General features: G+C 42.3%; 1 protein-coding gene across 2 annotated transcripts; it reads left to right on the top strand.

Annotated features, from left to right (window-relative positions):
* The first annotated feature begins 3,412 nt into the window (after positions 1-3,412).
* On the top strand, positions 3,413-46,675 carry fgfr2 (fibroblast growth factor receptor 2). 2 transcript variants are annotated; one of them, XM_059358813.1, is made up of 18 exons: positions 3,413-4,141; positions 6,139-6,395; positions 14,367-14,624; positions 14,946-15,020; positions 19,882-20,051; positions 22,974-23,097; positions 27,669-27,859; positions 28,138-28,318; positions 30,866-31,026; positions 31,733-31,872; positions 34,610-34,731; positions 35,522-35,632; positions 36,875-37,065; positions 37,769-37,891; positions 39,835-39,905; positions 42,961-43,098; positions 43,713-43,818; positions 45,613-46,675. In XM_059358813.1, exons 2-18 carry the CDS (start codon positions 6,215-6,217, stop codon positions 45,775-45,777), a joined length of 2,508 nt encoding a protein of 835 aa, XP_059214796.1. In that variant the 5' UTR covers positions 3,413-4,141; positions 6,139-6,214; the 3' UTR covers positions 45,778-46,675. The 2 variants fall into 2 exon arrangements, with proteins under 2 accessions (XP_059214796.1, XP_059214795.1); XM_059358812.1 differs by lacking the exon at positions 28,138-28,318 and adding an exon at positions 28,989-29,133 and having other exon boundaries at positions 3,429-4,141; positions 30,833-31,026.
* Positions 46,676-63,894: the final 17,219 nt, after the last annotated feature.

The following is a 63,894-nucleotide window of genomic DNA, read 5'->3' as shown; positions in this document are numbered from 1 at the left end:
TTTTTTTACATTTTCAAAAATGGAAATCTTACATTTTACAACATGTAACATTTAAATATTTACTAAAAACATTTTTAATTTCAAAAGCTAGATGCAGGACATCTTCTACTACACTGAACAATCCATTTCCATTTTATGTTTTTCAAGTTAATTTGCATGCTGGAGCATAATGTGCTTCCAAAATAGGGTTAGGGTTAGGTAAGTATTCAGATTCCTTACTTCAGTAAAAGTACTTATACCATGCAGTAGAATTACTCCACTACAAGAAAAAGTCCTGCATTCAAAACGTACTTCAGGAAAAACGTACTTCAAAAGTATCAGCATCAAAATGTACTTAAAGTACCAAAAATAAAATGACTCGTTATGCAGAATGACGCCACTAAAATTGTTTTATATATTCCCAATATATTATTGTATTATTATTATTATTATTATTATTGATGCATGTATATAAGCAGCATGTTACTGTCCAAGTAGGGCTCATTTTAACTACTTAATATACTGTTCTGTGTTTTCATTTATAAACATGCGTAATCGTTTTAAATGATATGTATTTTTTCATGTTAAATCTTGAGCTGAAAAGTAACTAAAGCTGTCAGCTAAATGTAGTGAAGTAAAGGTATAAAGTTACATAAAATGGAAATACTCAAGTAAAGTACAAGTACCTCAAAATTGTAAGTACTTGACTAAATGAACTAAGTGACATTCCACCACTGCAAACTACTTATGATGAGCACAGAGAAACTTTCCCTCCTCAGCAGAAGAATGTGAAAACAGCCCTCTGGTGTCACACTCCTCATCTCCATCATTCTGCACACTGAGGGCTAAAAACCCAAGTAACAATAAGCAAAACACAGCGAGTGTAGGGGGACTTGAACCAATTAGCTGGCCCTTGGACAAAGGGAAGTAACGGCTACTTGTTGATTAGATCTCTTCAACTGCATCTCGGATTTGCATATCAGCAGGAGGCATGCTTAATGACTGGTGAGTGGCTGGGCCTTAAACATCACTCACAGCTTCAATCGTCACAGCAATAACAAGTATTCTCGCCATTAACAAACGCTTATTGGAGAAGCTCTCTGTCCTGACAGTTTCTATCAACAATGACAAGGGATCAATATGTTCATCTAACATGCTGACGCTGAGCTATTAGCTTGTCACTTTCTTTTCCTCTCACTCTGCTTTCTAATTCCCAACACCGTGGCTGTGGCGCAGGAGGGATTAAGGAAGAAAGAGGAGTGAAGAAAAGATCGGAGATGAAGGGGGACAATGACAGGTTGACGGATACCACAGCGCTGGGGCATTGAGTCCATCCAGTTCTCAGTCAAAAGCCCATGAGACTCTGCTTGATGAGGTTTCTTTCAAATGTGGGATGCCCGAGCGGTGGAAAATAAATTGGGCGATTGTAAATAGACTTATGTAGTCGGAGGAAAGAGACACACAGAGAGGGAGAAACAGCAGGGGGTATTTTGTGCCACTCTTGAAAAATGAGTCAAACTCTCCTTCCTCACCTCTCGCCCCCTCTTTATTTCTGGCAAACCTGTCAGCTCCACTGTTATCTGATGGCTTCACTGGTGGAGGCAGAGATGGGAGAGGAGAGAAAAACAGACGAAGAAGTCTCCATTCACAAGCCAAATCTTTGCCTCAGAAAAAAACCTTGTTAGTGCCTCTTTTCAAAAATGAATGGAAGAGTTTTCCCTCCCTTGTTTAAAAAAAGAAGGCTTCAGCAGTGGAAGTGAGACAAAAATAAAAAAAAAAAGAAGTCTGTGGAGATTAGAGTCTTCCACCCTCCCCTGTGTCTCTTTCAGAGCACTTGAACGGCCGAACCAATGCAGGAGACAGCTTGGAGCAGTGGGGGACGAGCTGCAGGGGGCCAGCCTTCAGACTCTCTCTGGGTAGCTGTGGACAGATCTGTTCATCTGCAGAAAAGTTATCAACTACACTTATTCCTAATTCTGCAACATCTTACTGTAAAAACAAGTCATTGCAACTCACTATTTAACTTCTTTTCTTTGCTTTCATGTTGTCATTTCACCATCACAGGCACTTTACTTAGTACTGGATGCTTTTATTATAATGGTTATGATGTCATTTTTAAGGCATTTTTATTGTTGAGCTCATTGTGCAAGTATTCAGACTTGATTCAACAGTTTGGAAGTATTAGCAGCAAAATGTATGTCAAGCAGCAACAGTAAAATCACCCACTATGCACACAGAGGGGGCACTTCCTGTGTTATATAGTTGTGTATTATTACATTTTATTATTATATTATTATCGTTAACATATAAGTGGCATTTTAAGGGTGCAACAGGTCTAAGCAGAGCTAATTTTAACTATTTAATCTACTGTTAAGGGACTTTAATCTACAAGAATATGTCATATTTTATATGATGATCACATACGCTGTGTGTGAAATGACCCTGCAGACGTCCTGCAGTCTGTAAAAGTAAAATACTATCAAGCCTAAACACTCAAGTACAGTATAGGTAGCTCAAAATTGTATGTAAACACAGTAGTGCTACATTTTGTCATTGATTTTCACTGCACTATGGCACGATGGTTTCCATGGCGGATAAATGCTTTACATAAAAAGTAGGCTACTTCCTATGCAGTATGACGATTTTGAAGCAATATTTTATGCATATTTTTATATTTCTGTATAACTACTGAGGCCTGAAACTACTTTGTTGGACAGTTTTGTTCTATGATGTATCACATTTTAGAAGCTGCTCATATGCTTTCTAAGAAAAATCTACTCCAGAATCAAAAATTCACATTTTTCTTCTTACCTGTATTGTTTTGTGTGAATGTTGGACATTTTTCCTTCTAGTACACATGAAACTGCTCACAACAAGCTCTGTGGATTATCTTTAGTAACTGGATTTCTGCAAAGAAGCATTGCTGTTGAGTTTTTCCGATGTGTTTTTTGCACTTTGAGCACCACAAATGAAGTGTCATAAAGTTAATTGTATTCAAGAGAAGGCAGACATCTCTACAGCCAATAATTCCAATATTGAGCAACTCACACCAAAAGATCTAGTTTGATAAATAGCACCAGTAAGAGGGATAATGTGTATTTTTAAATGTGGGGATGAACTGTCCCTTTAAAGTTCATGTTGCTGATAATACTTAAGTACTTTTACGGGACTTTTTGTTGCAGTAGGTATATTTTACATGATTATATTTCCAATTTTTCCTGAAAATGATCTGAATGCTTCTTCCACCAGCATCTTGAAAACCTGAACTACACTGTATGGATGCTTTGTGCCTCTCTCTGTGTGTGTATGTGCATCTCCTCCCGCAGTAATCTTGCCTTGGCCACTGAGGGGCGTTGTTACTGCGGGCTGACAGCTCCGGAGCGGAGCAGGGGCCCTCCACTGGAGCCAGTCACAGCGAGTTGATCGCAGGGCAGGCAGGCAGGCAGGCAGCGCTGCAGTTTGATGGGCGGAGGAAGGCAGGGCCCAAAGGCACTGCGGCCAGGAAGCGGCTCGAATTACACTGGGGGTGCTTGGGGGGGAGAATGACACCCACTGGAGTGAAGGAGGAGGGCAGAGTGTGGAGACGTAAGGAGGAGAAAAAACCCTAGTAAACCTGACAAAGCGTCTGAGAAACAGTGCGAGGACTGTCGGCGGAAGAAGAGAAAGAGACGCTCTTTTCACCAGGGGAACGCACACTGATGGATTTTATGACATTTTGCACCGGACAACTATCCTCTTGTACCTTTTAGACCCCGTTCCACCTCCTTTAGTAGCTGCAAACTTTCCCTTTAGTTGACAAGTGCGCTTCTCGGGAACACTGGGCATGTTCTGCGCCCTGGAAGAAACTTGGTGACGGGGAGGAAAGTTTCGGGGGGACAGCGCTGTGGTTTTCCGAGCTGTTTATGAAGGATAACGCGTGTAAAGTCGGATTTCTTTGCGTGGCATTGGACTACGCTGCCAGTCGGTGGTTGGAATATATGTGATCTGAGTTGATGCCGGCTGATTGTGGAATAGTAAGCTGAAAAAAGGCAGCGCCTCGCAGATTTTTTTGGTGCATTGTGGAGTTGGAGACATTCCTCTCTGTGTGGATTCAGCTCATGCTCTCTCCTCCCTTATCTGTGCATGCCAAAACAGAGATCTCCACGATTTTTATTCCTCCCTGGTAAGTATTTTCTGGTTACGCGTCTTCACAATGTCATCTGTCCGGGTTTCTGCTGTCACAAACAGGCTACGTGCTTGGAGAAACGCTTTGCGCTTTCTTGGGGTTGTACTTTTTTCTCTTAGGGCTGCATGGCAAAATAAAAAATAGTTTTTTTTAACCAACAAGTCCCTTTGAGACTTTTCTGGGAAAATACGCAAAGTTCTCCATAAAGATTTTTATTTAAGATTAACTCAGATTTTGCATAGAATAATGCTTTATTTATATGATATTTCCCTTGTTTATTTTAGAAGCCCGGGAACTATACAGCACCTTGCATCATCACTTTAGGGCCCATTAACAAGTGTCCTGGTTATTTATTACTTTGCTTAATTTTCTACATTGCATTTATGGTGCCAATTATCCCGTGACCGCAGTTGTTTTTTCACTGCTTGGTGCCGAAGCCCTAAATCACTGAGCAGCTTCCAAATGAGCCCCCATTGTAGAGAAAAAGCCAACTGATTTGAATTTCAATAGGAATTCAATCAGTGCCAAGAAATTTCATTCAAAGCTCGGTTGAAATGAAGGCTGTGGTCATGTATGGAGCAAAGTCCCGCATGTGTCCAAATGTCATGTCGTCAGCAACACGAGAAATAAGTTTTTTCTTCTGTTTTTTAATGAGGAACACATTATATCAACCCTTTAATCCCCCCTTTCATTAGTTTTATGTGGTTTTATTTTTCTGTTTTGTTCTTTTTGCCCTTTCAAGTGTGGTTGTTGTTTGAAAGCTGCAGAATAATCCAGTATTTTTTTATTGCGCTACACACTTTATAATGATGTGAAACAAATGGAGGTTTCTGGGTAATTCTGGGTTCTATTCGTCTTGCTGAAGTTTCCAGACAGCGGTGGTTTATTGTTGCACTGATTGCTTTACAATTCATTAATAATGCATACGCCTGAGCTGTAACTGTGCACAATTATACGCCTTAATTGCAAAATCAAACCGCTGCAAAGTGAAATATATCCGGATATATTCATGGATTCACCCCCACGTCATGTGCGCGTCCACCGTCCGTGTCGCGTGCTACTCCCTAAGGGCTGAATTAAAGAGAAATCAGGGGGTTGCACGCTTTTTTTCTCCAGGTTGTCTCTCTTTAAAAGTCAAACTACATGTGTCTTTGCGGGTAAAAACCGATCGATACGTCCAGCTGGAGCAGAAGGAGCGCAGGGAAGCGTGACTTCACCAAACCTCCAGAGACACTTGAGCACGGTTCAACCGCAGATGTCTGCAGGCTAAACAGATCGGTGTGTGTGTGTCTCCCCATAATATTGCAATATTGCATTTCAATTAAAGCCGTGCTGCTTTCGTAGTCAGGTCACGCAAAATGCAATAAGAGTCGAATAAAATTAACACGCATGCAGCGGCGAGGGCAACAGGTTTGGCGCATCTGTTGCGCACGGGAATAAACCATCCAACTGGATGATATTGATGCCACATTGGCTAATATACTGTGCCATGCTATTTAAAAACATATTATGCCTAATTAGCCAATAATGTATTTTATTATTAATATTATTTGTAGAAAAATTAGATGCTGTGACATATACAGGGGAATAAACAACATATTTGTGTTTTAATAAACTTAAAAAAGTCTGATCTCCGAGCTTTATTGCAGCAGGGAGAAATCAGACTGGTTAGACTGTGAACATCTAGAGCTCTTAATTGGCTTCTCTAAAACATATTTCCATGCATATAATTATAGATGTGGAGAAAAGTAGATGCAGGTTGGTTTGTGTGTTGACTGCTGGTGCCTCACAGCTTCGGTATGTCTGTGGCAAGGCTTGTTTGACAGCATTTTGAAACACTGTGTCTGCATCTGACTCCATGTTTCTGTCTCATAAAGTGCAGAGGAAAATAGTGCACAAACAAACACTAACAAATGTTTTTTTTTCTGTCTTTCTGTTCAATCATCGCTCTCCCACCACTTCTCCTTCCTCTCCTTCTTTCATTCACCTCTCAGCCCAGGTGATTGGCTGAATTCCACTGAGTGACAGGTCGACCCCAGCAGCAGTTGATGGTTGGGCGGACCCCCTCAGATGGGATCAGTGTCCAGGGGGAGGTGGAGAAGGGGGGTATGGGGAGCGCTCGCCCCCACTAACGGGATGGCCTCGTGGGCCTGGCTGCTGGCCGCTGTCCTGCTGTCCCTGCTGACCGTCAGCGTGGCCCGGCCGCCTCTCACCGCCACCAAGGAGGAGGAGGCCACTCTGGAACCTGAAGGTGAGCAGTGGGGGATGGAAAATGTCAAGAAAATAAGAGTGTGGGAGGTGGAGCAGGAGGGGAGGGGGGGACCATTTGTTTGGTTTGTTTTTAGAGAGCAGGTGTAGTTCTGAGTTTGACTTCAGAGTTGTGGTTCATGCTTTCTTTAGTTTTTCTGTCATTATTCAACTTTAAATGTCCATAGAGTAATCATCTTATCGATGAGGTGATGGACAGAAAGTAGTTGCGAACTATTTTGATGATTTTTAAATCATTAAAGCAATTTTTCTTTGCAAAAATGGCAGAAAATTCCTTTTCCAGCGTTTCAAATACAACAAATTCCTGCTTTTCTCTGTTTTATATCAAATTAAAGTGACTATCTTTGTGTTTTGGACAGACAAAACAAGTCATTTAAAGACATCACCTTGGGCTTTATGAAGCTGGAAATAACATTTTTCCACATTTTCTCGCATTTTGTCACAAAAAGATTCCTTGAGAAAATAACAGTTTGTTTCCGAGCCACATCTAGTTTCTATTAGTATTTTTCTAATAGAAAAACAGAGAAAAACATTTATTTTTAGCCTTCTATCTGTTTAAACGTAACCATCAACTCTAACAAGTAGAAAGAATGGAGTTCATGTAAGATTTTCGGGGTATTGAAATAAATAAACCGAAGAAAAACAACTAACCTCAGCATGGCGAGCCTCTTGTTTTCCTCAGCGTGAGGTGTGTGATTCACACTTTTTTTTGTTATATTTGTCTTGCCGATGTCTGTGGCAGTTCAGGGTATACTTGAGTGTTAAAGGCAGGTTTGTGACCCCGCGTGGGAGGACAAGGAAGAGCTGTGAAGGAGGGTGGGACAATGTTTATGCTGGCATTTCTCTCATGCCCTGCTTGCTTGGAAAGAAGCACAAAGAGGGAGGGAAGGGGAGAAATTAGGATAGTTCTTTGTTTCTTTGAATCACAACTGCGTGCTCCGTTTTCTATAAAGTTTGTGAATTAAAATATTCAAGCCATTGGAAAAACTTTTTATAAACCTTTTTTTCTTTTTTTGAGCTTTTTTGTGGGCTTTTATTTTCCTTTGAGGATTCTCCTTGTTCTGTCTCCAGTCTGGTCAGAGACTGGCTAATTAGAGTTGTTGTGATGGATGGTAACTCACATTCCAAAGCCTTTTGTTCCCGGGCTTTAATCAGCATGCTAATTGTAAGTTGGGCCAACAACAGAGCATCACTTTTTTTAAGCCACCTCCCCCACCCCTCTCTCTCCCAACACACATACACTCCGTACCTGCCCTTTGCCCTGGAGGTCAGGCATCACTCTTACCCACCTTGATGAGAGGCTGCTGCAGCTCTCCTGTCTCTGTTTTTGTTGTTTTGTCGCAGACTGTTTGGCTCCGCATGGCTACTATACGCTACGTGGGCCACAGAGAGAGTTTTTCCAGAGTTAAACAATCCTCCAGGAAAGCTCTAAGAGGATTTGTGCATATTTGACTTCTCCTTTAGATGGAGAGATTACAGAGCGCTGGGCTGCGGTGAAGTCATGTGACTGAAGATTAAGTGGCTAGACCTGGGGGTCACATGATGAGGGATCAACGGGGCACAGAAAACCCGGCCTGCTTATCTGATCCCGAGTCAGTTCCCCGGCTGCATAGATTTATTTTGAAGCGCAGCTGTGTGTGATTGAATCACAGTTTGTTGTGCTCTCATGGAGTCACCTGTAGGGAGACAGATTGGCTGGTCCCGCCTTCTACACCCCACCCCTCTGTGCCCTGCAGCCTGGGTCACACCGCAGCCTCAGTGTGGGAGCAGTAATTGTCAATTCATCAGATTGCATATCAATGTAGTCTCCATAGAGCCCACGCCTGCACCTCTGGTGGCCTTGCTAGTTTGTTTACCTGTGGCTGCTGTAACAGTAGAAGTAGAGCGAGCGCGCTGGTTAAGGCCCCAACAACAGGCCTATTGTTGTCCCTGTAGCCACTTCAGTATCTATGGGAGTGTTTACCTTGTCCAGGCGCTCTCCGCTTGCACAGTGATTAAAATACTCTGACTGAGCTGAATAACAATGGTAGCAAACACAGCAGGTGTGTGTCTTTAACGCCGGTATGCTGCGCTCTCCGCTCCTTTGCATATAACGTGGAATAAATGTGGCACCAGGCACATTTGGAACGGAGGCTGAATGTGAGTGCAGCTGACAAAAGTCAGCTCATGGTCTGGCTGTAGTTTCGTGCGCTCGCTGCCAAAGTCTGTTCTTCAGAAAATACTCTGATCAGCATGACGGCAAACACTTCAAAAGAGTGCTTAAATGAATAAAGGCGACACTATGCGTCAAGGATGCATGCTCAGACACACACAAGGAAAGGATGGAGGCGTGTAGACGGCAGTTTTACTTCTTCAAGACTTTCTGGACACAGTTGGAACATTTCTGTTTTCACTTGCTGCATGATTTCACCTCTTTATCAACTTTCCAGCTGTATGCTTTACCTTATTTAATGATAGTCAGCTTGTGTTAAACACCTTTGTTTCATTAATGATGATTATAGACTGCTAATTAGGATCATAGTTGTGTGTGAGGGTGGGAATGTGAAGGGTTATTACCTTTCTATTATTATCTGTAGCACTGTGCTATCTACACAGTAGGAGTGCGGTGGTAAAAGTATAAAAGAGTCAGCTGGCTGGTTAATGACACTGTGTGTGTGTGTGTGTGTGTGTGTGAGTGACTGTGGCGATGGCAATGGAACTGAACTCTAAACAAACGCAGTGTGTCGGTCGGTGGTGTGACCGGAGGAGGGGGGGGCAGCTGGGCTGAATATACGGCCTTCACACAATGACTTTTATTAGCCTGCCGTTGGCTGGTGTTAAACTTGAAGGTTTCAGTGTGTGTGTGTGTGTGTGTGTGTGGACTGTTATTTGCTTTGGCTGATGTGCCAGAAAATACCTTGTCACTCTGCTGCTCGATCTCACACCTGTCTGATAAGAGGCTGGGAAGAGCTGCTACCTGTGCCAGCTTGTGCTGCAGGTCTCAGTGGACTGTCCGGTGTGCGGCAGGAGGCGGAGGGGAACCTGAGCCAGCCTGGATACAGTGCAGGATGATGGAGGAACAACATTGATTATAAAGCCATTGAATTAAAATTAAACATAGGTATAAAAGATTAAGAAACCAGACTTTGATGCAAAAATAACTATGCAGTTTCCTAAAAAAAAGGTTTGCTTTTCAACTGGATTATGTACTGTATTTGAGCCCAACTTATACAGGATTTTCAAGACTGATACTGATTTTAGAGCGTAAAAATATATTCATTTTGTGGCAGATATAGTGAGTTTTTTTTAGCTGGAATGAAATTAAACCCTTTCTGGGTTCATTGTGCATCAATTTTGCATTAATATGACCAAGCAAATGTTCTTAAAAGGCTGCTTACTCAAACAGATATCTTAATTAGAGAAAAATAAGATAACATAAATTATTTTTAGCATTGATTTCTGCATTAGATGTTCTGTAAAAGAGTTTTCATATCAGTGCACATCAGAAAAAATGTACAGGGATACCCATAGATACTGATTTGTCAATGTGATATGTGATATAGTTCTATTCTCTATATGTTTTTAGAGTAGTTGGAGTGCTTAGTGTTTTTTATGCAAGGCACTAAACCTCTTGCATGATCACTTTTCTGGAAAAAAGTGCCTCTTACCATGTAAATATGTATATTAGAGCCTAAAAATTAACAGTTTTAATGATCAGTTGATCATGTAATTCATTTTTCAAGTGAAGAAGTGCATCACTCCAATGTGAGGATTTTAACTGTTTGACTTAACTAAACAAGACATTTCTAGACGTTACTTTAGGCTCTGGGAAGTTTTGACAGGAAAACAGTATTTGGCAGATTTATTGATGGTGAAAAAATAAAACGTATTCATTCGAGAAAGCCAAAGAAAAGTGGAGGGAAGCTCTGCTGAGGTCACTAGTGCTCCACCCTCAGAAGACTCTCGGAGATAAGAGGTGGCCGGGAGGTTAAAGGGGTCGGGTGGGGTTCAAGGGATGCCTCGATGAGGGGCTGGAGGGGTGGGGGAACTGGAGGGGCTGTTGCCATGGACGCCAGCAGGAGCCAGCTCATGGAGCTGCTCCTTTGTCATAATAAAAAAAGCCAAGGAGGGATTTGAATGTGAAAAGACAGTGACATCAGAAAAGAGTGAGAGACAAAAAAGGGGAAAAAAGTCCTGGGATTTGGCTACGTGAGGAGGATACAGAGGAAAGAGGAGAGGAAGAAAGGAGGGATAAGAAGGGCAGCAGAGATAATGTGATTTGGCATTGTGTGTGTGTGTGTGTGTGTGTGCATGCTCAGTGTGTGCCTCTGAGATGGCAGTCATTACATTTAGTCCACCTATCCTGTTGTGCACCAGGGAGGAGATGGGAGAAGTAAATTCATAAGGTCGTATTTGTAAGAAAATCTGTGGTAAACTCCGCCCTCGCCACTTTGCCAGCTCCCCTGCCCGGCTCTCGCCGGCTTGACAGACAGATGGAAAGACAGACTGGCGAGCAGACGTCAAGGAGATGTTGGTGGGAATTGCTTGCTGCATTTTGCCGCAGACACTCGGGCTGCGAGACTAATTATTGTCAGCCGAGATGGTGCGAATGAGGACGAGGAGATAGCGAGGAGCAGGCAACACGATTCTATCACACCTGATGGACACTTGTAATAGCTGTCAGAAAAAGAGAGATAGGGCTTTTGAAATGGAGGTGTGCTTCAGGAGAAGAGAGGCAAAATGATAGTGATGATGGAGGGAGGCGAGAGGAGAAAGCTGTTTGATAGAAATCGAGCAAAAGTGTGTGTATGTGTGCTTGTGTGAGATAGATAGAGAGGCTCCCGCCCCCTCCTGTGGTGCAGAGAGGGATGAAACTTTGCAGAGATGAAAAATCTGCAGTGAAGTGTTTCAACTCTTCAACTCAGCATGCATCCCTGGACCCTTGTAAACACTCTTCAACTAGAGCAAGGTGTGTGTGAGTGTGTCAGGGCCTGTATCTTCTGATGTTTGATACCTGCATTTATATAGGTGCAAACTCGCTATCTTTATTTCCTCAGTGTGCACAACGTTTCTTCAGGTTGGTGCTGCATTGACAGTGTGTGTGTGTGTGTGCATGGGTGGATTGGCCCCTGGGCACACACATGCAAAGGGCCCCATTATCTCTCCTATACAGAAGATACTCTTAGTGGTGGTTTTGTATCTTTTTCTTGTTTTGTGTTGTGTAGTCTTTATGCATATTTTGGGTTTCTTTGTCTCTTTGTAGTCATTTTGTGTCTTTTTGTGGTCATTTGTGTCAGTTCATAGTCATTTTATGCCTTTTTGGTCATTTGGTGTCTTTTTGTAGTTATTCTGTGTCTTTTTTTGGTTATTTTGTGGGGTTTTCTTAGCCATTTTGTTTCTCTTTTCATCATTTTGTGTCTTTTTTTTGTTTTGTGTCTCTCTGTAGTCATTATATGTCTATTTTTTAAATTAATTTGTGTGTCCTTTGTGGTCATTTGTGTCACTTTCTGGTTGTTTGCATGTCTTCATGGCTGGTCCTCAGTGACCCTCTTTGGGCCGGTGTGCCTAGTTGGCCCGTTCAGTATTCCATCCATTGGTCTGTGTGTGTGAATGAGTGTGTGTGTGTGTGTGTGTGTGTGTGTGTGTGTGTGCGCGGGCTTATGTGACACAGGTTCCCATGAACAATCGGGCATGCTGAGGTGTCAACAGGTTTGGGGAGGGTCAGGGTTAGGTCAGCAGGGTCAGCGCAGTGGGAGCCTGGGGGAGGAGGTGAAATGCGGGAAGGGGGAAGGAGACGCTGAGGGGAAGGAGAAAGAGGGGACTGAAGGAGGAGCAGTAGGAGGGGAGTTGATGGAGGGGGACAGATGGACACAGCAGAGATAAGAAAATGATGAAGGCAGAACTAACACGTGCATGCTTCCTTTAATCAGATGCACCATTTGGAGAGATTCCTCTCCTTCTATTTACTTTCCCTCCTTCCGTGTCTTCTATAAAAGCACCTCAGCTCCTTCCTTTCCTCTTCTATGTGCTGACAGACAATCCAACCAGGTGTTGCGTTGCCATGTCAGCAGCCCAAACTTTTGAAATTACCCATACCTGCCAGCTTCCCAGAAGATACACCGCGTTGTTTCCTGGTAGTGACGACATCTCTTAATCTTTAAAATCCAAAATTAAACAGCAGAGGAAAAACTGCAGCCAGTAATAATGTCAAAGCAGAGGCGGTGGCCCCCGGTGTGGAAAACTATGTCGTAAAAGGTAGCGGAGACAGCTCCCATCAATCAGCGCTGGAGCTCCACCTCTTATCAGACCACACACTCAGTGCTGGGTGTGGAAGGAGGAGTTAATTATTTCCGGATCGAAGGAAAGAGGAAAAAAAAGCACAACAATACAGGAACTGTACCTGTGTGCGTCTACTTGCCCAGGGGGAACGTTTCGAGGCTCGCACACATGCCTCGACCGCTTGGCTTGTGGTGGAATGACTTTCCCTTCCTGTCGAGGCTGCAGCGTGTGTGTATACTTTACATTTAACACACACGTAGGGCACATAAAGGGGTTGGAATGTTGTTGAAAAGGTGTAGTGGGTACAGGAAAGGCTGGGAGTGCCACTGCCTCTATAATTACACCTATCAGCCTTCAGTCAAACATATACCTTCATCACTGGCTTTTTCCTATGCTTTCCATTGTTGCTACTTTTAATCCCTCTCTCTACTTTTTAGCTCCTTTACTTCACTTCTCTCTGAAGAAAAAACATTTTTGTACTGCAATAAAAAGAACTTGGAATTTCTTCCAGTTTTTTCTCACTGGTTGCAAAAATGCAGAGTGAATGTACACATTTGTGCATGAATGTGTGTGTGTTAGAGTCTGCAAGCGCCTCAAGGCGACGGGAATTGGCTTCGGTATACATGCCAGAAGTCAGCTTGCATTTGAGGCAGGTTTTCCCCCTTTTTTGCTCAACGTTCAGTCCCAGTTTAGAGTTTGCATGGATAAAATCCGTCCTGATGTAGAAGTGCAGTCTCAGCTCTCAGAACTCGCTTTGATATATTGGACATTCACCTCGTTCCCTCTCCGTGCAGTTGTACAAGTTAGAGGACACGGTGTACACACATGCACTCACAGGCTGACTTGGATTTTGTCCCAGAAGTGAAGGTTTTATGCACTTTGGAGTTGACAGGAGTTTCTTGCTCTCTGCCTTGGCTGGCCCGGTCCTGTGTGGTGGTTGTAGATCCTCCATGGCCGTGTTATGAAAGAGAACGAAGAAGAAGGAGAGACGGAAAACAGAAGAGTCAGGCTGCAGCCAGGTCAAGGTTTTCGAAGCTTAGGCACAGAGTCAAAACCAAAGGAACGCCAAAAAAAGAGAGCGCCCCCCTCCCCTCCTCCCCCCTCTCCTGCCTGACAACTGCTTCCGTCCCAGACTGTTCTGGCTGCTTTCTTTTCTGATCGGCAGACGTGCTGGAGTTTTATTACCTATTTTTTTAGGCTGCAGAAATCTATCTGCACCGCTCCTACTCACTCACACACTGGCTGCTTGGCATCTATGCTAAATGGGATGGGTGGCTGTGTCTCCACACAGTAATGTCCAATTCTCACCTGCTCGCAAAGCATCGATTGATTTATTTCTCTACACATGCTGCTATGGCCAAAAACTGCATGCTCTGAATCTATAAACGCCAATCACACTGCACACTTGATAACAGAACAGTGGTATTTTCTTTCAAATGACTGACTGGGAGTTTGTGGTAACAACATGTTGGTGTGACGGTTTTTAAAAAATGGGCCTCCTCTTTTTTTCTGTATTGCTCCTCCTGCATATGTTGATTTAAGTGCATCCATTGGGGGTTATGTGGTGTTTTTGTTTCTTACACTCTGGCTTGTTTCTTCCTCTCCCACCTCTTTTTTCCTCCTTCTTGTGCACCCTCCAATCTGTCCTTTGCCCCCTCCTCCTCCTCCTCCTCCCCCTCCCCCACTCGCTCTGCAGAGGCATCGAACAAATACCAAATTTCTAAGCCCACGGTGTGCTCAGTGCACCCGGGGGAGTTGCTGAAGCTGAGCTGCCCGCTGCCGCCGACCGGGACCATCACCTGGACCAAAGACGGCAGCTCTCTGGGCACCAACAATCGCACGGTGATAGAGCAGGAGGTGCTGCAGATCCGTGATGCCACGGCTAAGGATTCGGGCCTGTACACCTGCACCAGCGTGGGCAAAGACACGGTCTGCTTCATAGTGAATGTCACAGGTGAGTCAGGGATAAGACAGCTCAGGTTGGAGAGTTGGACTGAGCTTGGTTGAGTCCAGAAAGTGGCCATGGAGCAACGATGAACAGCCTGATTTTTGTTCTTTCTGAACCAGTCTGGGGTCTACTGAGTGTGTGTGTGTACAACAAGTACAGTAGCATACAAGAGATTTGTCAAAAAGGCCTCGAATCAAACATTTTTTATTACAAATTTGTGTGTTTTTTTGCGAGAAAGCGACTGCATGAACATTTTTGCATGCAATACTGTACGTTTGTGCATGCGGTTTGCGAAAGGATGGCAGTAACCGTGGTTACTCTGTGCAGATGCCATCTCATCGGGGGATGATGAGGACGATACAGAGCGATCGGAGGACGCTGGGGCGGACGGAGAGCAGATAAGTAAGTATGGGAGGGACAAAAAGAGGCATGAAACAGTTAATGATGCGCTACCCTTCCTCACTAACGCCTGTAGACTGGCAGAAGACAGTGGGCGCACTGATCCGACCCTGTTTTCTCTCCACAATCCCTTTCTCTGTATGTTGTTTCTATCGTGAACTCAACCCCTCACTCTACTAGCAGCTACTGCTATTTTTTTCAGGACCTTCCCTGAGTAAAAATAGCACATGCATGACCCTCATTCTAGTGAAAATAACCACATTGGACTTCCTACAGTAGCATTTGGGAAATAAAGGGAAAATAGGGAAATAAAAGCATAGTGCAAACTTGCCTGTGTGTCTACACTTTATATGGTCAGCATGTTTCAGTCTCACCATATCTAAAGCTCAAATCTATTAAATCTTGAAGCTGTGTCCTGGTCTAAAATAATAATGAGCAGTCCTTAACAGCATGCCAAAACCTAAGTCTGGAATGCTGATTGTGATAGCCAAACACTTCTAAAGACCTATTCCCAAGGTGAAATAATCTACTTTGCTTTGTGAGTGTTTATTAGCACAGTTTGGATCAGGAGCCTGTTACATAAACCAGGTTTACCAAGAAAGCCAGGCTTATTTTAGTCAACTTGACTAATTTGGCAACTTATGCTAGGAAACTAGTTGAAAAAGAGTCAGACTAACCAAAATAAGCCTGGTTCATTTGGAAAACTCTCATTACGGAACGCGCCCCAGGACTATAATCAAGACCATTTCAAGCAAGTCCAAGTCAATTCCAAGACCAAAAGCAGTGGAGACCAAGTCAAGACAGACTCCAGAACAAATCAAGTCCTCTTCTAGACCATAATAGGCTATAATGTCTTTCCAGTGCATCCAGCAATATAACCCAGATTCTAATAAAGACAATTTAGAGACAATTGAGTCTCTAAACAGAGTCCAGCAAGTCCTGAGATCAGTCAATGCAAGGCTTGGTCCAAAAAATTGGTCTCCAGGCCAGAATTCAGACTAGACCAGACTCAGGTTCTCCAGCCCTGGTCAGAATGTGTGATTATAATAAATGGATGGTTCTCTAATATTTTGTGATGGGGAGAAGGCAGCTGTTAGAAGAGCCAAACCCATCTCTGCTCTGCCCTGCTATTCTATCTTCTGTCCAAGCCCAAACTGTGAGCTTTTGGACTGTGTGTTGCATAGTGTGTGTGTGTGTGTGTGTGTGTGTGTGTGTCTCTCCAGGGAATATAGGGATTCCTGACATTCCTTTAGCTAGTGTCCCTCAGGTAGTCAGGCCTCATGGAGCCAGCCAGCCAGTCAGTCAGCTGGGCTCATCCATTATGAAAGACAACCCATCTGGACCTAGTTACCCACCTGATGGGCCTGTGTGTGTGTGTGTGTGTGTGTGTGTGTGTGAGAGAGAGAGAGAGAGAGAGAGAGAGAGAGAAAGAGAGAGAAAGTTTTTTGGCTAGTTGGCCTGTGAATATCTGGGGTAGTGCTGTTGATATGTAGTCACGTGCACACATGCATGTGTCCACACACACACACATACACTGAGTGGAGTAAAGATGAGGGCTTCCACATCTTGTTAAAATTCTCCACACGCACTACGTCTCACCGTGAGTCCTCCTCCTCCACTTTTGGGCCGACTGTAATTGCCTGAAATCCATTAAATATGGGGGAGAGAGAGGAACTCAGCAAGAGGAAAAAAAATGGGGGAGAGGGAAAAGATCCAGCCATTCTGGTGGTAATAAGCTGTTTGAAAACAAAGGGAAAGCTGTTCTGGCAGTACAGTCGCATTTTCTCGCTGTGTGTGTTTCTGAAAATTCAAAACCGAGATTATTATTAAAAGAAAGGGAGAAGAAGGAGGAAAAGAGGCAGGGGGAGGAGGGGAGGGGGTGTTGTTGGATCGGTACCAGCACTTCTCTGAGCATGGCGTGGAGCCTTGGCCCAGGCGCCGAGGAGTGGAGCGAGGGAGGAGGGTGCGTGTAGGCGTGGGAGGGAATGAGAGCGGAGAGTGCGGGGTGTAGCTTTATATTCATGGCTTTTTCTTTTTTTTTTCCTCTTTTTTCTTCTGAAGCACTCAGAGCTGGTTGGGCATCAGGCCACTGCAAAACAGAGCATTTTGATTTGACTTTGTATAGAAGATTGAACAACATAAGAGTGTTTGTCCATCGTCAGCGGTGGGTGGTGTTATTGGAGGAGACGTGGAAGAGGCTCTGCAGGGATCTGTGAGGGAAGCTGTGTTTTGGGGAAGGGTGAGGGTGAAGGGTGGAGGTGGAGGTGGAGGAGGGGGGTTAGCACTGATGTCATGATGGAGTTAAGGAGCCACGTGGAGCTTTGCTTTCTGCGTTCAGTCCTGTCAAAGTGTCCGTCCCGTTGCTCATTTACTGTTTGCATCATCACTCATTGTTGTCGTGAGTCTCCTTTAGTTAAAGCTGCACGACAGGACTTTCATGGAAGAATACATCTGTCTTATCAGCATAATTAACGTAAAGACTGAAACATAAAGCGTGCAGCTTGCATGCACAGGTCCAAACAGTTTTTAAATTGTTTAATGAATATATTATTCGATCTTCACTGATGTCCTGTTATGTGCTGTTATGGGTAATGAACTGAAAAAATGACAAAAAGAAACACAATTTAAGGCCTCCAGTGTGATACTGTAAGTAAGACTATTGGGAAACAAAGTAGAGATTTTAAGCCATAATATGTTTTAGAAAAGTAATATATTTTAACGATGAAGTCATATTTTCATTATGGAAAAACTTTTGACAAAAACCTTTTAAAAGCCCTTAAAATCTTTTTACTCATTCGTCTTACAGTGGGTAATGGCTACTTACATGAGCAGTTTTGGCTGTTTCAGAACACGGATTTCAGTTTTTTTTATTTTATCTGAGCTCAACTCACCTGTTTGAAGTGGGAGTGGGACTCAGTTTGAAAAAGATTATGTCACATAATTCTGTAAACCGGTCAGGATTTAGAAACTCACAAAAAATATGATTGTGAGTGGAGGAATTTTCTGTTCTTCTTAAGGTCTTATGGACTCTTAGGATTACATAAAAGTAGTATACAAAAATAGACTTTCCATATATAAACTATTTATTTATTGAATTGCCAAAAAAAAAGGCTATATTGTGATAAATACAAATGACTGGATAGATGACTTGGGCACATTGCCCGGCTGAAGGACCAGTATTCTTGAAACTTTATTTCAAAATCTCACAACAGCGGCTCTAAATTGAAGCTATTCAGTTAGATGCTTGGTGAAGACAGGATATCACAGCTTACCGAGAAAACATTTCAATGCTGAAATTCTACTTTGGGTCACTGATGGATTCAGCTCTCCGGAGGAACTTGGAGAGAAAAAATCTTGACTCATAGCGCAGGAGTTCGATAACCTCAGCTCACCCCAGGCCAGCTTAGGATAAACAGCCGTGGAGTGGGGATCCGGATGCACGGGGCTTTGGGGGGAGGCGGGGGTTCCTGGAGTCCGCAGCAGTTGGGCCAGTGAGAGTTTGGCTTCATCTGGAGAGAGGTCTGGGGGTCGTCTCGTTTGAAGTGCTGCCCCTCCGGACGGAGAGCATGGGAAACAGCACCGCTCACCTTTCATGTCCCAACCTCATCCTCCGACCCCGGGCTGCCAGTTTGGGGTCAGAGGTCGTTTCGGAGAGAGACGGCCTCGCAATGGGCCAGTCTCCACCTAATCTGTCTCTGTCTCTGACCGGACGGAGTGATGACAGGGAGAGTGAATGAAGAGAAATGGAAGAGGAAGAGGAGCACAGATAGTGAGAGTGAGAGGGTAGAAGAAGAAAGGGGTCGGACTAATTATAGTTTGAGCACTTACCGTATGCATCCATTCAGGAAGGAAGAGCACTGTTTACTGACTTTACTATCCAAGTATGTGCGACATGTCCGGTCGTGCGTGCCAGAGAAAATGATGGGAGGTGTCTGATAGTATGCAGATTGGACTTACTCTCCTGGGGTGTAAACTTATGTTTGAGGGTCATGCTAAAGTCAGTAGTGGCCTTATCTCTGGGTATTCCCTGTGTTGCTTGTACTCCTGCTATACGAAGAGGAAGTGATGGTGTGGAAGACCGTTTTGGTTGTTGTTTGACTTTTTCTTCCCCTCTGAGTCCCATCTGCTGAGGCAATCACGCTCCCAGGTGCAGGGAGAAGGGCGGGTGGTGGTGGGGGGCTCGGAGGAAAATCCAGCTGACTGAGAGAGAGAGAAGCTGGGAGAAAATAGGGAACCAGAGAATGCACAAAACACAAGCAAGGTGACAGATTTCAGCAGGGGGAAGTGGTAGCAGTTTGATCAAATCTGGGCAAAAGTGTGTGATGAAAAACTCCTTCGTGACATTCATTTTCTCCCCTGATGGCACATAATGATTTTCCAAGTGTGATAAGCATCCCTGTCCATATCTAGCCAAGTGACAGGCAGATAAACAGGGGAGCTATGGTAATTGGAGGAAGTGGAGGGAGAAAAAAAGGCTGGTAAGTGGAATGAGATGAAATTGAATGTGATGGTCTAGTTACCCTCTTGGCAACGCCCAGGCACATTCTCCCCTCAGAGCTGATGTTTTTTTCCCACTCTGCAACACCCCGCCGACTCTACAGGGAAAGTGTGTGTTTTTATTTAACTGTGTGAGTGTGGAGCTCTGGGTTGTGTTATGCAGACAGCGGTAGGGGGGCGGGGGTTGGGGGGGTTGGAGGGGGACTCTGGGAGTGTTAGGAATGGTTAAAGTTTGGCTCCTCTGCAGTCACGCTTCCATGTATATCTGCCTTGGCCAGTGCAAGCCCCCTGAAGCCAAACTGTTAATGCTGAGGACATGATTAGGAAATCTCACCCTGACTGAACACCAACTGTTCTCTGGTTGCAGGCGCTCCGTATTGGACCTCGTCAGCAAAGATGGAGAAGAAGCTGCATGCGGTGCCAGCTGCCAACACAGTCAAGTTCCGCTGTGCTGCGGGAGGCAACCCCCGGCCTAAGCTGAGCTGGCTTAAAAACAGCAGGCCTTTCCGCCAAGAGGACCGCATGGGAGGGTATAAGGTAGGATAAACAGTAATACATCATACTTTTTATTACAAATGTCAACTCGCTGCCTTCTCTTGCTTTTTTACTGCCGTCTGTGCTGCAGTACTTTTTTACTGAATGTATTTGCAAGGGACGTCCAAGCCTCCTTCTTCCAATCATTCTCCGGCTGTCCTTTCACCCCTTTTCCACCCTTCACTGGAGAGACGGGAGGAGAGTAGACAGAGGAAACGAGGGCAGGGTTTCTGGTGTGAAATTGGAATTGTTCATCCGTGCGCCTCCTCTCACCACGATACTTTGCAGAGCCTCTCACTGTAACTCTAAATGGTTCTTTACCCTCAACAATTAGAAACCCAAGCCAGGGACTTAAGGGTTAAATGCCCCCAGACAGTAACCTATAGAGAAGGTAGGTAGCGTCAGGGATGAACTGACTTCAGAATGCAGATGTAACTCAATCAGGGAGAACAGGTCCCACTGGCTTTGGTCCGAGACCAGTAGGTGATTCTATTGTTATGAAATGTGATTTACAAATTCTATGCTGAGCTGGGTAAACTTAGGACTGAAGTAGCTGTGCAGCTTTCCAACTCTGTATAAAGAAATTCAACTAAAAATTTAAACTAAAAATCTACTCTAATGCATTCCCGAATTCTTAGAACATTAATATGTATGTAGGTTCGTACAAAGTCTTGAAAGTTTGGGGAAAGACTTAATTATAACGGTTATGTTTTCAAGGTTAGGAAGGAAGATGTTTAAATTTGAATGTGCTGCTTAAAAACAAGCTTTATTTTCAACATCATCTGTTGTTTACTCATGCAAACCAACCAAAAACAATTCACAGCTAGATATTAACATAATGATAATCGATATGTAGTATTTTCTCATGTAAAGATGGTAGAAAATGCTGTTTTTTTGTTTCTCAAATATTGAGCTTTCTGTGTTTTATGTCATTTTAAACTAAATATCTTGAGAAAACAAGACATTTAACAATATCACCATGAATTTTGAGAAACTAGGTTGTATTTGTTTTTTGTTTTCTAAACGATTAATTAGTTATTTGAGAAAGTAATCAGCAGATTAATTAATGATGAAAATCATCATTACTTGCAGCCCTAATATGAAATAGCCACATGATGAATCATATTTTTATATACTACATACTTTATGTTAGTATATACTATATGGTTCGCTCTAAAAAGCATAATCGTAAAACTGCAACCAAATGATGTAAATATTGCTGTTATGCAGTTTTGTCACCATGGAAACAATAAAGCAAAAATATACATGATAGATTTCATCATATCACCCAACCCTAGCTGTCAAAGTGCTTGAGTTTTACTCCTTAAAAGTTGTATGAACCCTGATGTATGATGTCAGTAGTCGACACAAAAAAAGTGTGACTTTCTCCACTGTGGTTCCTTGTAAAATCGTCTTTCACCCTGATCCCGTCCTGGGAAATAAACAGTGTGAGCTGATTTATATGTGCTGAAAATACCTGATTCTGTATGTCATGGGAAAGTTAAGCTGGTGTGGTTGTGTTTTATTTCCTCGTTGTATAAAAAAAGCCTGAAATCAGCTACAACTTGTCTTAATGTGAAGAATTCCTTCCCCGTGACGTCTATTTGGGTTGCAGTTTAGTTGTTTTGCTCCTTTTCTCTCTAAACAAGCAGCATTTATTGTATATGCTGGAGCTGTGTTGATAGAGTAAAACACCAGTTAAATCAGACAGTTATGAAATTAATTTATGAAAAGATCCAGTGATGCTGAACGAGTTCCTGGTTAATGACTGATGGTTTATGAGGAAACACATCTCCCTGCCAGGAAAGTTTAGAAGCAGATTATGTTGATGTAGCTGCTAATATCTGCTTCCCTTTGGCTTTCACCAGACTCATTACAGCGCAGACAAAAAGCAGCCACGACGTGACGGAAATGATACAGTCAGCCTGTCAGATACACTGTGGGCAGCTCGTTTCTCTCTTTTTGTCAACAAATGTTGGACAAAAGCTGTACCTGAGCCCAGCCCTGTGGCATAATCTCTCCTTTGTGTGAAATGTAGGCCTGTACAAGCGGTAGCTACAGTCTGTCTGCAGTGTGCAGGCGGAAACACTATTGTTTGCTCACACCTGTGGATTGCACACAGGGGTGAAACTGTTTTTAGCAAATAAATCAAGAATAACTGTGTTTGAAGCCGCTTAGACTAGAAGGGCGGGGTTTACCACTCGAGATAACAAGAATTAGACCACTATAATTGGCCAATAAATTTGACCTGTGCCAATTTTATTTCATTTTCAGGCTCCTACGGGTGCTGGAAGCCGTTGAAAACACTTGAATTTTAATATGGAGTTATTAAGGTTTTAAAAAAGTACTTGGATTCTGAATAAAGTGCTTAAAACCGCTTGAAATGTAGGTCAAGTCTACTTAGATACAGATTAAATAAAACATGAGACATAATTTTGGTTAGGACAAAAACATCTGATATAAAGTAAAATAATAAATTAACTCTATATAATGCTGTATATAAATATGCTATCACTGGTTGTAAGGTGCTTGAAAAACTTGAAAATGCACCATGAAAAGGCTTGAATTAGACCTTGGAGAAGTAGTAGCAACCCTGCCTTTTATACATTTCTCTGGGACCTTTCAGCTCCCCCAAAACAGCTGAAAACTAGGATATTTTCCCAGCAGTTGATGTAATGTACAGGGAAAAATGAAAATATTCTGATGACGTAGAGTCATTCCGGTGGAATCAGCCTGTCATCAGCCTCAGTATTGTTTTCCAGCTCTCACTCTTCCCACCAAATCCCCTCTGTCATTTTCTGTTTTCATCTTTCTCATTTAGCGCTTTATTTCACTGTCATTTCTCTGCATGTGTGTGTTTATTGGCTGTGTGTGTATCAATGACTGCATCTGTGTAACAAGAAACCCTCTGCCTCTCGTACCCAGTTGCGTATCCAGCACTGGACCCTGATCATGGAGAGCGTGGTGCCGTCGGACAAGGGCAACTACACCTGTCTGGTGGAGAATGAGTTCGGAGCCATCAACCACACCTACACCCTGGACGTAGTGGGTCAGTACCATGCACAAAACACACACACTCAGAGTACACCTGGGAAGCTAATGAGGCGAGTGGAAAGAGTTCTCACAGTGAGAATAGTGTGTGTGTGTGTGTGTGTGTGTGTGTGTGTGTGTGTGTGTGTGTGTGTGTGCTGTTTGATCACCCAGGTGCACTCTCGATGCAGGTGCAGATTGCTGACTGCTGCCAAGTGTGTGGATATATAATTTGGGTTATTATATTATATTCGATTAAATTAAATATCACATACTTTTAATGAATTCAGGCTAATCCTACTTTCATGATGGAATTATGTGTTTATAATATCTAATTATAGTGTATGTATGTGGTAGTCCTATAGGGCATTGTGGTTGTTTTGATCTATTTATAGCACACACTTTGTGCTAATCACTCATCTTGACTCACAGTGGAATATCTTGAGTAACAAGGAAACAGTTTCTAAAAGAACAAAACACATTTTTGTCCAGTTTTTAAAATGCAGTGTTCCATGATTTGAGCACCACAGGTTGTAGATAAAATAAGATGTGTTTTTGCGTAATTTGGATGAGCTGACCCTTAAAGGTGGACTAAGGTCTGATGGGGATATAAACCGGCTGCGGGTGATCGTTTAGTTTCAGGACGCAGAGTGCTGGCGTCAGCACTAATGCTGTGAGTTCAGCCCCAACTCAGTCAACCCACTATGACCTTTGGAGCGCAGAAGGCAAAAAGTGTTTTTCTGCTCAGTTTGCAGAATCGATAGACTGCGGGGACAACAAGGGGGAGCTGGATAAAGATAGTAGATCAATGTGTGTTTGTGTGAGAGCGTACAGCAACTCTGCCCTCGCCTTTGGCCTCACTCGAACCTCAATACAAGCAATCAGTACACATCAAAGTTTATCTGACACAGTTATGCTTCTAAAGGCTGGTCCATAATCCACAGATAACCCGGGCAGACATGCAGCTGCAGCAGTTTGAGTCACAGAAGAGCATTTAGGGGCCACTGGTCACTCCATGTCTAGAATTATTCTCCTACTGTCACCATTGTCCTGCAGACCTACTGTAAATACACACTTCTGTTTTGATTAGCGTCTCCATGGTAATAAGGAGTATTATTTTCATTATATCAGATGGAGATTGAATACCTGAGGGTTTTTGCACAATGAGCGTATATAGGCACAAACACGTGAAGGTCCACACACACACACACACTCCCCAGCTCCGGCCCCCTGCTCTGCTCCCCTCTGGAGTTAGCTAAAGCTCTCCTTCAGACTGCATATTTCTGTTTTTTGTTCTGTTTTATTGCAGAGCAGTAAACCCCCTCCACGTCTGGCTCCACAGCCACTGCCCCCTGCAACCTCTTGCTTCATTTTCCTCCATTATAGCGGGGTGGACAGGGGGAGAAAAGGAGGGGAAACAGAGACAGAAAAGGCTGTTCTTATCAGTCTTTTTTTTACTCAAATGACCTGCAGGATCAGCTATTAAAACCAAGAGGAACCAGCCCTTTCTGGTTCAAACTGGCCTCTGGAGAAAAAAGGCCGCGGTTGGACATCCGCGAGCAGACACACATGACAAGTGGACACAAATGAGGAGTCAAAACAGACGTCGGCTCTTTCAGTCAGAACTGTGGCACCCAGCGCGGCACTTTGTTGGGAGCCCCATGCCATCCTGTGACATGCCGCGCTCTCTTCTTGTGCCTCTGCCCCTCCCTGACCCTTAGGGCCTGGTGTGCCAAGCCGCCAGGTTACCCAGAGTTCACCGGTCTCGCATGGGACACCACGGAATGCCCCTGGTCCATCTCCTCACGCTTCTTTCTGCCTCTATCCCACCGCTGCTGCCATCAAATATCTCCACTAATGACTTAATTGATAAATGGGTTCAGTTTTGAGACGGGTCACTACATACGGGTCACAGCAAAACAATAAATAGTACTGCAGAGTCTGCTTTTTTATGCCATTTGATACATGAAGTGGTGTATGCAATTCCTTTATTTAAGTAAAAGTAAAGATATAAAAATACTACATTTTGTTACATCACACATTTCAAAATCTTAATAGTGGTGATCTAGTTTAGTCCAGTGGTTCCCAGCCTAGTGGTCAGGCCTCTCCAAAGGAAACAAAATCTATCTAGATGATTAATGAGAGAGGAAAAGAAGAAAAAACAAACTTCTGACACACAAATCTGTTTTCAGTTTCTGGAGTTTTTTCTTTAATATTTGCTTTTTTGGTGAAAAATTGGATTACTTGACCCCTTTGAGCGTCATAGTTATTAAAACCATCTGAGAAGTTCAAAACGGTCACCAACCAAAAACATTGGGAACCACCAGTTAAATATATAAAATGTTTTTACTAATAGATATCAACTTAAAACTTCACCAGTTGACTACTTATATATTTTTTTAAAGATTTCTGATATTGCTTACGTTTAAATATGCAAATGAGGCATTTTCTGATGCTAACTTTTGATGACTTTAGGAGAAATCTAGACACACATATAGACAAAAATGTCATAAATGTGAATTTTTATATATATTTTTTTCTGGTGTGGAAGAAGACATTTTAAGAGAGGCCAAAAATCTCAAAGATTTACCAGAGCATTAAAGAAAAATATTTTTTGCCTGTAGTGTCTCGCCTTAAAACAGCATATTTGCCTCTATAATGTAGTGGAGTTGAAGTAAAGTAAAAAAAAAAACCTGAAAATTGTATTAAATATGGTACATGAGTACATTCTGCAGTTTCTGAATTCTGTATATTATTATATTATATTTTCTTTCCCATCATCCTCTTTGTCTTTCATGCTTTAACTGCAGCTTTTTCCTATGAGGTTGATGGGTCATAAAGTAGCTTCTCTGCCCACACACACACGCACGCACACATGCGCACACACACACACACACACAAAAGTTCCTTTATCTAATTTAAGCAAGAATTGCACCACAAACTTTTATTGTTTTGGGGTTTCCCATAATCACGATGTGGCCTATTTTATCACACTATACACCCACTCTGTCATTTGGCCTGCGTCAGACTGATTTCAGTCGAACATCTCTCTCTGTTTGGGAAAGATCGAGAGGGTGAGGAGGCCTGTGAAAGATGGAGAAGGAGAGAAAATAGGGGGAAAAGAAAGAGAGACAACAAACTAGGCGAACCCTAGGAATGTACAGGGAGGAGGAGGGAGATGGGGAAGGAGGAAGGAGGGGTGGGAATCATCTGATGTGACAGATTTCAGAAAGATGGAGTAGGAAGACAGGCATATGGAAGAAGTCTCTGCCTCCTAGTTTCTGCACTCTCCATCTGTTGATCCCTTTTCTTCCCTTCACTCACCCAGCTAATACTCCCTCCCTTTTTAGTCCTCTTTCTTGAAGCCAGCCTCTACCCTTCATCACACAGCCTCACCCCCTGACCATCCCCCCCTGACCCACCCCCGACCTTATACACTCACAAACGAATTCACTTCACCTACCTTCAGGCTTTGTTTTGGAAAGGCAATGCAGCGCCCCAGGCTTAGTGATGTCATTTTGTGTGTGTGTGTGTGTGTGTGTGTGTGGTGGCAGCGGGTGGTTGCTGTCAGTGTGGGGGTTGGTGGGCTCCTCAGTGTGGTTGTGAGGGCCGGGTAGTGTTTGAAAGGGGGCATTGTTCAACAGGTCTCGCTCTGTTTGGATTCGCAGGCCAAATGTTTGCTTGTAAAAGAATGCAGATAGCTGGAGATGGAGGGGATGCTATGAAGGTGTTTCACTTTCCAAGACTGGCACATAGTTTTGATTAACCCCCATCTCATATGCAATTTATACACCCTACTTGATGGAAATCCTCCTCCACCTCAGTTCTTTATCTTTAGTGATAAATGCCTCCGCTTCCTTGTTTTGTGTGAAGCCTTGAGATGCTTCTGAGATAAGATAGAGGCTGTGCAGTCATGAATTTACCTGTCAGGTTTGCTGGGAAACATTCAGTATGTGAAGTTCTGCTTTTGCAAAGATAAACCCCCAGATAGTGTCTCACTGCAGAGCTCCAGGCTCAGGCCCACCTCCAGCACTGGGACCAAGGGCAGGGTTAGGGTGGAAGATTTTGGTGTTTTTTGGCTATCCTCCCTATCAATATCACATTTAGTATCACATTTAAGCTATATATGGTTTGTCCGCTTTGCTTTTATCATGCTTATTGTTAATAAATAAGTGTATAATATGTTGAGGTGCTACAGTCTATGCTAATGTTAGCAAACTAAAGTTAATTTTAGCAGAAATAACTACGGTACGTTAAGCTTTTTGCAGCAAGGTAGCAAGCCCAACTTATTTTCTGGGGAGGTACTGCTAAACTACCGTTACATAATGATTCATGAATTCAAGCTAACGATACAAAAATACAAAGCAAAAGGCTTCATTTAATAATTTCAGCTAACATTAACCTTTGTTTGCTATCAAAAGTAGCACAGCTAGCTAATGTCAGCAAACGTTAGCACTTCATGAGGTTAGTAAAAAATGATTCGCTGCCTAATATAACGTTAACTGAATTTGTAAGTTACAATTTTTGAGACGCGGTCGTTTGAGTAAGGAATCAGCCCCTTAAATGTAACATTTCCCTCCCTCTCAACAGAACGGTCCCCTCACCGGCCTATTCTCCAGGCCGGTCTCCCAGCTAACACCACCGTACACGTCGGGGAAGATGCTCGTTTCGTGTGCAAGGTCTACAGCGACGCCCAACCTCACATCCAGTGGCTGAAACACATCACTCAGAACGGCAGCCGCTACGGCCCCGACGGACACCCCTACGTCCGAGTGTTGAAGGTACGTTCCTGCACTTTCTCTTTTAGATTTAGAGTCCTTCCCTCTTTTTGTCTTGGTGTTTTGCCAGCAGTTGCAGGTGTTTCGGATGAAAGTCATATAAGGAACTAATCATTACATTTCCTCCCTTATGAACTGATAGGTCTTTTCCATGCTGGCTCTTGGCGGTGATTCATGCTCTCTCTTGCAGATTCAAATATAGCTATAGTCATGATGTTTGTACGTCTGTCACCTATTTGTCTGATTTTACATGTCTAAGTGTCTGTATGTGTGGATTGCAGCGTTCAGGCATTAACAGCTCGGACGTGGAGATGCTCACCCTCACCAACGTGACGCAGGCCGATGCTGGAGAATATATCTGTAAAGTCTCCAATTATATAGGCGAGGCCAGCCAGTCGGGCTGGCTGACTGTCATCCCAGGTAACCCTCGAGACCTGACCCCACCTACCCTCCCTCCCCCCGGTGTGGTTTCCTGGGCTCCGTCCCTGACCTGCTGTGCTGTGGTGGTCTCTTGGTTGGTCCTGGGGTTCACAGACCTTTTCCTCCCCTAATGTTAGACCCTTGTGTTTCAGCTGCTCCCTCCACTGCTGAGACTCATGCAGCCATGGAAGCACTGGTTGGACCTGCATACCCAAACACTGGGATTGTCACAGCTAGCATCTCACTTTCTCTTACAACTCTCTCTTGCAAGCTGTGTCAAGATGGTGTATGGTGTTGCAGTGCCGTGCTCTCCATGCTTTGTGTTTGTTTGTGCATGTGTCCAGTGGCTTCTATTAGCAGGTTCTGTTGGTGACGGGAACCTTTTTGGGGTTTTATTTTTGGTGTCTTGGTTCTGTTTTCTTATGTTTTGGTGGGCTCTATCTGTGTCTGTGGTTATGAAACCTCCTTTTCCTCACCCACGGCAACTCCCAACATCCTTTCTAGATGGAACCTCAACGATGGACACCCTCCAGCTACTTTTATTTCTATCTTGGTGTTTTGGGTCTCATTTTTTTTCTTTCTCTCTGTTCTCCCCAATCTTTCTCTGTGACTTGTCCTCCCCACTTCTGCTTTCCGTTCCCCCTTCTACTCTTATCTTTCTTCTCCTCCACCTCCCCCCTTTTCCTCTTCTTCCTCTTCTCCCTCTCCCCAGACCGCAGGTGTTAACACCACAGATAAGGAGATAGAAGTTCTCTACTTGCCCAATGTAACATTTGAAGATGCTGGGGAGTATACGTGCTTGGCGGGTAATTCTATTGGGATCTCCTATCACACTGCTTGGTTGATGGTGCTTCCAGGTATATACACTCGTATTCTGTCCTCTTTTTTCATTCTCCCAGCCTTTTCTTTTGGAATATGTCATTTCAATGACCTCTGTGGAAGGCAAGTCCTCCCCCCGGAGTCCCAGGCAAACAGCTCAAATATTAGATTACTGCGATGAACCGGCACGGTCAACGTCCAAGACAATGTAACGTAAGAGCAGGGAGCATATATTCTATAATATTATCTGGATTGGCGAGCTGTTGAAAGCTCAGAGCAGATAACGGGGGTAGTTTGCAGACGACTTATTATAACTCTGAGACGGAAGTGGAGCTCCCAGAGCAGCTCGAGTGTCTCCAGACTCCAAAAGGAGGGGAGGGTTTGTCGGCCGCCTTCTCTTTTTCCTTCTGTTACATCTCTTTCCTGCACCTTGGGAAAAGTCTTTCAGTGCCACTTTTTGGCTCTGCATGTCAAATGAATCTGTTTTTTTAAACCTCAAAATCTTCTCCTCTCCTTCCCTGGCTCTGATAATTGGCTTCTTTTAAGATCCTTATTTCTCCTTGAAATAAAGATTGAAAGGTAAAGCTCAACACTCGCTTCAAGTTGGCTTAACTTTCTCGATTATCAGGGCCAACCCTCTCTGTGAATGATTCATGCACTTGAATGTTTGTCCATTTGTGCGTTCTCATTTATCAAACTCGTTTTATCCTATTTTTGTCCATCGCTGTATATCTGGTCTGTAATTATGCATACCGAAGGATCAAATACATAAAACTTAGTGTCAGTTTCTCTACAAGTTCACCCCAGGCTAAACAGACAAATGTTTCTGCTCAAGTTCTAGCTGAAAATAGGGTGGGCATTAAAGTAGATCGATGAGAGCGGTTGACTGTCTGCAGCCGGGGTATCATCCCTCCCCTAATGTCGTAAGCAGACGATAGTTTTGTTTTGTCTGTAAACAATACAGCATAATGATCACAGGCGAGCCATTTCCTCTGGGGGTAATATATAATATTTATTGCCCTTGATGTGCTCTATCTGGGCTGATGGCGCCTTCGAGACTGTGGCTTCTGTGTGTGCGCTGTGGTTTTTGGACCAGCAGATACAAGACTGACAGGAGAAAGGTTCCGACTTGTAGCTTCACCTCCAGCTGGCTGGTTGGTTGGCTGTGCTGCAAAAGAGCCTTGTATGTGGTCTGGAGGGCTATGCATTATGGAGCAGTCCATTTCTATAACACACACACACACACACACACACACACACACAGCCCATTTCCTCGACAGGAAGTTACAGCCATATACAGCCACGAAGGACACCGCTCTCCCTTGTTTGCGGTCTGAAGTAAAGCACGTTTTGTTCCGCCATCCGTGGGTGTATGTTTGTGCTTGTGCTCGCGTCTCCAACATTAGCCCAGAATGCCTGCCTGACATATGCCGGCCTGCCTGTACTGGCTGCTAAGCCCTATGCAGGCCTGTTAGGTTAAAAAAAAAAAAGCAGGCGCGCTGGTACCCTGGGAAGAAGAGCAATCGAAGGATGCAACAAAATAATTTCTGTTTAGTTTGCCTGCCGATGGTGATTACATTTACGCATGAGTCATCTCCAGAGCATCTGTCTCTGTTTGCCCATGTGTGTCTATTCAAATGTTGCCTGTCTGTCACCCATATTTGTTTGTGAGAGTCTTCCTCTAACTTTTCCTCCCCTGACCTCTTCTCTCACTGCTCACCCTTTTCCTTTCCTCAGCCCTCGAGAAATCCCCAGGCCCCATTTCCCCAGACTACGTGGAGATCGCGATATACTGTGCAGGCGTCTTCCTCATCGCCTGCATGGTGGGCATCGTGGTGGTGTGCCGCATGAGGAACACGGCAAAGAAACCCGACTTCGGGGGCCAGCCGGCGGTCCACAAACTGAGCAAGCAGATCCCTCTGCGCCGCCAGGTAACAGAAAGTAGATAAAGAGTTCTAAAGGCATTTAACACCCCTAGAGGAGAAAAACAAAGACAAAAAAAAACTTTACAAAAGAACATATAGGAGGATAATACTGAAAAATATATTAAAAGTTGCATGGTTTCAAAAATACTTATTCCGTTTTTATATTTTGTATTTAAAAAAAATCCACATTCCATAGTTTATACTGATATTTTCAACAATTTACATATAACTTCAATTACAAGGCATTTCTGAGCAAGTCAGCACTGCTCCCTGAAACAACAGAGTTTTTTTCCCTGTGTGAACCATGCTTTTCCCTCAAGGGAATCTAAAAGGTACAAAAAGTGTTGGATTACACTCTGCGAAGTGACTGATTCCTGTGTCAAGGTAAGGTTAGGGTGGAGAGAGGAGAGATGAGCCCCGGGGACAGTATCCAAGCTCAATGATCCACACACCTTCATCAAAATTACTGTTGTTGCTCACTTCTTAATGATCATTGAAATATAATATCTCGCCTCGAGATAGACTCTACTATAATGCTTAAGTGGGAAATTAAAGATATTTTCATATTAATGTGCTATGCTTACCAACATTCCTGGTAATTTCAGTTAAAGTACCACAGTCAATCACATTTACTCCTCTAGTGATGCCTTGGAGCTTTATCTTACCTATGAACCCAGACTCCGGTGATCAGCCAATCTTTCTACTCCTATAGGTGTCGGCAGACTCAAGCTCCTCCATGAACTCCAGTACGCCGCTGGTACGCATCACAACGCGGCGGAGCTCTGCGCACGATGAGCCAATCCCTGAGTACGATCTACCTGAGGATCCACGCTGGGAGTTTTCCAGAGACAGGTAAGCAACCTCTAATGTACATGATCACTTACCTCCAGTTATTTTGCATCAGAAACAAGTGAGACTGCATGGCAGAGTTGCCTGAAGCGGAAATCTGTCTCAAACTCATGTCAACTGAGCAGAGCGTAGAACATTTTTTTAGGAAACTGAGTCTTCAAGACAGTCTGAAACCTGAGGTTTTTGCTCACAGGGGTTACTTTTTTTTTTTTTTGCATGTTTACCACATTATTTGAAGCTTTGGCCACATTTAATATGAAAATCTGACTTTGTAACAGTACATGCATGACAGAAAATAAGGAAAAACATAACAGGTCCCCTTTAAGGAAACAAGAATTTGGGGATTCTTTTGGTTTCAGTTCTCATGAAGATTTAATGTTTTGCATTGAAAATTGTAATTATTGTGAATTGTAATTATGACCCTAATTGCAAGTTTTTACCATTTTGCAAAATGCAAATTACATATTATGTAAATCTGATTGAACTTCTGCATAAATCATTCAAAAACCTTTAAAATGTTGATTTGCTATGCAGTGGCACTTTTATTTAAAACAGGTGGTCATAAAAACATGCTCAGGCCTGCAGACAGTACTTGTTTAACAGAATGCATGATAACTGCCAGCGCTGCACCCTTACCTACTGTCCTCATTGCTAATATAACTATATTTTGCTAACAGGGCGCATCACAGTAGCTGATAAAAGCAACATTATTACATAATAAGCATGTTTTTGATTGTATCTGGGCTGCTAAATGATCAGATATCTATTGTTCTCGTTAAAGAGTGCCATTAAGCCTGATAGACAGCAGGCAATAATGACTAACTGCTGGATAATGTGTGTGGTGTCTGAGATAAAAGCTACTGATTCATCTGTTGGTGCTGTAGTAAAATGACCTGAACTTGGCACTCTGCCTGCCCAATGCCTCATCATTACAACGGCTGCTGCTGCGTCACACTCTCACTCACACACACAGTCACACACATGCTTCTGATGGTAAGTGTTAATTACTGGTTAGCACTCGCAGCTTTCATCTGCATGTTTGGGCTAGGAGTGTTTGCTCGGTTTCATACCAGAGGAATTAGCACCACTGAGGTTTCCATTTGTCACAGTTGCAGTGGCCGGTGATAAGCTTTTGGGCTGGATTTAATGGTACAGCAAAGGTTAGAGTGGTTTAATACCCACTTGAGGCCTCTGGTTTTGAAAGAAAAGGGAAAATCCCAAACCATAAACACCCAAGGCCTGTCTTTTATTAAAATGATTGTAAAAAGCTGTAAAAAGATGCTTGGATCAGACCATCAGTGGAAAAAACATTTCAGATGTAAAACTAGACTCTCTTGTGTTCATGCAGAATGGCATTTTGGGGGAAAAGTTGTGATTTTAATTGATGAACCCACCACATGGGATGTTTTGTCTAGGCTCAATAATTCTCTGTGTGGCTCTCTGTTGGGGTCTTTATTCCTCGCCTGTCATCCCAACGCCTGAGGGATCATGTCGGGATGGCAGGACGCTGAGGAATGCTAACGTTTGCGGTTTGCGTGGAGGAAAAATAACATTGATTATGTGTGGCTGGATGGACAGAATGGTTGCCATTGAGCGTGGACAGATAGGGGATTGTGTTACTGCGGCAGGGCGCCGGCCTCAGGCTCTGGGCTTTGCGGCATGCAGTGTGAGTGTTTACATAGCCAGGACACTGGGCCTTAGGGGTGGGGCTACACCTGTCAATCAAATGGAAAAGCTCCAAGGTGGATTTAGGGCTGTTGGATTAGGGCAGAAATCATAACCACAATAATTTTTGGTCAATATTGAGATCATGATAATTTTACATTATCACTCATTGACCTTTGAGACACTTATTTATATACTTTAAAAAAAAAATTGTATTATTTGATTTTCTTTTTCTTTAAATATAATTCAACTGAAAAACAAAGAAAAAATAATTGAAAAAAATTTAGCAAAATAAATAAAATAAATATATGTAATGATAATGTGCAATATATATAAATATACATTTAAATAAATAATGAATTATAAAATAAATATATTTATTTATTTAAAAAAAAATTTAAAGACATTAATGTCAATGATGGGGTCTGATTGATAGTTGTGAAAGAGATAGTTGTGAGTATAGTTTCCTCACTATATGAATCAGTGTAATATATCTTGGACATGAAGTTTAACACACCAGTGATTCTGACATGACTTCAAATAAAATAGCACTTAAATTTCCATCTGGTCTTGTAGTCAGGCCCACCTGTATGGCAACACAAAGCCAGCATTCCATCCGTCACAGGCTAATGTGTCAGGGCTAAGCTAAGCCCTGTGTAATGACTTGTAAAGAGTGTATATTGGAACATGCCAAGGCAGGGTAAACAGTTTAGAAATGAGTGCCTCTCCCTGGCTTTATCAGGTGATTATCGTTGCCATGTCTGCTTTTCTACCTACTGCCCTGGCACGGGCTGCAGTCACCACGCCAATAAAGCACTCACACAGACACAATCTGATTGAAACAGAGAGAGCGATGTAGTGAAAAAAAAGCAAAGGGTGAGGTTGAGAAACTGGCTTGGTGCCTGGTTTCATTACCTCTCTCTCGCGCTCTCACTCTATCTAACCTGTTTATTTCTGCACAGGGAGTGAATCGATGTCACAGTCAGGTCAAGTCGATGAGTTTCAGTTTGTGTTCCAGTTGCTAAACGGCTTCCTGTCTGTTTTTCTTGTTTCCCTCTTTGTGTTTGCCGTCCAGGTTGACCCTGGGCAAGCCCCTCGGTGAAGGCTGCTTCGGCCAAGTTGTAATGGCAGAGGCCCTGGGCATCGATAAGGACAAACCCAAGGAGGCTGTGACGGTCGCTGTCAAGATGCTGAAAGGTAGGTTGTAATGGTAAACTCGTGCTTAAAAAATCAGACTGATGGGATAAGACTGCTTCATTATGTCTTGGTGGCAACCTGAGAACATTTTATATGTGATTTATGCTGCAGTGAGAGTTCAGTAAAGGTGCAAGGTGGAGCCTGGGGCTGTCATTATTATGTGTTATTGGTGGTTGCTGAGTGACGGATAGGAGAAGGCGGGTTGTGTAGGTAAGGGTTAGGGGCGGTCACATACCTGACCCCAGAGCAGCAGCTGGCTGGAGCTCAGTCAGCACCCACACAAAGAGGCAAGTCACACGAGCAGCACTGCTATGATTAATGAAAGCAGCAGGAGGGGGGGCGGTTTGGGGTTAAGGTGGGGGCGGTTAGATCAGGTACAGCAGAAGGCTATTGGACCAACCTTGACAATGGGAAACTGCTCTTTAGGTAAATGGTGCAGAGGAATGCAGGCAATGCCATTCTGACTGTCTGGATACCTGTGCTGGCTCAATCAGCCCCATGAAAAAGGAGCCTGTGCAGCAGATAATGAATCCAGATTGAACGTCTTTAATTCCTCCTCCTCCCTCCGCCCTGGCACTGAAAGGATGCCTCTGTAGTCTGTGTGAGGAGCTTCCCTCGCCGCAGTAACTTTAGCCCACATTGTCTGTCAGTCGCACTTAATCAGAAGCACCTACAAAACAAGGTGTTGTCTCACGGGGCAGATAGGGAGTCAAAAGGGTTAGAAGGAAGACAGGACCAGGCTGCGTTTGTTTCCCCTGCCAACCTTCAATAAAATTTCCTCTGCTCTTAGATGACGCCACTGAGAAAGACCTGTCTGACCTGGTGTCGGAGATGGAAATGATGAAGATGATCGGCAAACATAAGAACATCATTAATCTTTTGGGGGCCTGTACACAAGATGGTGAGTAAAGTACCGTATGAAGGGAATACACATGTGTTTTATCTGTAATACACTGATAATATTACATCATTGGTTGGTAAAGTATTCAGTGAACAGGGTCCCTTTAGTTACTGGAAATCACTGAAAACGAGGTTTAAAAAGTGCTTGAATTTTGAAAGAAGTGCTTGAAGCAGCTTCAAAAAGTCGTACTGTACTGTAAAGCTGTCACTGAACATAATTTTGGTTGTTTATACCACAATAACATTTTTATTAATGTAATAAAGAAGTGAAGTAATAAGTATACTGTTTGCACTGTAATTTACCACAGCTGTAAGGTGCTAGAAACGTTTTAAAATTCACCTTAAAAAAGGTGCTTGAATTTGACTTTGGAGAAGGTGTAGGAACCGTGAGTGAGACATGTTAACTTTGTATATAGTGCAATGCTAAAGGTTGCTGCACACTTCAAACAAATTCATAAAACGTGTCATCAGACGACATCAGACAGGGAGTGAAGGGTAAGGTAGGACACAGAAGCCATTTGTATGTTATATGGAGACATCTGATTTTAATTGGATGTGAAGAGTGGATAAAAAACTCTCAGAAAGTTTATGTCTCAGAGCCACGCTTGAATATCAGTGGAAGCACGAAAAATGAAAAGAAATAATATGCAATCCACTCGCAATTATCCCCCTTTTCACACCTAAACAAACCGAAGTAGGGATGGGAATTGAGAGCCGGTTCCAGCTGAGAACAAATTCAAATTGTCTGATCCTTCATAATCATATGCATCCAAGCTTATCATTAATACTACATGTTTTTCTGACAGTTGCACTTGCAAAACAATGGCATGAAACTCTTAAGTTTAATGCTGGAAACTATAAACGAGGAGAAATCATGGCTGAGAGGACGAAACAGTACAAAGCATGTGACAGACTGTTTCCACACTCTGCAGAAAATTGATCAGGAATCAATAAAGAATCGGATCAATAAGCAGAAATGATAAATGCACTGGTATCAATATAATCTTATCAATGTCGATTCCTACTTTTTTGTCCTTGCAGCAAATAATGGTGGATTAAATTTTAGTTTTGGTGCATAAATGCCAGGATGTAGCAAACAGACTTAACATTCTAACTAGAGGTGTCTCTTCTTTATGCACCGTATTCTATTAAAAATTCTCTCTGCATTTTGTTCAGTGTGACTCTCTGTCAAAGGGAATAATTTATGTCCAAGAAGTAATGCTGGGTCTTCTCTCCGCTACAGGCCCTCTGTATGTGATAGTGGAATACGCCTCCAAAGGAAACCTCAGGGAGTACCTGCGAGCCCGCCGGCCGCCCGGCATGGAGTACTCCTATGACATCGCCCGTGTCTCAGACGAACAGCTTACTTTCAAAGACCTGGTCTCCTGCACTTATCAGGTGGCAAGGGGCATGGAGTACCTCGCATCACAGAAGGTAAGAACACAAACAAAATGTTTCTCACATCAGGCCCCCTGTCGACAGATCACTGTGCCACTACACAGAGTACTTGATGTAGGTTTTATGTAGTGTACGGTGTAGTGTAGTGTTTTTATGTCGGGAAGCCTGCAAGTGCGTCACTGTGGGAATATTGTCTCCTAAAAACACTTCTCTGACCCCCTGCCCAATCCCTGCATTGTCTCTCATCGTGACAAAAGCTCCTCTGTGTACAAGAACTGCGAGGTTTTCACAATGGGGGTATGGCAATGTTGGCCAAACGCAGCCTCACGCTCCCTCTCACTGTTGGAATGTGACAGAGCGTACTGTCTCTCACGCACACACACACACACACACACACACGGACGTGCTTGCACATGCGCGCTGATGCACAGAAACAACCCCGACCATGTATGTGCTAAAGTATGTGAGGAATCCTAACTTATCCAGACATGTCGGTGCAGTCGTTGTGGCGTCATGTTATGCAGTCAAGTGCTACCTCTGTGCAGGAGATTTCTGGATGATTACATGCACCACAAACATCTTAACACCATTCCAAATTAAGTATACACCTGTTTCAGAGTTGATTTATTTATGCAGTGAGGTCACTGTCTTGTTCTTCTCTTCCCCGTCATTTTTTCCCACTCTCTGACCTCCCCTCTTTTCCCTTCTCCCCTCTCATTTCTCACTCTCTCCATCCCAGTGTATACACAGAGACCTGGCAGCCAGGAACGTCCTGGTCACGGAGAGCAACGTCATGAAGATCGCTGACTTCGGCCTGGCCAGGGACGTCCACAACATCGACTACTATAAAAAGACGACAAATGTGAGTCCTCAACCTGCGACACACTGAGGAGCGAAATGTTTTTGACAGTGTGAGATTAGTCCACTTGTCTCTCTCTCTTTTTTCTAATTCCCTCCCTTCCCTCATCTTTCTATTCCACTCTTCCCCTCGGCTGGTGTCTTGGCAGAAGCCGCAGGTTCCCAGGCCGCCTGTGAATGTAGTGCTTCTGGAGACTCTGCCTTGTTTATCCCTCAGTCTCTTGTTCCTTTAGTTCCATAGACACTTATACAATTAGCCAGAAAGAGAGACAGAGTGAGAGGGAGAGGGGAGCGGCTTAAACATAATTGACATTTCCATAGTGGCCCAGTGGTGTCTTTCTTTCCCACCGCGGAGCAGCATTGCCTGCACATCCTCATTTAGTATGCATGGCTGGCTTTTCATCGCATGCACAATCATGAGGAGAACTAGCTGACAACAACAACAACAACAATATGCGGTGATGTTGATGGTAATAATGATTAGGACAATGACAGCAGCGACAATGAGGATCACTTTCGTTAAACTAATCGAGACAGGGCCGTCATTGTAGCGACACAATCATTTTATTCCTTTTATGTCTTGTACCTTTTTATAAATATCACAGGGACAATTTACAGCAGCCTTGTTATGGTTAAATATCCATCATATCGTCTTAATATAATGAATAAAAAACAAATTTAACCCTCCTGTTATGTTTGTTCTTTCAGGAATAGCAATAACCCGGGGCATGTTTAATTATCCCAAAGGGTCAGAAACTAAAAAATTCCAATAAACGTTGTTTAAATTTCATTGATTACTCCATTACTATCCATTTCAATCAATATTTAGAGCAGTGGTGTTCTTTACCTGTCAAAGATCATGGTTTAATGAGGATTATAAACTCTTTTTTCATTAAAACATTTTTTTTATGTACATTGGAAAGACCTACATATAAAATACAATTGTGTTACACAACATTGATTAAAAAAAATATATATATTTTTTTTTTTTAATGAAAAAATACTTTTAACTTCTACTTTGAAATGGGTCAGTTTGACCTGCAACATAAGAGGAGGGTTAAAGACTTGAACTCAACTAAACTCAATTTGACAAAAATAAAAAAAGACTTGCAACTTGACTTGGACTTAAACACTAGTGCTTCATTATTTCACTTGGACTTGAGCCTTTTGACTTGAAAAGACTTGATACTTTCCCCCAAGCCATATATGCTATATGTTATGAATTGTTTTATGTTGATAATTCTTTATGATTAAGTTAAATCGCACTTATTTCAACAAATACATACATATTTAAAAAGCATTCATGATTGAAACATTTTTTAATATATTTTATTTTGGTTTTAAGTTTAGGGCTTGAGTCTTGAATTGTGACTCAAATGACTTGGTCCCATCTCTGAAATACATGTTTATTCATACAGACAATATGAGAAAAATCGCTTTTTGAACATTAAAGCATATAAACATGTTCTAGTAGGAACCCAGAATACAAGTATGAACCTAAGCGTAATTATGTCCCTGTTAAAAAAAAGCTGAAATATCTGTTTTATAACTAAATATTTGTTTCATCCCTCCATTTAATGTCTGATAAGGTTATTCTTGCATTAGCCTACCACACAGATATTGACTGAGGCCTTCTTGTCAGCTATGCTTAGCTTCCCAGCCAGTGTTTTAATACCGCATGGAGATAAACTCTCTCCTTTATCTGTGACCCTGTTTATCAGCTCTGTTCCTTTAACAATGTAAACGTTCCTCTGGGAAATCCTCCTCCCAGACAGTCTCTCTAGTGCCTTATTCCCCAGACTGCTTTCACGTATCGGCCTTTCCAGGAGTAATGAGATCTGCCAGCAGTGAATGAATTCAAACATGCTTATCAGGCCAGAAATGAAGGAATCCAGGGATGGCTTGTGTGTAGATTTACTCTGACCTCTCACCTGTTTCCCTCCTCAGGGTCGTCTCCCGGTAAAATGGATGGCTCCAGAGGCGCTGTTCGACCGGGTCTACACGCACCAGAGTGATGTGTAAGTAACTGTTTATGTGTCCCACCAAAACCTCAGTGACATAGAAAACACACGGCAGCGATGCAAATTAACCTATAATACAAAAAAACACACTAGCTCTGCTGTTTTGCCTGCAGAGGGTTGTTTTTCAGGGAGTGGGTGAGGTGTTTTGGTGCAGCCCTGGTGAGTGTTAGGTGGGGGGTGGCTGCCTATTGGGGGCCAGCACTGGCCGTTCTGTGGCAAAAGTGAGGATTTCACGCTAGACTTGTAGCCAATGCCGTGTTACTAATCTGACCGGCTTCAAAGGGCCCTGGAAGGAGCTCGGAGCCCACCAGCACCTCCTCCTCCCCAACAGCTCACCCCTCGCTCCTCCGGCTCGGCTCGGAAGTCTCCCCTCCTTTTTGGGCCTCCACACATGTCTAAATGCAACAATGCTGGGTCCCTCCAGTGTAGGCCTCATCCTCCTCTTCCTTTAACCCCCTGCCATCCCCTCTTCACTCTCCTCTCCTCATTCAGCAGCACTTTGAACATGTGGCTCATCGTTTTGGAGCTGTTCCATGATCAAAATAATCCCCCCCCCCACTCCTCCTCCTTTCACCCTTTTTATTTTCATTCATCTGGTATGTGAATTGCTGACCCGTCTCTGTCTCTCTCTCTCTCTCTCTCTCTCTCTCTTTCTCTCTTGCTCTCTCCCCTTTTTTAAGTTCAAGAGTGCTCATTCTAAAAACAGAACAAAGGAAGAGCGTCCCTCTCTTTTTGGTGTTTGAGTCTTATGTGTTCTGACAGCGTTGTTTGAAGTTTCTGCTCCAGACACTGGCGGCAGAAAGTGTATGTGGCAATTAGATAAATGCCTTGCATGCTGACCCCTGGGAAAGGAGATTTTTGTGTGTGTGTGTCTATGAGTCATACACCAGTAGCACACTAAACATAGCACTTATCCAGTTAAGCACATGGACAGAGGATCTCTCCACTGTCCATGTTTGTGTGTGTGTACATAAATAATATGAGTACATACACATTATGCCCTTCATGTTCCATGGCGCAGCACCAATCAATAACCTGGAGGAGTACAGGGGGTGCAGGGATGAAGTGGCCACTGTAGTCCGTTCAATCGGCTCACAGCTAATTACGTTTCATCACTCACTTTTAGTAATTGCCTTTTTCACGTGGCGCATGAAGGGAGGAGTTAGATGAGGAGAGAGGCGTTGGGGAGGTGGAGAGGGGTGGGCTTAAACATCACCAGAAACGTAGGCGATCCATACATGACATCAGATTAAATGAATACATGAATTCCAATGAAAGTCGCCCCTTGCTGTTTTGACAAATGGGCCCATGGGACTTAGCTCTGGCTGGCTTACGTATAGGTAAAGAGTTGTGGCTCGAGCCCAGAAAAGGTATCATGGCCAGGCTTGGTGCAGGCAACGTGGGCGATCTCTGACATTTGTATTCATGTTGCTGTCAGTCGATATACACAGAACTGCTGGAGATATGACTGTAATTAGATTGGAATACTCCAGAATATGAAGCATGCTTTTATACTAATCGGTAGTATTTGCATCCAGATGGCTTGAATACATTTGTGCACTCCGGACGCCAGGTCAGTTAAAGTGACCCGCAGCATGTTGGTTTGTTTATTTGGCGAGTCAAGGTTGGACTGCACTGAGCAACAGGTTGACAAGCACTGAGAGACAGTTACAAAGTAGTGCAGAAAGGAGAGATGAGTGTGTCAACAAGGGGAGAGATACGTTGCAGTGATAGAGGAGAGAACAAACCCAGGGCTGGTTGTGTAAACAGATGGAGGAGCTGATAAGCGCCACAACCTGCCTGTCCGTGTATACTTGCCTGGTTGGACCACTAACATGGCCTGTGGCTGCTTGAATGTGCATTTGTCAGCGTGTCTGTTTGTTATAATGCAGCCTTTGTGTGAAGATGAATCAAACACGTTGTCGGTGCTAGAATGATTCATTTGACACACTGTGGATCCACAGTTTGTAATATAAACATGCAAGCGTGACAGTGATGTAAATCAGTGGCGTGGAGTCACTGAGATTTAACCACACCAGGATGAGGAAGTAGTTAATATTTATAGTCACTAGCCATCTCTGGGCCTCTCCCTCCTCCTTTGTCAGCTGTGGGTGGTCCACTGTTTGTTTTGGTGTGGTGTGACTGGACAATGCCAGCCTGTGTGACCGGCCAGTCGGGCACAAAAGCCATCATTGAGATCAGCTCCAGAGTGGCACTGGGAGCGGGTTCACGCCACAAGCCACCGGACGGCAGAAAGAGGGCATTGACACCACTGCGGTCACACTGTTGAAGTTGTTTCCAAACTTTGGCCAAGTGACTCCATGTAAATGATCTCTAGCTTAAAGGAAAGTGACACTTATTAGGCCTAATGTTATTTAAACTGGCAATAAAAAATGTTTTTGCTTGAACTTGTAATGGTGAAGTAAGTGTTGACTGCACAATGTAGCCCAATGGCTATAAAATAATGACAGCATCATGTTATTATTGGATCCTTATAAGACAATAAGCCTATGACATGTTTTTTTGGATGGTCCCTGATATAAATACATTACATAAAATAACAGCAATGCTTCACTACTTCCGTTATTTTCTTTCACAATGAAAGCATTTTATTGCAGCTCAACAAAATAGCTAAGAACTAAACAAAATATCTCATAGCTCAATAAAAAGGCTCACAACTCAATAAAGTAGCTTACATTAGCTATCCACAGGTAGCTGAAATCTCAAACAATGGTATCAGCACTGGGAGTGGGGTTCAAATTGAGATTCTTATGGTTGTTTCTTGCTTTGGACAGTAGCCAGGCTGCTAGCAATAGCCAGGCTGCTAACACTAAAACAAACCAAGCCATGACCATCTCATATCCACTCATCTGATAGCAAGAAGACAAGTTTGGTGTCTGTCTTGCAGCCTTTTATTCTGCAAAGCTCTTTAAAAGCCAATTTGAGATTTACTCTTGTCTAGCAGCCTCTTGCTCGGTCACCTCCTCTTGCTGAACACAGTTCCGTCATTCTTGACCATATTTGTAATGTGTTTCTGTGTTTGTCTCCCCAGCTGGTCATTTGGGGTGCTGATGTGGGAGATCTTCACCCTAGGGGGCTCCCCCTACCCCGGCATCCCAGTGGAAGAACTCTTCAAGTTGCTCAAAGAGGGACATCGCATGGACAAGCCTGGCAACTGCACCAACGAGCTGTAAGAGTTTTGCCTTTTTTTCTACCAAATGTCACCCAAAATACACACTAGCTCTTACACCAATCCAAGTCTCCATTAGATCCATGACTCTGGAGCTCTGTGTCCACTCTGTCGGGCCTCTTTGCAGCTGTGACTGGCTGCTATCAGTGTCCTCATTCACAATGAGTCCTCTGCAGTCCGCGGACAATGGTTACAGCTCTGCTGCGGTGCCACACTGAGAGGGTTGATGGAGAACAAAGTAGAGACAGACACAATGGCGGTGCATGACACATTAGAGTATTGAAAAAACCCCAAACACTTCTAGGCATGTTTATGATCAGCAGCAGGCCATCAAAATTCTCTCAGTTATTGATGGCAGACTGGAATAAATCTCAAAATAAGATAGTGTCAGAGAACACCAGCTGTTTTGATTTATTCACAACATCGATGTCTGAGTCCAGAGGCATAAATCATTCAGCAAGCAAATTTTCAAACTTGAATACAAGGTGAGGAGTGGCACGGCTTGAGTTTAGACAGGCTAAATAATGCCTGCAACACTTCCCTGAATTACTCTGTTCTGTCTCCTTTAATCCGCTGTTCTCTTTGGGTAAACAGTTTCTTTTTTTCTCCCTCAGGTACATGATGATGAAAGACTGCTGGCATGCCATCTCATCCCACAGACCCACCTTCAAGCAGCTAGTAGAAGATCTGGATCGCATCCTCACCCTCAACACCAACGAGGTGAGTTCAGCTCTGTCATTCATCTTCTTATTCCATTAAGTTCATGGATTCAGGGTGGTCAGAAATCATGCTTACAAAAACCATAAAATTTCCTGGCAAATCCGACATTTTATAACAATAAAATAGAATAATACGATACATTCCTCCACACAATAACATGTTTCTCAGTCCAAACTAAATCCCACTCTTGCCAGTGCATACAGGGTTCAGCAGAATGTTGCTGAAAGCTTTAGGAGCATTAACAGCCACGCTGCTGACACAAGGCCTAAATGGTGACCAAAAAAATGGCCGTATGATTTGATCCAGGCCCAACATGGCCGCTACGGCCCAGTGAAGTTGGCCAATCATCACATTCATGCCTTGCTCCCTACAATGGGCTGCATTTCTTTCCATTCCCCTTACTGTCGAATGTGATATCCGAGTGCGGACCTGAAAAGAGGCCGTCGATGGAAAGCTGTCAAGACTCGTCTGCTCTTGAAGCTCGAACTCCATGAATTTATGCCAAAAAAGCCCAAGTTTGAGTTTGAACTTTTGAAATGTAATAAAGCGCCCTTTTCTTGCCTTTTCCCCCCTCCTCCTTTCCCTCTGCCCCAAACCGCTGGCAGATGTGGAGGTCTTTAGTAATGTGAGCCTTCTCGTGTTGAGCTGGGAAAATGGAAGCCAGCGCTCATTTTCTAGAAAACCCCAAGAACTCTTCCTCCTCAAAACTAGTCCCAATAACAGCTATGAAAGACGAGCATGAGGGGAAAAAAGGCTGACATGAAAAGACAAAAACAACTTCACAACACTGGGCTCAGCCAAAAATTAATGACAGGATTTCTTGGAGCTTTCATCTTCATTTTTTGGGAGGGGTGGCGGGGTGGTGAGCATTGTGTTCTGCCAGCTTCTTGAGTCTTCTCTCGACATCTTATAGTGTTTATGTTGGATGTTTCAGATGTCAGATAAGTTTGGACCATAGACTGTGTAAAATAAGTCTCCCATTAGTTAGTGGACGACAGTTTTGAAGCTCTGAGTTTTACATTTTGGCCGTCATTAGTTTGTTTTTTCTGGAATCAGAGCATTTATTGAGTATTTTAGTCTAAATGGGATCATAATTTAAATAAATAAGATGCACATTATGCTGTTTTGACAAAGACTTGGAACTAGCAATTGAAATCATAAACTCATTAGAAAAATATTTTGTGAGATAATAAATCAAGTGAGAAGTAGGTTTATTTTTTCATAGCCTTCTATACAATTGACCAGTGGCAATAGCCAGCAGGGCTATTAGGGGGAAAAATGCAGAAAGGAGGCCTGAACTGTGAAGGGGTGACATCAAGGCTGGAGAGCCACATCTCTTCCCAGGTCTCTGGTCTAAGCCAGTCCTCTTTTCCCCAACCTCCCAACCACATAAAACCATTTCGTAGTGGACCAAAACCGCAACAATCTTAAAGCTATGTTGGATCAGCCAGCAGTCCAATATTCAATTTACTGCCTATTATTCCTGCAAATATTTTCATACAGTATCCAGTTTAAGATTATTTTTTCTGTTCTGTTTCATAAGTCCTTCCACTGTGATTTGGCATGGTTTAGATAAATATTACAATGAAGGTGATACTCTTCTCCCCCACCTCTCTCACTCTGTTCTGGAAAGTCCCTGGTCTTGTTGACTGGGTTTCAGCGCTATATTTATGTTCTCCTGTTTGCTCTAGGTCTTCTGCCTCTCACTCCTTTCCCTTTTTGTAACATATGAGCTTGTGTCTGAGTGTAAATTATCTCACCCAACCCTCTCTCTTCCTGTGTCTGTGTCTGCAGGAGTATCTGGACCTGTGCGCCCCAACAGAGCAGTATTCCCCCAGCTTCCCTGACACTCGCAGCTCCTGCTCCTCCGGTGACGACTCTGTGTTTTCCCACGATCCCTTACCGGACGAGCCCTGCCTCCCCAAGTACCAGCACATCAATGGAAACGTCAAAACATGAGCCCTCACCCACCCTCTCTATCCCAGCTTGACCTGTCCCAGTCTTACCCCCATCGACGTCCCAAAACACACGTAGCACAGACGTTCCCTCTCCGGGATCCTCCCAACCTCCTGCCCCCCCATCACCCCCTCTGGCTCCCAGTGGACTAATGGACCCAGATGGGACTGGGCTGGCGGCAGCGCTGCTCATACTGCCATGCACACACACTACATACACGAGTGCTCACATGAGGTCTTAAAGGGGAGGACAGGGACCCCGCAGAGGCGTTTTTTTTTACTGACTGAATGAATTGACGCTCCCTGGGGACCTTCCTCCTCCTCTTCCTTGTTTAAAACACACAGACGTTTCAGTTCGGTTCTCATGTTTGTACCCGGATTTTTTTTTTGTTTTTATCCACAATCGACGACGTTGGTGATCCCTTTCCAGTGGCTGGCATTCCAAGACTGTTATTTGCTCCTGGAGGAATGTATGGACCGATGTGAACTTATAAAAAAAAAAACAAGGGACTAGAAGAGGATGACGAATAGGAAAAAGGACTGAGCTTCAACTAACAAAACAGAGGAATAGAAGGGGAGCACATATAGAAACTGCTCTCCTGTTTATTTTGTAATATTGATGCATTTCTTTTTCAGTTCTCTTGATAAACCTTCCCAATTATCCTGGAGAGAAGAAATACACAGTATAATGTATAGTGCTGGGTATATTTGTAAATATATTCAAAAATGTATAAATATATATTATATATTTACAATGAATTATTTTTTGTATGGACTCCGAAATAACCCCAACCCTTCCCACCCTACTTTGAGTTTGAGGCAGGTATTCTAACAGGTTATGTGTCCTATATTTCTCTTCACACACAAACTCACACATACAGACATGGATACACACTTTAATACACACAAATGCCTGTTTTACTCTCATTAAGTAACACAGTTGAGTATTGGCTTTCAGGGACTGAGGTAGCATGTTAATTTATTGACTTATGTTTTTTGAAATGAATCAAAAAAGTCTGGAAAAAAAGAACAAAAACAATATGGCAGAAATGATGACATTAATGATGCTGATAATACATAAATAATCCATTAAATTTATGGTAATTTAAAATGATCTTTCAGCAGTAACAGAAAAAAAAGCTATTTTTAGTGGGTTTGAAAGATCCAGGTTTTGTAAGTTTTATATATGAATGTGAATATTAAGTTAAATTTAAAAACTGTACATTTTATAGTCAGCTAATCCCTTTCTTATGTAGATGTTGATGCCATTTCTATCCAGTCATTTTACTCTTTCTTAGCTTTGCTTTAGGAAACGAGATTGATTTCTGGATATTTATATATGATTGACAGAAAAAGATTTTGGAAATACCTACTAGCAATCCGCTCCCTCACTTTAGACAAAATATAGACTCCAAATTTCCTCGACAGAATTGAAAGCTGAAAAACAAAGTATTAAATCATTCAAGTGTTTTTTGTCTTTTTCTACTGGACCAACTTTAAAGATGTTCTTTTGCAAGTGTTCATGCCACATTTGCGAAATAAATGATGGAAAAACATTCTTGTGCTAATCTCTGACTTTGTTGGGTGTTAAGTTTTGCTTTCTTTGCCGTGAATGGCAGAGATAACTGAGAGATAAAGCTGGATTTGTTTTATTTTTCTAAGTTGGAAGAATGTCTCTTCATTAACTGCACATTCCTCTGAGTTATTTTTTTTAATGGGCAGAGTTGAATTAGCTGTCATTACTAAGTGCTCAGTGCTTTTGAGGACAACGTTTTTTTCTTGTATGCTTTGATTCTTTATTTATTATGTGAGGAGAAGGATTTACCACCATATCTGCAATTAACTGCAGGGGCTCAGTAAGTGACTCAGACTCATAATTTTACATAAAGGGATAGTTTAGGGTTTTTGAAAGTGGGGTCATGTGAGGTTTTATAGACCAATTTACTGTTTACCAGCAATGATGCGGGCAGAAACAAATACTATTAACGACCGATCTCTGAAAACATTCAGGAAATAGAGGGAAACAGAAGTTCATGGGTAACTATGTCTGGTATTGCTGTTTGGTGTCAGAACATGATTAGTGAAAAACAAACTGTCCCTCATTCTCATCGAATACTTTGTTAAAGACTCCCTTTGTAACTGGACAGAGACGTTAGACAGATGGACTGGACAGCTGAAATCATCCGTATTTCATCCGTATTTATGGCCATTTCTGGCCATATTATGCTCTAATATGTATCAACAGACTATAATTGACACATTTTAAGCATTTTTAGGCATTTTAAAATTTGACAATTTTTGACAAAAATCGACATGCTATAGTATGACTTTTTTGTGAAGGGGGTCATTTTGGACATCCCATAATATGGTGTTTTTCTGTCATTTCTGGACAAATTATACTCTATAATGTATCAACAGACTATAATTGACCCATTTTAAGCATTTTTAGGCACTTTAAAATTTGACAATTTTTGACAAAAATGAACATGCCATAGTATGACTTTTTTTGAAGGGGTCATTTTTGGACATCCCATAATATGTTTTTTTTTCGCTATTTATGGACAAACTATACATAAGAGACTATAATTGACCCATTTTAAGCATTTTAAAATTCGACCATTTTTGACAAAAATCGACATGCTATAGTGTGATTTTTTTTGAGGGGGCCATTTTTGTATGTCAGATAATATGGTGGTTTTTTTTAAGTTTTTAACCATCTTATGCACTAACATGTATTAACAGACTATAATTGACCCATTTGAAGAATTTTTAGGCATTTTAAAATTTTGCCTTTTTTGAGAAAAAAACGACCTTAACCTACATAAGTTTTCCTGATGGGCGAAGGCTTCATGCAAAACTGCTAAGCTCAGCACAAACACAGAATAAATGTGATCAAGTTAGATAGTGAATTCATGCTACTGGCCCAAGCAATTTTGTTAATGAAGAGGGAACTCATCATTGTCATGATAGTGTGGCTTAGTGTCACATACAGTCTGACTTTGATCTGACAAAGAGTCTTTGTTAGACTAATAGGTGCTCTGATTAGCTGATTGATTTCCCTTTTTTCTTATCAGAACAGATTTAATTCAGCATACGGGGTAGTTGATTTATCTGATTTGATGTAAGTTAATCAAAGTTGATCTATGAGCGAGGGTGACTGATAGTGGCAGCCATGGGAATGGTCATATGTGGTAAGGGGATTTTCTTATCAACCATGCAGCAAGAATGTTCTCACAACATAGGTCATGGCAACATGGAGAGCTTCTGAAGCAACTGTTGTATTAAAATAATTTACATCAGCATTCATTAAACATTAATCAGTTCCAGGTTGGAGTAATAAGGGGCATGTACTTGTGACATCAGGCTATCACTTTAAACAGCCATACGCTCAATTATGCATAACTTTAAGCCTTTATGTATTGAAATTTGTGAATTATATAATAATACACCCATGTACAGGTGTCATGCATGTGGGAATTGGCGATAAAATCCCTAAAACATATTTATACCAGGATGTAAATATGTTAATTCCTTCTGTAAATTTGGGCAATTTACCATTGGGTTCTATGGGGATTGACCCGCTTTTGGAGCCAGCTTCAAGTGGCCAGTTGAGGAACTGCAGTTTTTGGAACTTATGTGTTTTCTTGGTTCCTTCTTGGTTTAGATATTGTACTGAATAAGGCAGACATTTCACCTGCTGGTGACACAAAATAAGAAGTCTGGAGGGCATGAAAGTCAGTAGGGTTCATGATTTGGGTTTAATGATTTTAATGTTTGTACAATTCATGATATATATGTCGAAGTCTGGACCAAAGTGGTGGACAAACTGATTAACAAAATATACATTGAAGGTTAGCATGCTTTGAAAATAATTACTGAATGGCTCGTAACAAAACATCAAACATTGGAAACCAAACATTAATGCTTATAGAAAGTATTACGTTTGAAAAAGTGCTTTAACATAAATCTTGATCCCTCGTATTACCAGGTTTGAACTTGTTCTGAATAAACACACACACACACACACACACACACACAAGTCTTCCTCCAATAGACGTGTCCCTTCATGTCTCCGGAACCTGAAAAGGGATTGGAAGGAAAAGTCAGTCAGAAAACATTCCTCTTTTTCCATAGAATAAGGGGGGAGAAAGCAGCTACAGCCCTGGAGGATTGGCGGGGGATTGGAAAGAAAGAGTGGCAGGATAAACCACAGCACCATACACCCTCATTAAAGCGGGGAGTGGAGAGAAAGGCAGCCGGATATCCACACTGGCTATTGCACACTTTTATCAGAATGGCTGTCTATTGTGCTGGAGGCTGATGGCACACAGGCAGGCAGGGAGCAGGGAGGGGTGAACTCCAGGGAGACCAAATAGAGGATTAGTTTGTTCCATCTTGACAAAATGCCCTCTGAGCTGCTATTGCATTTATGTGAGACAAATACACTTTATCTGATGTGATGCAATGGGCCCAAACTCTGGGCAGAGCTAGCTGTTATAAGAGACACATTATCAGTTCTGTTTACATATTGATAATGATGTAGGGTAAATAAATAGATGGGTTACCTATGACCTCATTCATCAGTCAGTGACCATGCAAAGGCAACAACTGATTTATAATAGTAATGTCTTCATTTTTGTGTGTTTTTGTTCAAGCAAAATAGATAAATTTAGATTATAAACATCTTAATTACACAATAAAGTTGATTAAACTGTATTGCACAGTCCATAATCTCTGTAACCAGATAAGATAAAACAAGATTTTGGTATCAGAAACGTTCTGTTTTCTATTTGTATGCCGAGTGGTATTGACCAGTGGTGGTAAAAGTATTCAGATGCCTTACCACACCATGAAATTACTCCACTACAAGTAAAAGTCCTGCATTCAAAACTTACTGCATTAAAAGTACAAAAGTATCAAAATGCACTTAAAGTATGAAAAGTAAAAGTCCTCGTTATGCAGAATGGACCCACTCTTAATACGCTGCCCATTTTCTCTCTGTAAGATTAGACACGTCCTTGCATAATTTTGCATAACTTTTAGTGGCCAGAATAAAAATTAAAAATATTAGTTTCCAGCACAGGTTTTCCTGTCATATATTTACTGCAGTGTGAATGCATTCTGGTGTTGTTTTTCGCCCCAAGGACACATGGAGCAGTGACACTTTCTTGCCCTCCTCTGATAAACATGACCCACCACGCTGAGCCAAAGCCTTAAATGAGTTTTTCATTTGGAGGGGTTTTTACTCCATGGTTCCCTAATGCCCTCAAGATTAACCCTGTGACCCTCAAATATTAGCTTTGATTGACTTTGGGGAGACGGGGCAGTAGCTGGAGGACACAAGAAAAACACTTTTTATTCAGTGGTGTATTCACTGAGATATATGTGACGGACGATTATCAGCTTTCTGCTCAAGAATCATTTGTCAGAGGACAGAAGGACATCTGGCAGTGTGACCGACTGATGGATTGTGAGGGTAGCCTGACATTTTGCTGGTAAAACTTTCATTCTGATCCTGCTGTTTCTTCCTGTCCTTCCTCGTCCTCCTCTGCGTCCTTGGTCCAAGCCCTGTCCTCCCTCGCCTAGCCATCTGGTGGGGCCTGGTGTGTTTGCACAAGGCTCGGTCCTCTGGAATGTCAACATGAGGCTTTGTGTGAAGCCAGAGGAGCCCACATCCACTGGAGATAAGACCCCACCAACCCCGAGAGAGGAGGAGGGGGTCAGAGGGTGGGAGACTGGTGGGCGTAGTTAGAGGGTGACTTAAAGTTTAACAAAGCTGCCAAGTGACCGCTATACCCACGGCTTAATCCTGAAAATAACTCTCCCCACACCAAACTCCAGATTTGCCTAATTGAGGCTGCCACAAAGGAACCAAAATCTAATTTCTGGGTTGAAGACATCTGCGCTGCCACCAACCTCCCACCACGTATGATAATCTTATTTCCTGAATTTGACTCAGATATTTCTCCAAACTCTTTACCATTGCCCAATGGGGCCAGAGTATGCATCTGTCAGGTCTGCGCTCCTCAACCTACCTTTTGCATTGAGTAGCAGATAATGAATGGTTCATCGCTAGGTCAGTGCTCATGAGAGGGAGGGGTCTACTTGTGTTTGATTAAGGGCTTGCAAGGCACCGTGTCTGGTTCTGCATGGAAGGATAAACAAGTCGAGTGTGTGTTTGTGTGTGGGACTGTTGTGCATGTGCAAGTGACGATGTGTGTGGTTTGTTTCCCTGTGGGATCTTCTAAACATTCGCTAATGGTGCAATTGTGTCTGAGCAATTGTAATTCACAGATCCCACTTCTAGTTTATATGCTGACTTTGCTATGTCTAAGGGTCTGAGGTAACAGCACTTGTGGAGTGTAATCAGTGGAAAAGAAGAGCTGAAACTAAATTGTTTAGAGGGAGATAACAGAGTAGGATTGCCAGAACTCAACATCTTTGAGCAGAGTTTAGACTGCTTTTGTTTGTAGACTAGGCAGGAGACAGGGGAATAATGTGCCCCATTTAATAGTGTTTAGTTAGATTAAAGTAGGTTAAATACTGCACACACTAGGAAATAGAGCTGGTGCTGATCTATGCACACAGAATTTCAAGTTGCAAAATGCTGCACTCTTAACGGGTGAGGTTTGCTACATTGGGCTAACGTGGCATGTTTTACAGCTCTGGGTGTGTTCTATAAATGAGCTTAGTCATAATGTTCCCTGCCCAGTTATGCCAATCACAACACTCACCCCATCGGTCAGCCCTATTCCCCAGTGTCTTGTCTTGCCGTGATGATGTCACTGGTGACATCAAAAGCTATAAACCTTGACGCATGTTAATGATGTCCTGCCAAGGTGTCAAACATGGGTTTTCCAATGGCATGATTTTTTATTCTCCGTGCAAACAAAATGCCTCATGTAGTAAAGATTTATTTGGGCTTATGACCCAGCGCGTGACTAAGGATAAGTTTCGTTTTATAAGGAATTGAGCTTAAAAGAGCAAATTAGTATTGTGCTTAGAGATAGATTGAATAAAGGAGTGGTCAAAGTATATGCAGCAGAGGTCAAGATGCCTAATATGGCTTAAACCACAAAAACATGGGCTCTTACATTTCCCATGATGCAACTCAGTGATAACTAGGGTTGCCAACTGTCCCTTGAAAAACGGAATCGTCCCGTATTTAGAAACAAAAGCACCCATCCCGTATTGAGGTGAAAAGGGACGCACTTTTTCCCGTATTATTGTGACAGTCAAAAAATAGCCAGTAAATGCCAATGAAAAATGAATAACAGGGCGCTTTATATGTAAACTCACGGTAAACTTGTTCCCAGGCCCCGTCCTGCTCTGTGATCAATGAGCTGACAGCATATTCACACACGAGCATGACGATACAGAATACACTCATCCCATTGATCAAGGAGAAGACAGCAGAAGCAATGCCACCAGTACTCCTCCGAGAAAAAAACAGAAAAGGATGCAAAAATACTGAGGAATGGGAAAAAGGAAACACCTGAGTGGGAAAAAGTGCGTTTATAAAGCGCACTGCACTACCGGTGCTCTTTTTCCGTAGCCCATGGTGGACTGACTGATCTGAAACAACATGCTTCCAGTACTGCGGTCACGCCATCTGCACTTTAAATTTTAGTGCGCAATTACATTACACTTCACAGTAGCCTGTCTGTCTGCATGACTCCAAAATAGCCATTCAATTGTATTCATGCTGCTCCAATAAAATAAGTACATCAAATTGTTTTCAAATATGCATCTAATAAAATCTAAATCATTTCACTCACAAGAAAGGGGCAAAAAAATTTCACCACGCCAGGATGGGTGAAGGCAATCGGGTCGGCCGGCCCTGCCAATGAAGTGTCCCTTATTTAATTTCTTATTCCTTATCCCTTATTTTTCTCTTATTCGGGGAGTTAGCAACCCTAGTGATAACAGCAAGCAACAACCACCAAGCCTGAAAAATGTAGCCATTGCACAAGTGCCTTAAACCTGCATTATTTCCAATGACCAGCAGGTGGGGACTCCATTGGTTATAAAAAGAAATCATATCGTATAGAAGTCTATGAAAAAATTACCCTACTTCTTGATTGAACCACTACCTCAGTAAACATTTTCCTAATGAGTTTATGGTCTCAATCTCTAGTTTTAAGTCTTTTTTAATACAACATGATGTTTATTTTGTAAATGTTGTTCTCATCTAGAGTTAAATAGATGATAAAGCAGAGTCTGCCTTGTTACACTGTGTGTTTTTGTCTTAGAATTTCATGTGTTGTCAGTTTATCAAAGTTAATTATTAAATTGTAGCCGCCTAAAATGTCTTGCACAGCATCATGTTGCAGTAAATGTTAGTGTTCATTATTTTTCTGTAAGCACGTTTTGTTTGTAGCCTGTTATTCACTCGACGAAATTAGCATCCCATGTGAATTAAAGATGCGCCTTGCTAACCAAGCTAGTAATCTAACGCTAGCATTAGCTGGTCTCTTAGCGTCCTCCTCCCCAGCTCCACATTCCCATCTATGGTCACTTCTGGCTCCAAACAACCTAGATGGCGACAGCTCACAAAGTCCACTTCCTTTATACAGTCTATGGTAAAAAAAAAAAAACATTGTCTTTTCAACCTTCCACAAAATGGGAACACAGGCCCTCCATTAAATATCTGCAGTTTCCACAAGAACTGACTGAGATACCCAGGTGAGGTCACTTTGAGGCCACAGAAGACATTATACAGTGCAGTCATTTATTTACTGTGTTGTATCTATCTTCTCTCATGCTTTGCAGCTGTGTTTGCTGGGACACCTGACCAAGCCAGAGTCACAGCAGCCAGTCCTTGCAGTTTATTTACATTATTATGCTCCTTGGAGTTACTGTATGTTGGAGTCACATGTTAACTTAGGCTGAAAAAAAAAAAAAGATAATAGCAAACAACAAAATCGGAGGCCAAGTTTATGAGGCAAACTGCAGTTCTTCCATCACACATGTTCAGCTGAACTGGAAGCAGTATATTACTGACAGGAGGACAGAAAGGTGGCTGTTAGTGCGTCGTAGACGGTAAAGAGTCTGTTGCCTCCTCTGGCCTCTGTCAAGACACAGACTGGATGGAGATATATGGCAATGTACACACAGGACAGTTAACCACTCCAGCACTGTTACTGTCATGAGTAAACACAGGCCCAGGCCAATAAAAAAAACGCTTGTAAAAGAAAGAAAAAAAGAGTGCCCATAAATGATGTTTAATTGAAATTGTGCAGGAGGGCAGTTCGTCAGAGCTATGGCTCCCAGGAGTCCACACACATACACACTGGCGCTGGGGGGAGGGCAGCTGGAGGAGGAAGAGCAGGAAGTGGAAGAAGGGAGGTTAGGATTGATTGAAAAGGGAGGTTCGGATGGTTTTGGTCTCCAAAAGTGAAAGCAGAAGAGAAGATTGTCAAATGCATGATTCAGATCCAGAACTGGAGGAGGTGTTTGAATTTGACTATTAAGTCATTCAGAATAAGATGAATAATTTCCTGGTTACATACCATAACGCAATGTTCCCCCAACATTTCTAGGTCTATTTGACGTTACTGAATAAAATTTCCCACCAGAGTACTTTAGTTTATGCATACTCAGCTGCAAATGTTGGCGCCTACCTTTGTCAGGTGGACTGTTTTCACAATCTAAATGACAAATGATCACCATGACAATGCCATGGTGACAGACATGGGTATAAATCACATGGGAAATAAATCACCACAAGACTCCTCCTCCCCTTTTCACCTGCATCACTCTTTCCAACTAACAAGAAGTCCACTGTTTCTCTGAATGCCAACACAGCTCATTTCCCTTCACCCCCCTCTACTCAATTTGTCAATTTCAAATATGCTTTCAGCGTTTTGTTGGTTCTTTCTCTGCCTGTGTTTGCGTCTCCCTACTTTTCCCCCCTCACTCTTTTTTCCCTGGTCAATCACATCCCCTCCCTCTTACCCCTCTCTGACTTGAATGGCTGGAGTGATTGTGTGCTGCTGAAAGTTTGGGGGCAGGTAAAGGGAAACTTTTCTCTCTCTTTCTCATTCTGTACAGTAAAGAGGTCATTAAATAAAAGTGTGCAGTGAGTGACGTGCCTCTATACCTGCACAGAAACAACAAGAGCCGGCTCTGTCCTGCCCAGGCAAGACGGGATAATTATAGCTCCAGACTTAATCACTTACCTCAAAGCCTTTTAGTTCTACAGCTTCTAGCCTCTTTGCTTCTCTTTTCAGGTTTGCCGCCACCTGCCAATAGTGAAGTGTTGCAACATTATGGATTGTTACTTTTTTTTTCATTCAGATACAATGATGGGTGTGGGCAATGTTGCGGTTGAGGTAGTTTGTACATGCACACAGAGGGGCAAACAGTTCAAGGTGTGCTGCAGGCTTTAACTCAGACACACTGTGAGCTTTGGGTTCACTTGCAGGTTAGCATCCATCTTCTTGAGGCATGACACTCTTGTCCATTTCTCACATTTTCCAGGAGAGTTTGGGTTCTTGAGTGAGTTAAAGCTGCTGCAGTAAGCCTCACTATGTGTCCTGAATCAATAGGACGCTGTTCAATAATACATTGCTGCTGCTCTTTTACCTTCTCTGCACACTAAACTTTTATATTCTTATATTATGTATTTCATTGAATTGGTCTACATACTAATTAAGCAACATTACACCACTATTTCACCTTAAAAAAAAACAGCTTCAAAATCAGTTTGATGCTACGCTGGCTTGAAATGGAGAGAATGGTGCCTCTGTCATCAGCAAGCTGTTCTCATAAGCAGTACGAAAAGTAATGCACTGAAATTCAGAGGTATCCCACGGATTTGGTCCACTGACTAATCAACTTAATGTTAAAAGCCACGTAGGGCCACTATGGCTTGTTCATGTCCCGTTGTTGGAAGTTATATCCACACGTTTTTGGTATTTTTCAGCCTAACAACTATTCTTTTCTCCTAACCTTAAACAAGTGCTTTTGATGCCTGAACCTAACCATTTTACAACATGTTTAAAGCAATGATTGTGATGTTTAAAACAGTGATCCTGAAGTGTTAACAACGCGTTAACACTGGTAACACCTGCAAAGTGGCTTTCAGATTTTGATGACACTGGTTTATATGTTATGGAGAACCTAGTTTTTCTCGGATGTCCTCTGGCTGCTCTCCTTTGTCCCTTTTTTTAATTTATGGAGTTTCTTGATGGACAGCTTTACTTGTTGCTCAAGCTAACAGTTCACTGCTGCTAACTGTAGCTACTGTCAACTAGTTAGCGTTAGCTCAGTTTTCCATACTGCCAGGACTGGAAGTTGGAGCACTGGGGGAGTGTTGGTGTTTACACTGCTAAGTACCAGGGCTTTGGACCGCTGAGGTTTGAGGTTGACAACTTTTCCAACATATCCAAACAACTAGTAAGTACTAGTTGTTTGGATATGTTGGAAAAGTTGTCGAATAGTTTTTGACCATAAGTAATGTAATCATACATATGTCATATTTACAACAGTGGTGCAGAAGTAAATTGCACTTTGAAACTGTAGCACTAAATTGCAAAACAAATACCAATTCTTCATAATGCTGCTTGACATCAGCTCTTCTCCATCTGTCCCAGCTGGGAACATATGAATCTGTAGGTTGAACCTCAGCCCATTTCTGCTGTGAATACACTCCCTCCCAGGCTCCATGAGGTGGCTGGCCCCTGGCTGAGCAGTGAGGAGGGGGGGTTTGAAAAGGAGCAGGCCCCTGAAAAGGTGCTTTGTGCTGGTTTAGAAGGGCCCGAGGCTTTAGCCTGTCAGAGGTTGTGGTTCTAGGCCAGCAGCCAGGCCTTCAGACCCTCTAGCTGGCAGGGACTGAACTACCATCTGGAGTGACGGGCCCTTCCTGGACTGCTCCGTGAGCTGCACAGAGCCAGGCTGGGCTGAGTTGGTTCGGCTAGGCTGAGACACACCACAGAGGGCTGCAAAAATAAACCATTGGTGCTTCGCTGAAATTCCTTGGCTCCAGAGCCTTAACTCTGAGGACCATTCCCATGGGAGAGCAGCAGAGTGGCCTCACACTGAGCAGCAAGACAAAACTACTTTACTAGTAACCCCTCTTCTCTGCATATACTTCTAAAATCTGGGCTGTTGTATTGCATGATTATGATGATTATAATGATGTTTGAATTGCACCCAGAAACCTGCTCAGGTTGCATTTGGCTGGATTGCCTTGAAAATTGATGAAAGAAAAAAGGGAAAAATGGTGTGAGATGAGTCACTATCATCAAAAATGATTTATTGTGTTTATGGAAGCCTGTGCCCTGGCTGTCATCAGTGGGAATGATCAGCACACTATGTGGTGCTACAAACACAATTAAGTAAAGAGGCAGAGACAGACAGTCTCCTGACTCACCCAGTTCTTTCATGGGCTTTGTTTACATTTAGGATCCAGACCTATATAGTGCAGGAGAAGTATGTCTGAAGACAGAGTGAGAAGTGTGGCAGTCAGACTCATAGACTCAGATTTGGACTGTGGAGTGCATAGAGTGTAGAGCTCTATGCTGTATTTCAGCCACACCGCTACACATGAGATGAAATCAAAGTTTTCCCCTTCAACTGGAAAGCGAGATAATTCACGGTACATTTAGTACGAGGGAGAAAAATGTGAACCATATTGTGTCGGGTGTTTTAGTGGGGCAAGTTTCTGTACTTCCCCATCCCCCAACCCCTGCAACAGAATAAAAATTCCTCTGCCTTTCTGGAGCAGGCCCAAGCCAAGCAAATTATGGACCAAAATCTTTTTATATGAACCTCTGTCACGCAAAAAACATAACTAAGCCCCATCTCTAGCCCTCGTTCTCCTGGAGCGGGCCCTGTTTTATCCCTTCCCTCTGAGCAAGGCCATTATATTGAATCCTTGAGGCCTCCCTAATCGAAAGGGAGAGAACACGAACAAAAGAGAAAAACCCAGGCCCTGCAGAGACCACTTCAGAGAATTTGACGCAAAACAAACACCAAGCAAATCACATTGATAGGCCTGGACAATGTAGCTTAATGATTGATCAATATATAAAAAAAACTCACCATGTCCTCTCTGAGGCTTTGGAGTTGAGTCACAAACCTCCCAGCAATCACAGCTGGAACCATTGTGGGTTCCAAAACATGTATTTTCCTCATCCTTAAGAGGCACACACAATAAAGACCAATTACATTTTGTTTTATAACTTGGCCAGTTGGTTTTGGCCGACTATTATCAATATGAATGTTAATTACTGACAACTGGGAACAAGGAAACATTGCTAAAAAAGAAGTGTGATGGGGCAAGAAACATGAGCAGTCAGACGATCAGACGAACCTGTTAGTGGAGTGTATTTGGAAGAGAAAAGAACAGGAAAATAGGCCTCATGCAGGAATTAATATACAGATGTAAAAATGGGTCAAGCAGTCTGTTGATACATGTTGGAGCATAATATGGCCAGAAATTACAGAAAAACACCATATTATGGGATGTCCAAAAATGACCCCTAAAAAAAAGTAGATTTTTGTCAAAAATTGTCAAATTTTAAATGAAATTTTAAACCCTAAAAATGCTTAAAATGGGTTAATTATATTCTGTTGATACATGTGGTAGTATAGTTTGTCCAACAACAGCGGGGAAAAAACACTATATTATGAGATTTCCAAAAATGACCCCATCGAAAAAAGTCCTCTTATTAGTATATATATATTTTAACCAAGATGAAAAAAAACATCTCGTTTCTAAAAAAAAGTATAATAAAACTTAGACCATTTATACCATATATAACAGAAAACTATATTTATAAACCAGATTATTATATATTTTATAACTGTTATTTGTGTAGATTTTATTTTATATTTGTGTTTGATTTTCATGTAACACCAGTACTCATCTTTAGTTTGTTTAAATGTATTTTTATTTTATTTTAATTTTTTTTACATCAATTTCACTACTGCCGGAGTTCTTCTTCTTACATTATATTTTTGGTAGCATATCTCCAATATGGGCATGTGCCAGAATATTTTCCGGTGGTAAATGGACTGTACTTGTTTCCAGTCTGAGGCGACCCTAAACGGTGCCACCTGCTACCATCAGGAATTCATTCACAGGCTGATGAACGCAGCATCGAGAACAATTTGGGGTTCAGTATCTTGCCCAAGGACACTTCGACATGTAGTCAGTGATTGAACCACCGACCTTCTGTTCTACCAACTGAGCCACAGCCGCCCCATCACCTGCCCTTGTATATCGTGAGGATATATATCGTGTTACATATGCTAATAAATAATTACTTTCAAGTGGAATTCATTTTTCAGTACACCTGAGTAAGAGCAGATGTGGACGGTTTAGAATGTTTGGTGCATCTGGAGTTGATTTATCTTATTTATTTTGTCTTAACAGAAAATATGAGATAAATTTAAGAGAATGTTGCTGCATGAGATCCAGTTTTACTTAAACTGTGCATCACAGACTAACAATTTGCAAGGTGAGGAACGATATTCAGGAGCTAGCTGGAACTTTGATCTTACCGTAGTTGTGGTGAACCTGAGGTTCACCTGTGGTTTCGCCTCCAAATGAAGTGGTTTAGATCATTTAATGACTTTTATTTAACGACTGGTTTGTTTACATGCCGTCTGACCTTGTTGTAATCATTGCCGTTGTTATTCTAGATTTCAGCAATTACTTTGGTGAGTATAATATTAACTGCACTGAGATAATAAACTGAAATTATACTTTCAAAAAATCCCCCAAAAAACGAACAAATGATTTACATATTTTTTAAAACGAAAGGAAACTCCCGTTCAACACCATTACTTTTCCTTGCTATTTTATCATTAATCTTCATAAGGCCACCACACGCTCCTATATGCAGTCAGATTGTGTCCCCCAGCTTTCACCTCTAAAGTTCAGCCTGGTGTGAACCACTCAAATGGCCCTGTTGTTTACAGTAGTGTTAAGTGCGTGCCCCTCCAGGATCAGTCGGAGCCATAATCCCCTCTTCATTCCCACTGAGGCCCAGAGTGTGTGTAAGTGGACATGGGTGATGGCAGACAAGGAACGGCTCACCAGCCCACCCATTCCAGCCAGCCACACAGCTTCAAGGACACATTTGAACACACATATTCAGATCCACATACACACACACACACGCACACAATGAGAGAGCACAAGTGCAAATAATGTAAAAAGAAAGAGCAAATGAGAAAGGTTTTCGTCTTTTTTCCCCCAAACATATTACCCCCTTCTTTCTCTGTTCTCCCTGCGTTTTTATGTCATCTCACCTTGTAAAAAGGCTTTATGGTCTTCCCAGACCTCATGGCTATGAGTGTGGTGAGGTGGATTGTGGGAGCTTTAGAACTCCTCCAGGAACAGCACTTAGTGCGAGTGACAAGAGAGCATCTCCAGAGAGCTTTAGCCTGCAAACTGGGAAACTCTTTAATCGGACTTCCTCTCCTCCTTTCGCTGACTTTTTTTCTCTTCTCTTTTTTTCCCTCTTTGTACAAGTATAAGCTTACAGAATGGCAAAGTTAAACAACTTCAGTGGCTGTTTACCAGACATTCAAAGAACCACTGGAGCATAAAGGCCAAAAGATATATAATACACTTAATGTTTTGTTCAAAGCTAAGACACTAAATTTGATAATAACTACATGTTTAAAGTGAACTTTTTGACCTTTGACTCACTGCCATTAACATCCTAAGAAAACTGGATAATGACTCCCTAAAAACAAATGAACCTTGAGTTTTTCGAAATAGTCATTCACTTACAAAGGGAGACTAGAGAGAAGGCAAAAGTCTTAATGCCGGAGTACCCCAGGGCTGCGACTTGAGCCCCCTGCTGTAATCCCTGTATGAGAAGTTGTTTAAACCCAGTATTCTGCACAGTTGCAAACAAAGATTAGGCTACACTAATGTTATTCATTTTGTACTATTTGTAGAGTTAGACTCTAGTGGTGGCTGCCTAGATTATTTCCAGCTTGTGTGATCGAAACATTTCCAATAACTCCAGAGCATTGGGATGTCCGAAATTCAAAATACATTAAAAAAGAAGAAGAAAAAGAAAAAAAGATTTAATAATTTACAAAATCCACAACCGGCTTTTTAATGTAATGTAATCTTCTGTTTCAATCCATATTTGTTTGCGTTTCAAAATCAACATTTTCACTGTGTTAAAAGTCACGTGCCTGTATAAAAGATATAACGATTCAGCAGTAAACTAACAGCATAAATTACATTTATATCACCACAATAACAAAATATTTATTTTGGCTATTATGAACATGGATTTAATAATAATAATAATAATAATAATAATAATAAGACTAATTTAATTTAATTTTGTTAGAGGATCCTTTCTTTTCTTTTTTTGTTTAAGGGTGATGACATCATAAAATTATAATAATCTGAAGCTTCATTAAAAATAAATAAAACCTTCAACAGAAACGGACATTGGGTACAGCACTACCCTGAACATAAACGACTGTGAAGCCACTTTTGACTTCAACGCCATCTTAATGCACAAATGACTGAAATGCAGTATTACATTTTAATGGCATTGTACCTTATACTATGACAAATTAATTAATTGATTGATTGACTTCACCTACAGGTCACACAACACAGGACATTATGTGCTACTGCAGTCAAACAGATGATGTGCAATATAATATAGCTGTTAAAAGAAATTGTCATGAAGGACTAAATGGGAATTCCACATGCCAGAAAGGAGAAAAAAGAAAGGAGGGGCTTTGGTCGTATGTTAATCTAATCAGGTAGGTGTTACCCATTAGCACTGAGGTCTCATATCAGCAACTGTAACTTCTTCATACCCCCACCTTCATCTCCTCCTCCTTCCTTCTCCCCCAACTTTTTATCTTCCGGTCCCTGTGCAGGTCTGCCTGTATAATGTCCACACAGAGCCAATGTGGGGCCTCTCCGAGGTGTTCAACAGCTATGCTTTAAATCATGCAATTAGTGCTCAGCTGGGGGATTTATGCTTTCTGGCAACAGCACTTTTTTTGCTTATATATGGCCGCGGGGAGAAGACAGGAATGCAATAATAAAAACAATCAAAAAAATTAGATTTTATATCACATCACTTGGGTACTCAGATAATTAAGTATATAAAGTATATAATACTGTATGTATAGCATAATGTAGTTGCTATATCAACATTTTTTTTTTTTACCCAGTCGTTCAAAGAGCTATTCAAAAGCTTCAAATTGCAGGCGAACTTAAAACAAGGCTGTTATTAGAGTTCTGGGAAGTTTTTGGAGATGCAAAGTTTTTATGCAAGTAATATGGGAATATGTGTTTTATGTACTGTCTATGTATAGTTCTGTGTATGCGTTTGTCTGCCCCGCCTCTCTATTTCTCAGGCGTCAGTCTGACCAGTTTTATGTCTTTTCTCAGAACAAATAAACAAGCTAAAATGAACATAATGAACAGCGAATAATGACTCCACTGCTAAAACTGCCTTTCCCGACATGGATGTCGTCACAAAAGCAAATAGTGTGTTAGTCAACTTTGGATGGAATTCTATTTTTTTTCCCTTAACCACTGCATTTTAATCATGGGCATCTATATACACACTCAAAACAAAAACCAAATAAACAATAGGCAATACAAACACACACTGTCCTGGCTTCTCACAGATGCCTTGGTGTGAGAAAGCTCCAGAAACTTGTCTGTGTAACTAAAGTGCTGACCACAAATTCCTGACAGTGTCCAGTTGTCGGTCACTGCCTCGAGTCCAAAACCAAAACCACGGAACACGGGAGGCCACAGAAAATGCAGCAAAAGAGTCCAAACACACACCATACATGACAGTGATATTGTAACACACTACCTCCCCTTTTTCTTCTTCACCCACACATACAGCCATATGAATTAATTTACAGTGCAGAGACACAGAGGGAGAGACAGAGACGCTTTGTGAAGACAAAGACGGCTGTCATAGGAACACATTTAGACCAAATTTAATCATCATAATGATCGTCATCAATCACAGTTGAGGTAAATATGAGTTTGTGTTGGGGATGGATCACGTCTGATGAATTGAATCCATTTAATTGGGCAGGCGTCCTGAAGATGAGCAATGAGCTAAAGACATTCCCCAGATTTGATTTCCCATTAGCC

Source organism: Centropristis striata, chromosome 20, assembly GCF_030273125.1.
Source record: "Centropristis striata isolate RG_2023a ecotype Rhode Island chromosome 20, C.striata_1.0, whole genome shotgun sequence".
NCBI lineage: Eukaryota > Metazoa > Chordata > Actinopteri > Perciformes > Serranidae > Centropristis > Centropristis striata.
Note: the sequence above shows the minus strand (reverse complement) of the source record. Positions and strands in the feature narration are given on the sequence as shown.

Bases quoted from the DNA above. Each gene is read 5' to 3' on its own strand.
- fgfr2 (XM_059358813.1), top strand. From the start codon at position 6,215: ATGGGATCAGTGTCCAGGGGGAGGTGGAGAAGGGGGGTATGGGGAGCG. The intron at 27,860-28,137 runs GTACGTTCCTGC...TGTGGATTGCAG, and splicing joins CCTACGTCCGAGTGTTGAAG to CGTTCAGGCATTAACAGCTC. The intron at 37,066-37,768 runs GTAAGAACACAA...TCTCCATCCCAG, and splicing joins AGTACCTCGCATCACAGAAG to TGTATACACAGAGACCTGGC.